Here is a 72089-nt window from a genome sequence, read left to right on the forward strand (position 1 = left end):
CCTCATATGCCAATCTGTTCCTGGGACCCTGGGAACGTGAAGTTTTTGTCAGCGAGCCAATACCTCATTCCGGCCTGGTTTCAGGCTGGATGAGGTATATTGACGACATATGGTTCATTTGGGAGGGCCCCAGGGACAGATTGGATATGTTTATGAGTGGCCTTAATAATAACAATGTTAACATCAAACTTACATTCACAGTGGGTAGACAGGTCGAATTTTTGGACCTTAGTATTGGGGCGGATAAAGACGGGTACCTTTATACCAACTTGTATAGGAAACTGACCGCTACAAATTCGTTCCTGTATGCCACGTCTTCTCACCCGCAGGCCACCATAAGGGGTATCCCGGTAGGCCAATTTTTGAGGGCTAAAAGAATATGCTCTAGATCAGAAGACTTCCAGGATCAGTCTAGGGATCTAGCTGAACGCTTTCAGGAAAGGGGGTACAGCAAGAGGAGTATTAGGAGGGGATATAAAAGAGCCACGCAATGTGATAGAGTTGATTTACTGTATGGAGGCAAACAGGTCATTAAAAAAAATACAGACCCAGATGAGATAAGAATGATCACCACCTACCATAACAAGTGGCCTAAATTTAGAGAGGTCATAAACAAACATTGGAATGTTCTTTTCACTGATCCAATTTTGAAAAAATTACTGCCAGAAAAAACCCAAATCACAGCACACAGATCTAAGAATTTGGCCGATACACTGGTACATAGTTTTTATAATCCAAGCACTAGTCCCACGGGAGCCAACATTGTGGGCTTCTATCCGTGTGGCTTGTGCAAAGCATGTGCCAATACTGTCAAAACCAAGGTCTTCTTAAACTTTGATGGTACTAAAGAATATAGTATCAGGAAATACATCACCTGTTCAACAAGAGGAGTCATATATCATGCAACGTGCCCTTGTGGTAAAGTTTACATCGGCCTGACCACCCGAGAATTAAAAATTCGTATAAGAGAGCATTGCAGGGACATCATAAAAGCAAAAACCATCGAAGACGAAACAACCCTCAAAACCTTACCCAGACATTTCAGAAAACACCATGCCTGCAGTACTCTGGGGCTGAAGGTAAGGGGAATAGATTCTGTCACTATGGGCATAAGGGGTGGCGACCTCAGTCAAACATTGTCACAAATAGAGAGCCGATGGATCTACAGGCCGGGCACGATGGCTCCACAGGGGCTTAATGAAAGCCTTGGTTTTGGGGCTTTCTTGTAGGGATATTTGGGATACTAAGGAGTCTTAGAGTCTTGTCATCATCTGTTTCTTGTTCTGATACAGTTTTATGGGTTAGGTTGGTTGTATTATGTATGTTTAAGTTTGTTTGATATTAATTTTATTCTTCTATTTGTGTCCATACATTAGCCAATATCACGCAATAGAGCTTCCATCCATTGCCACTACCACTCCATATGGAGAATGAAAGCCTCCTTTTCCTTGGACTTTGTATTGAGAAATATCCGGTATCAAGATCACAGTAAACCAGGACTCATGAGTACAGATGAAGAAATTCAGTAATTACCATCAATATGGTCAACTGTTTCAGTTTTGTATCACAGCACCCAGTCACTTTTATATGTATTCATTAATTGTATGTGTTTGTGTATTTGTATATATTATAGTAATCAATCTACTTACCTTGTATTAGATTATTATATCTTGAAGTTCACATGTATTTCACATACATTATGTATTAAGATACACAATAGTGGTTATTACTAATGATAACTTACTCACCTGAATATCCAGTAGGTGGTGACGGAGGGTGGTGCGCATGCCACACGTGGTTGTGGGCGGGTCTTCATGCTGGTGGCACGGGTTTGGGCTCTTGACCTCCCCCATCGGGTCAGGTCACGGGTCGGACCATCGCCGCTGGTGTGTGGATCCTGTAGCCCGGGACGTCGTAGGACATGCGCCGCTTTCACCTACACACCTAAAATCAATAATGTTTATCATTCACGACAATCACGTTAACCCTGTTTTCAGGGCATGATATGTCACATTTTTTCATATAGCAATAGATGGTAGAATGAATATAAGGCCATATATTACAATGGCGGCACTGATTTTGCACCCACGGCCACGATAATTTGCATTTATATGTCACATAACAACTGACCATAAAATAATATAGGGGCCATATATCTGTACTCCGATTAATTTTTGAGGGCCATGCCAGGACATAATTATATTTGATAAGATTAGGTAAATTATTACTATGTCCATATAATTGACCAAGTTGTACAGAATTGACACATGGCAACATAATTGATCAAGTTGTACAGAATTGATACATGTTGAGTAACGTATTCTCAGATTGCATGTACGCTGCTTTTGTTACTATGGCAACGCTCCTGCAGCGTAGTATGCAACCATCCGTCTGTAAATGACGTGCATACTTGGTGTGACTTACTGAAGTTGTTGCCAGTCCGGCAATTAGTTTTATATTTGTTATATTCTTTTTTCTTTTATATATGTAATGACCGCTATTTATTATCACCAAGAGCATTATATACATCTTTCCTGCTAGCTCCGGGGCTGCGCAGTTGTACGTGACAAGTTGCAAAGCAACGTATGGTTTTGTTATGGATAGTATGATTTATACTGTTTCTTACTCTATGTGATACAGTGGAGGCATTGATTAGTATGGCAATGTAATAATATGACTATAAAAGCCCCCCTCTTTTGGGATGTAGTGGCTGCCTGCTTAATGTTCCATTGCCGAAGCTGAACCTTTACTTCCGGTATTGCGCAGTTCTATATATCATGTTGCCAAGCAACGCTTTGTTTCAGCTACTGCGATTTCCATAGCAATCTCCCTGACCATTACCATGATCGGTGTGTGGTGTTAAAATGGAGGCCGGTCGGTGGATACAGCGATTATGTCCCCCTTTAGAATATAGTGGCTGCCTGTTTAATATTTCATTACCGGAGCTGAGCTTAGCTTATACTTCCGGAACTGCGCAGTTCTATACACCATGTTGCTAAGCAACGTTTTGTTTCAGCTATTTGCGACCTATATAGCGGTCTCCTTGGTTATTATGATGATCGGTGTGCGGTGTTAAAACAGAGGCCAGTCGGCGGATATAGCAGCTATCATATCAAAAAGCAGCTATGATGTTAAAGAAGTAGGGATATCGCTTGAGACACTGATATAACATACCGGAAATGGAGTGTAATTCTGAATACAAGAACGGCTATTGGAGGATAGTAGTATAGCGGTGATTGGGCGGTGGTGCATTTAAATAGACCCAGCCTCCTCTCCATAATATACGCCCCCGGATGAAGATACGATCGAAACGCGCGTAGGGGTTTCCTTGAGTGTGCTCCAGCAAGGTGAATATGCTTTTTGTGTCCTATACTTACCATCTGTAAAAAGATTTAAAATAGGCATGTGCGCAGTAAAAAGGGATGTTTTATTGGGGCATAAGCCACAGAAGTAGCGTTGTATCCTACTCTTGTATATAGTTATTGACAGTACCACAGTGGTCTTATGGCAGCCAAATCCCAGCACGCAGATTATTACTTAAGCACATTGGCACTTTATAAAGCTCATATTCAAGCAGTCACCTTATAATGAGAAACTAGGACCTGCATAGCATTTTCTATGCAATAATCTGACCCATGACACGGTCTTAAATTAAGGTCAGCATTAAAGTCAGGTGTAATTATCAAGCACACATCAATAGTTGTTTTTGGATTAGAGGTTCCTGTATAATGTTTTGTATTATATGTATCTTTTTAGAGTTGTTCTTATGGATTAATAAAATTTAAATATTTTGAACTAAACATTCTGTGCCCTGAATAACATTCTTGGGGGTTTTTTGGGTAATTTCAATCCAATAGTGCAGCCAGCGGGTAAGGAAAGGGTGAATCAAACACCCGAAAACTCCGCCCATATGACCCAAAACCAGTCCCGCCAAAATTCAGGTGACAGGTTCCCTTTAAGTCTTGTTGCAAATAAGTTTATATAAATATATAACCAAAACAGCCTACTTGAAAATATTACTAGTAAAGCAAAAATTATAAAACCAAATATTTTATTGAGTAATATAAAGACACCAACAAAACACAGAAAACCGGAGGAGGCACAAAAAATAATAACTAGAAAAAATAGTAAGTTTATGCAAAGACAATTAGCAACAGTATATATGATATATAGTAAGTATTATGTCCTTGCTTACAAGTAGTGTGCTCATGCAGACATGAGCCACTGTAAGGAGCCCCCATCACTCCCTGAAGAAGCAACGTGCTGCGAAACACGCGTTGGAGTGCGGGGTTGAGGCACAGGAACGCCAACATGAGCACCGGTACGGCCCACTATATGCACATTGCACCTTAAAATTAATTGTATTCTACAGAGATTGTTATATAGGGACTGTATAGGTATTGCAGCTTATATAGTGACAGTTATTGCCACAAGCATTTTGCACGGTGCACTTTATACCTAGATTACCTCTAAGGGTGAATAATATATTCACCACACTTGTATGCACTACTAGCATTGACTCCCTTTTTTATTGGGGGCTCCTTACCGTGGCTCATGTCTGTATGAGCACATTACTTGTAAGCAAGGACATAATACTTACTATATATCATATATACTGTTGCTAATTGTCTTTGCATAAACTTACTATTTTTTCTAGTTATTATTTTTTGTGCCTCCTCCGGTTTTCTGTGTTTTGTTTTTTTGGGGTCTTTATATTACTCAATAAAATATTTGGTTTTATAATTTTTGCGTTACTAGTAATATTTTCAAGTAGGTTGTTTTGGTTATATGCTTGTGTTTCTACTTGGAACAAAAAAGAATATTGGGTCAGAATTCTCTCCTTGGTTTTTTGGTTAAAGTTTATATAAATGTATACAATGTGATTTTCTGGATTTTATTTTTGATATTCTATCTCTCAATGTTAAAAGTAACCTACCTTTAAAATTATAGACCATTCACGTCTTTGTCAGTGGGCAAAGTCTATAGTTTTTTCTTCAACTCTTCCCACAAGTGTTCAATTAAGTTGAGGTCTGGGCACTATGGGGCCAATCCAGCAGCTCTACTTCATTGTTATTGAACCATTTCTTGATCAATCTCGAGGTTGTCCTCCTAGAACACTATGTTGTCCTTTTCATATCCATAGTACTTGAGTGTAAGAAGTAACTCGTCTTGTAGGATACTCCCATATAGATCAGCATTGAGACCACAATCGATTCAGGTCAAGTATCCAATGCCTTTGGCTGTGCTTGCATGGACATCTGTGATCTCACTATTAGGAAGCATATGAGCCACCTCCACTGCCATGTTAGTCACACCAGAACTGATAGACCCTGTGATGAGCCAACTTGTTGACTCCGATATTTTGCCTGGACATCCACCTTTTGGCTTTTGAATAGATGGATGGACTAAATTTTGTATTCTTCCAACTGTTATGGCACTCACATGAAGCAGTTTTGGCAACTTTCTTGGACGAGAGAGCACTATCATTGAGTTGGATTATGCTGTTTCGGTTTTCTTGAGAAATCTTCTTTATGGCTGCTCCTTGATTCAAACTAGTGACCTTTCGATGGTAGCCAGATTTCTTGCACAGGGGTCAGCGATTGTCGTTGCTTAGGCATATGTTCACAGCGTAAGATTTGTTGTCTTCAGATTACCTACAGCAGGGGTGGGGAACGGTTTTCTACTGAAGACCTTTGGATACAGTATTTATACCATCCTTCAGGGGACCGTAAAAAGATATCAATTTAAAATGTATTTTGCTATATTTGATCAAACAATTAACTCAACCCTAATTTGATGGCTGGTGCTGCTTCTCTTTGGTGTGGCTGTTATTTTAGGTGACATTGATGAGGTTACTACATGCAACTGCTTTTCCAGGTTTGCGTTAATCTGGAGTCAATTTTTATGGATTTTGAAAAGAACTCGCAGCAGTAAATTCTGAATACAGCAGTAAATTCTGAATACAGGAGAAGCGTGGGCATAAACAGCACAGGAGACGCTGGGGGCACATATATATGTGACGCCCTGCAAAGTCAGGCATCACAAATGTCTGTGAAATCTGATGGTGTGAGAAGTCAGCTCTACAGCCATTTTACACACACATGCAATTAGTGTAAGGGATATTGTGAAGTCTGGTGGGTAGCAGCCCTTACAGGAGAATTACCAAAACCAGGAAAAGCAACCCTGCACCCCTTGGAGTGGGTGGGTTGTGCTGAAGATTAAGGAGGCCATCCAGTGCCTTTGCTGTGGTCACTGCCTGGACTACAGCGAAATCTGTGCAGACGCATGCAATAATGTCCTGTGTGGTTCAAGAAATGCCCAACTACCAGACATCAGTTAGGGATCAGACTAGGGATGTCTTAATACAATCCTTAGTCGCCAGTGCCATATGCAGCGGGAGTGAGGAGAGCTGCTCCACATTGCCAGAAAAGAGCTGGGTTCATCACATCATGAGGGGCTGTTGTCTCAGTGTACTGAATAACTAGAGAGCTGTAATGATCATCGTCAACTGCTCCAGAAAAAGCGTGTTTTATTCCTGTTGCACCTGAGATATAGACACTGCTCATTGAGACATTCTGATCCTGCATCCCTGCCACAACTTTCCCCTTATAATTCTGCTGAGGACGGCCTACTGGCCAGTGAGACCACTGTGACGACTGGCCGCAATGGCAATACAATGCATAGTAAACCATTAATTATACCTTTACTCTTATAACAATACCTAAAAAGAATTACACACATACATGTTGACTTTTTGGAAAACTATTTTGGCCACGGCCTTTATTAACCAATTGTTAAATACATAAATAACCGAACACAAATTTCTGTAATAAAGTGATTAATCCAACCGCAGCTTCGCCAAAAGCTCAAGCCCGTTTACCGTTTATAATACTTGCTGTCGGTTCAGTTCCTTGAATGACTAACCCACCCGGCCATCTTGCCTACATTTTTACCAATCGACCATCGCCTGTAGATCCAAATTAAATATATTATTACCCCTCTCAGATATATAAACACGTAAAAGGCTTGGCAATCCTCCTTCCAAGTCAACGTGTCTAAAAGAAAAACCTCCAATCATTGGCATAATTTTACTTATGGACCTATTTAATCTTTTACGTATCTTGTCACAAAATTTTAAGTCTATGAACTTAACCCAAATAAGCTTGGATACAATCTCAGAAAATATCTTAACCCCCTGAAAGTTTTTTCAGCTCTAAGAGACCCTTTTTCATTGAAACAATAAATAGTTAATGATAAACTTACCTGGAGCAGCCAGTGCCAGGCAGCAGCTGCCAAGGCAAACAGGATCATGGGGTGCATTAAAAGAGGTCTGGATACACATGATGAGAGCATTATACTGCCTCTGTACAAATCCCTAGTTAGACCGCACATGGAGTACTGTGTCCAGTTTTGGGCACCGGTGCTCAGGAAGGATATAATGGAACTAGAGAGAGTACAAAGGAGGGCAACAAAATTAATAAAGGGGATGGGAGAACTACAATACCCAGATAGATTAGCGAAATTAGGATTATTTAGTCTAGAAAAAAGACGACTGAGGGGCGATCTAATAACCATGTATAAGTATATAAGGGGACAATACAAATATCTCGCTGAGGATCTGTTTATACCAAGGAAGGTGACGGGCACAAGGGGGCATTCTTTGCGTCTGGAGGAGAGAAGGTTTTTCCACCAACATAGAAGAGGATTCTTTACTGTTAGGGCAGTGAGAATCTGGAATTGCTTGCCTGAGGAGGTGGTGATGGCGAACTCAGTCGAGGGGTTCAAGAGAGGCCTGGATGTCTTCCTGGAGCAGAACAGTGTTGTATCGTGCAATTATTGGGTTCTGTAGAAGGACGTAGATCTGGGTATTTATTATGATGGAATATAGGCTGAACTGGATGGACAAATGTCTTTTTTCGGCCTTACTAACTATGTTACTATGTTACTATGAGAGTACCTAGCTTGCCGATGTCATTTCCTCCTAAATGCACAATGATTAAAGGGGGATGGAGATCTTTTACACATCAGGGTCGCTTATTCCAGCAGGCCTTGTCATCTTTGTCCTCTGATCCCAAACCAAAAGATTCTTACTTTGTCAAAGTACAATGACAGGTTAGGCCCATAACATCGTTGCTGTGCTCTCCACTTCGCCCAGTGCACAAAGGAGCATCTCTGGATCCAAACAGTAACACCTATGAAAACTATAACAAAGAATGTAAGATTCTCTTCACTTCCTAATACACAATTGATAGCATCCTGAGCCCCACCTCACCAATCTCTTTATCACCTTCGCTTAAACCTAATCTGGCAGCCTCTGTTGGAGCACCAATTCGGAAAGAATGAATGGAGAAATATTTATTTCCCAAATTCAACTTTGAGAAACATTTATTGCAAATTTTTCTGAACTAAAACTGCGTCAGAGGCTTACCAGACTGATGAAGCAAGAATTTATCTCCATTTACTGGGCGTAAACCCATGTAACTCTTGACCATACAGACTGGACAGATTCCTTTCCCAGACAAGCACTGTAATTTTACACGATTACCCTTTTCCCATCTGGTCTGTTTTAGATTTAGCTATATAAATTAATAATGTGTCTGCCCCTACTGTGACATGCTGCCACAGAAAACCTTCTGTACCTTGACAGCCTCTGGGCTGCAACTCTCCTATGCTCAGGGCCCAGAAAAACATTAGCATCGCCGCTGTGGAAAACAAAAGTTCTTCAAATTTATCATAACATGAAAATGAAACCATGCATCAGTTTATTAAGGAGAAACCAGGCATCTACCAACACGAGCAATGTTCTTTATCTTATACCCTTTTAACACCTGCTTGATTAAAAAATAATCATTAATCGGTCGTTGCCTGAGAATCTTCATAAAAAATAAAAAGAACGGTCAGGTTTTTTGCTACTGTTGAATATGCAAGTCCTCTGTCAAAAATTATAAAACAAAAATTAAAGCAGCCTGCTCAGAACTTCTGCCAGCATCTAATCCCCTAACAGTACAAAGTCAGGACCACGAATCCCAAGCCGCCAAGTAACCTTTCCAGGTTGAACCAGCTATAGACTGCTGTAATAAATCCATTATCATGACCAAATCATTCCCCAAAGTTACTCTGGACATTCCTCTCCTAGTTGCTTGGTGCGAGACTGAAGAACTTCTCGAACTGAAAAGGAGAAAAACGATTCAGCAACCGAATTATATTTCTTATCAAGCTGTACTGCTTTTAACCAAATGTTCCATTCTAAGCATAACACCAAATGCCTGAGAAGTTCCCCACTAAACCACATTTACTTGATAAACAGTTCAAAGCAAAAACCACACCCTTACAGCTTGATTTAATGATTATATTCCTATTCTTCAGCTGCCTACCCTAAATGACCACTGTTACTAAGATAGTAAATAAATCCAGTAAAACCATATTGTTCAAAACCATATTGTTAAAAAAACCAGTATTACACCAAGCCTGAGGCCACTGGCATGTATACCATTTACCATCACAAAAAAAACACCAAAACTTATAGCCGAGGTTACATCCCTAAATAGAATTAACTCTTCATCTGTTGTAAAAGGATCACGCCTAAAAGACTGTCCATTAAACGATTCCCGTAAATCATCCTTTATATCCCTGGACACCCACACGTGAAAACATGGATTCCTAATACCTGCAATATGTGCTGCTAAGTGCCTACAAAATACCTTGCCCATCGGCATGATTGTAGGCGCAAAAGCCAATAAACCAAGTAATAACTACCTCCTTTACTGTAACTTTTTTCTTATTTTTCAAGCAATAATAATGCTTTCCTACATTTATTGATCTTGGCTAACGGTAAGCGAAACTCGCCCTTGCTTGTATCTATCACTATACCTGGATGAACCGTCTTTTCCCTCGCCAGTGGAATACCAAAATCTCTACAAATTAACTGAAATGAAGAAAGAAGCTTATCAAACACTGAAATCACACAGGGCAACAAATAAAAAAAAATCATCCAAATAATGAGCTATTCCACCGTTTATAAACTGCACTGCCGTTACCCATTCAATAAAAGAAGCAAATGCCTAAAAGTAAAAACGAGATCCCGAAGAGACCATAGGCAAACACTTAACATAGAAAAAAAAAACAACAAACTGGAAACCCAAAGAATTAAACCCACTGGGATGAATTGGTAACAATCTAAATGCTTCCACATTGGCCTTGGCCATCAACACCCCAGGCCAAAAACTTTTAACTATCTCCGCTGCCTTATCAAAAGATGTATATGTGACAGAAATTAAGCTATCGTCAATGCTATCATTCAACGAAGCACCATAAGTGTATGGCAGGTGATGAATTAAACAGAATGAATTTGGTTTCATTTTTTAAATTACCCCCAATGGTGAAAGATGAAAATTTTCAAATGGCCGCTCCTTAAAGGGGCCCACCACTCGTTCCTCTGCTATTTCCTTCATTAATTATCTCTCCACAACCTCTGGTGCAGCTCTACTGATTTTAAGAAAAGATATCTATGAACCTGTTACCCATAGCAATAATGGAGAAAATTTGGAATAAGTGATATCCCAGGGGTGATACTGCACAGACTAGCGCTTCTTTATAACAATCCTAACCCACTCCTTTAACTCCAGATGCTATTGGGGTTATTGTAGATTGTGAGCCTTCGCGGGCAGGGTCCTCATTCCTCCTGTACCAGTTATGACTTGTATTGTTTAAGATTATTGTACTTGTTTTTATTATGTATACCCCTCCTCACATGTAAAGCGCCATGGAATAAATGGCGCTATAACAATAAATAATAATAATAATTATGGATTCCTGCTTCCCCCTTTCAGTCGCTAGGCCATTATCTAGGTGTCGCCATACTTCAGCTACACCCAGGGCCCTAGAGCACTGGCTTGCTAATTTAGACAAATCAGCAGGGGTTGCAATAAATTTCTAAGTGATGCTAACAATGCAGACAATTGTTCTAGTGTGTAGTGTGCATAAAGGCCCCGTCACACTTAGCGACGCTAAAGCGATCCCGACAACAATACGACCTGTCAGGGATCGTTGCTGCGTCGCTATGTGGTCGCTGGTGAGATGTCAAACAGTGAGATCTTCCCAACGACGCAGCAGCGATGCGGCGACCTGTAGAACGATGTCGTTGGTCGTTGTGACCCTGTCACATGGCAGCTATTATGACGATTCAGACCTCGATGAGGGACGTCCTGTGTGATGTTGTAGTCACACAGGCGTGCATTCGCGTTGCCTTTTCCGCGCCCATTCAGTTCCAATTGGTGGTCGCTACTGCGTTCTGATTGGTGGCGGCCTTGACTTATGAGGCGACACAATAGCCCTTCCGTCCTTTGTTCCTTACCGCGTGGTGGTTTGCAGATCGTTGTAGAGTTCTCCGGCCTGCGATTCCACTTCGATTTATCTATTCTTCAACGGTTCTTCTAACACCTAGGATGGAAGCGCTACTATGTCGCCTTCTGTTGAAGGCATGACCGCCAATCAGAACGCAGTAGCAACCACCAATCGGAGCGGAGGGGTGCGGAAAAGGCAACGCAAATGCACGCCTATGTGTCGGTGTCTGAGTCGTCAACGAGGTCGTTGGTAAGGTGTCAAACACAGCGATGTGTGCTGCCCAGCGGGACCTCAACGATTAAAAAAAGGTCCAGGCCATTCCGACACAACCAGCGATCTCACAGCAGGGGCCTGGTCGCTGCTACGTGTCAAACATAGCGAGATCGCTACTGAGGTCGCTGTTGCGTGACAAAACTTGTGACTCAGTAGCGATCTCGCTAGCGACCTCGCTTAGTGTGAAGGTACCTTAAGAAGGACTATATTCACCTACCTAAGAAATGTCTCTGGTCTGGTCACGCCTGAAGATCTCCCTTGCTGCGGGCTCTTCAGCCTGCAGACTAGCAGTCTCAAGACCAGCAAAAGCTCTTTCCAGCCGGGGGTCGATGGAGGCCAGCTGGACCCCGACATGTGGGGAGGTGTCCACCACACTTCTGTGTTCTCGCCACCTCCCAGAGGTTCTCCGTGCTCGAACTGCCGAAGGAGAATAGAGGATCCTTAGCTTCTTGCTTTGGCAGCCGATACGCATACCCGCGCCACCGGATGATGTCATTGTGACTTCCGGCTCGGCTGCTGCAGCTCGCTCTTCTTGTTCTCGACAATCTGGAAGTGAAGCTCGGCCCGGGCACATCTTCTGGCGGTCCAGCAAGGCAGTGCTGAAAACACGCCATGGCACCTTTTACCCCCATACAACTGCAGAGTTCTACCATCAAGGCCTCCATCTTTACAGGTACAGCAGCACTCTTTCTTGTATCAGCGCTGAGGACAGACACTATCCTGAGCTCGGCCAGCCCTTTTAATGCCTTAATGACCGCAAATACATCTTTTTGCTGACCTGTGATATAAGAGAATTGCATCCCCATACAGGTGAGAATCCAGCAGCTGTCGGATGTACACTATAGCTGACAACTTGCTGCACCAGCCACAATCAGTGTTGGCACCGTCCATATCGGTTTAACCCCTTAGATGCTGCTGTCAAACGTGATTACATCATATAAATGGTTAACAGTGTGGGGGCTTTCTATATAAAGCCATGGGCACCCAGAGTTCATGATTGTGTTGTCCTGATGTCTGCCATGTCAATTTAAACAGTGGCCTTAGAGTCTCCCAGCTATAGTGGCCTGTTCAGAAGTTGTGGACAATTAGGTGGTAAAAATACAATTTTTCATTTCTGTCATGCCACTTTACATTAATTCCTGAAAATCGTCTGAAGGGTTAATAAACTACCTGACAGCAGTTTTCAGTATGTCAGGGGGTGCTGTTTTTAAAATGGCATCACTTTTGGAGGTTTTCCAATATATAGGACCCTCAAAAAAAATACATTTTGTACATTTCCTTGAAAAATTACTGCTACATTTTTAAACCTCCTAGAATGTAAACAAAATAAAATAACGTTTTACAAATGGTGCTGATGTAAAGCAAACATGTGGGAAATGTTATTTATTAATGTTTTTGTGTGGTATAGCTATCTGGATTAAAGGGATAATCACTGAAAGTTTGAAAACTGCACTTTTTTTTACATTTTTTATCATTTTTTTATTTTTTTTTATAAACATTATAAATTATAATGTGCCACGAAAAAACTATTTCAAAATCACTGGGATTTGTTGAAGAATTCCAAAGTTATTACCACATAAAGTGACACTGGTCAGATTTAATATGCAAATTGCCTCTTCTGAGAAAAAAAAGAGGACTTAGGCTAGTTTCACATTTGCGTTAAAACCGCATCCGCAGGTGGTGAAAAAAACGCATGTAAACGCGTTCAAACTCTGCATTTTTTAGACACATGTGTTTTCGTATGCGGTAAAAAAGCCGCGTTTTTACGCGTTTACATATGTTTTTTACCGCGTTTGCGTTTTTTAAAAGCATAATGAGAAATTTAACAAGAGAAAAATCAAGATCCAGACACCGCCAATGGGACTACAGAGGGCGTGTGACATGACTCTGTGGACCAAAATAAGGAAAAATTGTAGCTATCAAAATGTGGTAACGCAAAAAATATTTTTTGGAATAAAAAGCGTCTTTTGTGTGACAGCTGCCAATCATAAAAATCAACTAGAAAACCCACTATAAATAGAAATGGCTAGGGTTAGGGTTTGGATCCCTAGGGTTAGGGTTTGGATCCCTAGGGTTAGGGTTTGGATCCCTTTATCACCTTGATGGGTTAGGGTTAGGGCTTGGATCCCTAGGGTTAGGGTTAGGATCCCTAGGGTTAAGGTACCTTCACACAGAGCGACTTTAGAACGATAACGATAGCGATCCGTGACGTTGCAGCGTCCTGCATAGCGATATTGTTGTGTTTGACACGCAGCAGCGATCAGGATCCTGCTGTGAGATCGCTGGTCGGAGCTAGAAGGCCAGAACTTTATTTCGTCGCTGGATCATCCGCTGACATCGCTGAATCGGCGTGTGTGACGCCGATTCTGCGATGTCTTCACTTGTACCCAGGGTAATCATCGGGTTACTAAGTGCAGGGCCACGCTTAGTAACCCGATATTTACCCTGGTTACCTAAAAAAAACAAAAAAAACCACTACATACTTACATTCCGGTGTCTGTCGTGTCCCTCGCAGTCAGCTTCCCGCACTGACTGTGAGCGCCGGCCGTAAAGCACAGCGGTGACGTCACCGCTGTGCTCCACTTTACGGCCGGCCGGCGCTCACTGTCAGTGCGTAGTGTAAGTATGTAGTGTTTTTTTTTTTTTAACCCCTTTACCCCCAAGGGTGGTTTGCACGTTAATGACCGGGCCAATTTTTACAATTCTGACCACTGTCCCTTTGTGAGGTTATAACTCTGGAACGCTTCAACGGATCCCAGTGATTCTGACATTGTTTTCTCGTGACATATTGTACTTCATGACAATGGTAAAAATTCTTTGATAGTACCTGCGTTTATTTGTGAAAAAAACGGAAATTTGGCGAAAATTATGAAAATTTCGCAATTTTCCAACTTTGAATTTTTATGCAATTAAATCACAGAGATATGTCACACAAAATACTTAATAAGTAACATTTCCCACATGTCTACTTTACATCAGCACAATTTTGGAACCAAAATTTTTTTTTGTTAGGGAGTTATAAGGGTTAAAAGTTGACCAGCAATTTCTCATTTCTACAACACCATTTTATTTTAGGGACCACATCTCATTTGAAGTCATTTTGAGGGGTCTATATGATAGAAAATACCCAAGTGTGACACCATTCTAAAAACTACACCCCTCAAGGTGCTCAAAACCATATTCAAGAAGTTTATTAACCCTTCTGGTGCTTCACAGGAATTTTTTGAATGTTTAAATAAAAATGAACATTTAACTTTTTTTCACAAAAAATTTAATTCAGCTCCAATTTGTTTAATTTTACCAAGGGTAACAGGAGAAAATAGACCCCAAACATTGTTGTACAATTTGTCCTGAGCACGACAATACCCCACATGTGGGGGTAAACCACTGTTTGGGCGCATGGCAGAGCTCGGAAGCGAAGGAGCGCCTTTTGACTTTTCAATGCAAAATTGACTGGAATTGAGATGGGACGCCATGTTTCGTTTGGAGAGCCCCTGATGTGCCTAAACATTGAAACCCCCCACAAGTGACACCATTTTGGAAAGTAGACCCCTTAAGGAACTTATCTAGATGTGTGGTGAGCACTTTGACCCACCAAGTGCTTCACAGAAGTTTATAATGTAGAACCGTAAAAATAAAAAATCATATTTTTTCACAAAAATTAACTTTCCGCCCACAATTTTTTTATTTTCCCAAGGGTAAGAGAAGAAATTGGACCCCAAAAGTTGTTATACAATTTGTCCTGAGTACGCTGATACCCCATATGTGGGGGTAAACCACTGTTTGGGCGGATGGGAGAGCTCGGAAGGGAAGGAGCGCCGTTTGACTTTTCAATGCAAAATTGACAGGAATTGAGATGGGACGCCATGTTGCGTTTGGAGAGCCACTGATGTGCCTAAACATTGAAACCCCCCACAAGTGACACCATTTTGGAAACTAGACCCCCTAAGGAACTCATCTAGATGTGTTGTGAGAGCTTTAAACCCCCAAGTGTTTCACTACAGTTTGTAACGCAGAGCCGTGAAAATTGAAAAAAAAAATCTTTCCCCCCAAAATTATTTTTTAGCCCCCAGTTTTGTATTTTCCCGATGGTAAGAGGAGAAATTTGACCCCAAAAGTTGTTGTCCAATTTGTCCTGAGTACGCTGATACCCCATATGTTGGGGGGAACCACCGTTTGGGCGCATGGGAGGGCTCGGAAGGGAAGGAGTGCCATTTGGAATGCAGACTTAGATGGAATGGTCTGCAGGCGTCACATTGCGTTTGCAGAACCCCTAATGTACCTAAACAGTAGAAATCCCCCACAAGTGACCCCATATTGGAAACTAGACCCCCATGGAACTTATCTAGATGTGTTGTGAGAACTTTGAACCCCCAAGTGTTTCACTACAGTTTATAACGCAGAGCCGTGAAAATAAAAAATCTTTTTTTTTCCCACAAAAATTATTTTTTAGTCCCCAGTTTTGTATTTTCCCAAGGGTAACAGGAGAAATTGGACCCCAAAAGTTGTTGTCCTATTTGTCCTGAGTACGCTGATACCCCATTTGTTGGGGTAAACCCCTGTTTGGGCACACGGGAGAGCTCGGAAGGGAAGGAGCACTGTTTTACTTTTTCAACGCAGAATTGGCTGGAATTGAGATCGGACGCCATGTCGCGTTTGGAGAGCTCCTGATGTGCCTAAACAGTGGAAACCCCCCAATTATAACTGAAACCCTAATCCAAACACACCCCTAACCCTAATCCCAACAGTAACCCTAACACACACCTAACCCTAATCCCAACCCTATTCCCAACTGTAAATGTAATCTAAACCCTAACCGTAACTTTAGCCCCAACCCTAACTCTAGCCTTAACCCTAGCCCCAACCCTAACTTTAGCCCCAACCCAAACTGTAGCCCTAACCCTAGCCCTAACCATAGCCCTAACCCTAACTTTAGCCCCAACCCTAACTGTAGCCTTAACCCTAGCCCAAACCATAGCCCTAACCCTAGCCCTAACCCTAGCCCTAACCCTAGCCCTAACCCTAACCCTAGCCCTAACCCTAATGGAAAAATGGAAATAAATACATTTTTTTAATTTTTCCCTAACTAAGGGGGTGATGAAGGGGGGTTTGATTTACTTTTATAGCGGGTTTTTAGCGGATTTTTATGATTGGCAGCCGTCACACACTGAAAGACGCTTTTTATTGCAAAAAATATTTTTTGTGTTACCACATTTTGAGAGCTATAATTTTTTCATATTTTGGTTCACAGAGTCATGTGAGGTCTTGTTTTTTTGCGGGACGAGTTGACGTTTTTATTGGTAACATTTTCGGGCATGTTACATTTTTTGATCGCTTTTTATTCCGATTTTTGCGAGGCAGAATGACCAAAAACCAGCTATTCATGAATTTCTTTTGGGGGAGGCGTTTATACCGTTCCGCGTTTGGTAAAATTGATAAAGCAGTTTTATTCTTCGGGTCAGTACGATTACAGCGACACCTCATTTATATCATTTTTTTATGTTTTGGCGCTTTTATACGATAAAAACTATTTTATAGAAAAAATAATTATTTTTGCATCGCTTTATTCTCAGGACTATAACTTTTTTATTTTTTTGCTGATGTTGCTGTATGGTGGCTCGTTTTTTGCGGGACAAGATGACGCTTTCAGCGGTATCATGGTTATTTATATCTGTCTTTTTGATCGCGTGTTATTCCACTTTTTGTTCGGCGGTATGATAATAAAGCGTTGTTTTTTGCCTCTTTTTTTTCTTACGGTGTTTACTGAAGGGGTTAACTAGTGGGCCAGTTTTATAGGTCGGGCCGTTACGGACGCGGCGATACTAAATATGTGTACTTTTATTGTTTTTTTTTTATTATTTAGATAAAGAAATGTATTTAGGGGAATAATATTTATTTTTTTTTTCATTATTTAGGAATATTTTTTTTTATTTTTTATTTTTTTTTACACATTTTGAAATTTTTTTTTTTACATTGTCCCAGGGGGGGACATCACAGATCAGTGATCTGACAGTGTGCACAGCACTGTCAGATCACTGAGCAGGCTCTGTGAAGCCACCTCCCTCCTTGCAGGACCCGGATCCGCGGCCATCTTGGATCCGGGGCTGGATGAAGCAGGGAGGGAGGTGAGACCCTCGCAGCAACGCGATCACATCGCGTTGCTGCGGGGGGCTCAGGGAAGCCCGCAGGGAGCCCCCTACCTACGCGAAGCTTCCCTGTACCGCCGGCACACCGCGATCTTGATCGCGGTGTGCCAGGGGTTAATGTGCCGGGGGCGGTCCGTGACCGCTCCTGGCACATAGTGCCGGATGTCAGCTTCGATAAACAGCTGACACCTGGCCGCGATCGGCGGCGCTCCCCCCGTGAGCGCCGCCGATCGCGCTGGACGTACTATCCCGTCCGTGGTCATGGGGGCCCACCCCACCTCGACGGGATAGTACGTCCCATGTCAGAAAGGGGTTAAGGTAACCAGGGTAAATATCGGGTTACTAAGCGCGGCCTTGCGCTTAGCAACCCGATGTTTACCCTGGTTACCCGGGGACCTCGGCATCGTTGGTCGCTGGAGAGCTGTCTGTGTGACAGCTCTCCAGCGACCACACAGCAACGCTGCAGCGATCGGCATCGTTGGCTATATCGCTGCAGCGTCGCTTAATGTGACGGTACCCTTAGGGTTAGGATCCCTAGGGTTAGGGTTTGGATCCCTTTATCACCTTGATGGGTTAGGCTTAGGACTAGGGTTAGGGTTTGGATCTCTTTATCACCTTGATGGTGGGGGGTGGCTTATCAGTGTGTAGACTTGTTTTTCTCTATGGAAACGCATGCGTTAAAAAAACGCAACAAAACGCATGTGCTAAAAACCGCATGCGTTTACATAGACAGCAATACGCTTTTTTGCCGCAAAAAAAAACACCTCTAGAAATTACTACATGTTGCATTTCCGCAACAAAACGCAAGCATAGAAATGACGCATGCATCGTCAAACGCGGCAAAACGCATACACAAAAAACGCATGCGTTTTTAATGTTAAATATAGGAAAAAAAAGCATGCTTTTTTTGCGTTAAAACGCAGAGGCAAAAAACGCAAATGTGAAACCAGCCTTAAACTCTATAGCGCCACCTTTTGGAACTAGCGATCCTACAAGTCACAATCAACTCTTTAACGAGTCGTGCAATATGACTTAGGATAAAAGCCAAATCAGTATCTCAATTTGCAGACACAGTGTTTTGGGCTGTTGGCCATCGTCAGTGCGAAGCATGAGAACTAATTTGGCTAGGTGAGAGGCTCTGGACTGGGGTCTAAGGGGTATCGTTTCTCCTTATGGAGAGTGACATACCATCTCTGGCTTGTCAAGGTAAGGAGGCTTATTCGCCGTGCAATGCTCCTCTGGGAAATATAATATGCAAATTGCTCTATGTCACTTTCCATAAGGAGAAACGATACCCCTTAGACCCCAGGCCAGAGCCTCTCACCTAGCCAAATTAGTTCTCATGCTTCGCACTGACGAGGGCCAACAGCCCGAAACACCGTGTCTGCGAATTGAGATATTGATTTGGCTTTTATCCTAAGTCATATTGCACAACTCGTTAAAGAGTTGATTGTGACTTGTAGGATCGCTACGTCCAACAGGTGGCGCTATAGAGTTTAAGTCCTCTTTTTCTCTGAAGAGGCAATTTGCATATTATATTTCCCAGAGGAGCATTGCACGGCGAATAAGCCTCCTTACCTTGACAAGCCAGAGATGGTATGTCACTCTCCATAAGGAAAAACGATACCCCTTAGACCGTGGTCAGATTTTAAAAAATTGTCATGGTCAATAAGGAGTTAACCCCCTCAACCTTATTTACAAATACACATGCCCTATCAGCAAGCCTCCAAGCCCACTGGCTAACACAAAACACCAATCCCATAGTCTCTTCCACATAGAGGTAAAAGCTCGAAAACTTTGGCAAGAAACTAACTCGCCATTTAACCCTTTAGGAAAAGGAGCACATGCATGATAATGCCATGTCTTCTCATCCTAATGGTCTGGGTCTGCCATTAAGACATTTAAATCACCGGAGAGGCTAGTGTCACCTATAGGAAGTAGCAATCCTGAAAGTCAATGTCAACCCTTTAACGAACCTAGTCACATGAGGGGGGGGGGAGGGACTGGAGGCATATATGGATCATCGGAGATGCTGGGGGCATGTACGCATCACAGGAGACCCTGTGGTCATATACGCATCACAGGACACCCTGGGGACATGTACGCATCACAGGAGACCCTGTGGTCATATACGCATCACAGGACACCCTGGGGACATGTACGCATCACAGGAGACCCTGGGGTCATATACGCATCACAGGAGACCCTGGGGTCATATACGCATCACAGGAGACCCTGGGTGTATGTACGCATCACAGGAGACGCTGGGGACATATATGCATAACAGGAGACTCTGGGGACATATACGCATCACAGGCGACGCTGGAGGCATATACGCATCACAGGAGACCAGGAGGGCATGTACGCATCACCGGAGGCGCTGACGCAAGGAAATAAGCAATGATTCGGTCATGTGATCCGACTCTCAAGATATATTAATTAAAATGTACTTTGTTCATGGTTTAACCCTTTTAAGTTTGTTTCCATATGAAAAGGTTCATTGTTATATTTGATAATACGAAAAAAATATCAATTGTATACCGTACTTTTTTTTTTTTTTTTAATAAATCTACAGGTTGGCGTGCAACTTTGCAAAACTTTTTATTTTGGCTTCTGTGTATTTGAGTTTTTGCTGGACATTACGGAGCAAATGTGCCACAGATGACAAAGCAAAGGATGAAATCTGCAATGAATTCCAGACAAAGAAGTTACGCACTGATTTTCCACGAAGAAATTTCTGCAACATTTGTTGGAAATCTCATCTGTTTAGCTGGTATAATATTACGCTGCAGGCTTCCGGTGTGCAAATCTGAGTGGAAAATATGTAGCAAAAATACAATGTGTGAATATACCAAAAGGGCTGCAGAGGTGGGGGTCCTCAATATGTTAGGGATGAAAGGAGAGCGATCTTGATATGTGTGGAGTTTCACAATAATGGCACATTTAGATACAGTCATGGCCAAAAGTATTGATACCCCTGCAATTGTCAGATAATACTCATTTTCTTCCTGAAAATGATTGCAAACACAAATTATTTGGTATTATTATCTTCATTTAATTTGTCTTAAATGAAAAAACACAAAAGAGAATGAAGCAAAAAATTGATCATTTCACACAAAACTCCAGAAATGGGCCAGACAAAAGTATTGGCACCCTCAGCCTAATACTTGGTTTCACAACTTTAGCCAAAATAACTGCGACCAACCGCTTCCGGTAACCATCAGTGAGTTTCTTACATGGCTCTGCTGGAATTTTAGACCATTCTTCTTTGGCAAACTGCTCCAGGTCCCTGATATTTGAAGGGTGCCTTCTCCAAACTGCCATTTTTAGATCTCTCCACAGGTGTTCTATGGGATTCAGGTCTGGACTCATTGCTGGCCACCTTAGAAGTCTCCAGTGCTTTCTCTCAAACCATTTTCTAGTGCTTTTTGAAGTGTGTTTTGGGTCACTGTCCTGCTGGAAGACCCATGACCTCTGAGGGAGACCCAGCTTTCTCACACTGGGCCCTACATTATGCTGCAAAATTTGTTGGTAGTCTTCAGACTTCATAATGCCATGCACACGGTCAAGCAGTCCAGTGCCAGAGGCAGCAAAGCCACCCTAAAACACCAGGGAACCTCCGCCATGTTTGACTGTAGGGACCGTGTTCTTTTCTTTGAATGCCTCTCTTTTTCTCCTGTAAAATCTATGTTGATGCCTTTACCCAAAAAGCTCTACTTTTGTCTCATCTGACAAGAGACCATTCTTCCAAAACATTTTAGGCTTTTTCAGGTAAGTTTTGGCAAACTCCAGCCTGGCTTTTTTATGTCTCGGGGTAAGAAGTGGGGTCTTCCTGGGTCTCCTACCATACAGTCCCTTTTCATTCAGACGCTGACGGATAGTACGGGTTGACACTGTTGTACCCTCGGACTGCAGGGCAGCTTGAACCTGTTTGGATGTTAGTCGAGGTTCTTTATCCAACATCTGCACAATCTTGCGTTGAAATCTCTTGTCAATTTTTCTTTTTCGTCCACATCTAGGGAGGTTAGAAACAGTGCCATGGGCTTTATACCTCTTGATGACACTGCGCACGGTAGACACAGGAACATTCAGGTCTTTGGAGATGGACTTGTAGCCTTGAGATTGCTCATGCTTCCTCACAATTTGGTTTCTCAAGTCCTCAGACAGTTCTTTGGTCTTCTTTCTTTTCTCCATGCTCAATGTGGTACACACAAGGACACAGGACAGAGGTTGAGTCAACTTTAATCCATGTCAACTGGCTGCAAGTGTCATTTAGTTATTGCCAACACCTGTTAGGTGCCACAGGTAAGTTACAGGTGCTGTTAATTACACAAATTAGAGAAGCATCACATGATTTTTCGAACAGTGCCAATACTTTTGTCCACCCCCTTTTTTATGTTTTGTGTGGAATTATATCCAATTTGGCTTTAGGACAATTCTTTTTGTGTTTTTTCATTTAAGACAAATTAAATGAAGATAATACTACCAAATAATTTGTGTTTGCAATCATTTTCAGGAAGAAAATGAGTATTATCGGACAGAATTGCAGGGGTGTCAATACTTTTGGCCATGACTGTATGCCGAAGGCAGGCATTAAATGACCAGCAACCATGACTTGCATGTTGAATAATGCAATCAGCAGTCGCTTAATACCGTTTAAACAAGCCAACATAGTCCTATGTGCACTGAACGATGGTTAATATAATCTTTCTGTGCACATATGATAACATTGCTCTCGGTAGCACTTGCCTTGTACAGTATACACAAGATGATATGCTATCGAGGACGATTATTTTAAAGCCAACTTAAAAATCATTGCACCCAACAAATGACCATTTTTCTGGTTCATCATGTGATTACCAGATTCTTTAGATGAGTCATTAGTGGGAACAAGCAGTTAGTAACCTGTCTAATTAGGCCTTAATTGTAAAGACAGACTACAGCTAGTACCAAATAAGTATTTTGAGCCCCAAGAATGATTTTCTTTGGTGGGCCCAAAGTACTTCAGTCCGACACTGGCTGTATATACAGCACAGCGATTGGGAAGGCAGAGGGCAATAAACCATCTGTAGCTTCTCTATAGCAGTGTGGTTGTGTCCGGTAGCCGCTCCCCGCTCATGCAGTTGTAAGATCTCGTGCCGCTGGTATATTATGCAGTTTTAGAACGTCACTGTAGAGTAAAATGCAAACTGCCTGGAATGGAAGTAAAAAAGTGCACACTTCAGAACTTTGTTTCTGTGCACTTTTCAAATGGCCAAATAATGAGTAATATATGAGAGAAGGTGTCTAGACCGATGCTTTCAGCTATATTCACCAGGCATACTTTACAATAGAAAGTCTATCAAAAAGAGGTCCTGACATTGGCTAGCTTTACACACGAACAGCAGTTTTCCAAAAAAAAACACCACTGCAGTTTTTATTTAGAAGTGGATTCAGCAAGACAGAGAAGTGTAAGTCGTTCCTTTATAACGCCACACATTTGAATTCACTTCTTGGTTTATGCTATGTTCACTTCACTTTTTTTATGCACTCATCAGTGCTGTCGGGGCTTACGCCTGAACTAAAACCCGAGATTCGAACATTTGCGCTGAAAGGGCCATTGACTTTAATGATATTTAAATATCAGATCATATATACAGAACATTTATCATACCTCAGGATAGATGATAAATATAGGTTTGCTGGGGGTCCAACTGATGGGACCCCAAAGTGCCCTGTGTGGAGTGGTAGTGCGAGATACAGAATAATAAAAGTATCACCATCACCATGCATGTGTACATACATTATTTATATATCATATACAAATACATATATATATATATATATATATATATATATATATATATATATATATACATATATATAAAATGCAGGCAAAAACATGTTGATAACGAAAAACGTTTTTGCCCTGACTCTGAACCGAGCTTTCATTTCTCTATATCTCCTGCTAGTGTACACAGATAGTCTGTGACAAACCACTCGTTCCTCTCTCTATATACAACACAAGGGAAGTGATTACACAGGGCTCATCTAAGCAACGCTTTAACTGCTTCACCACCAAGGTACTTTTTATTGCCGAAAGCCTACCCTACACACTGCTGAGGTTACCACAGTGATCTAGATTCAGTTTCCTGGGCCTGTAGAAAGAAACAAGCCAGGCTCCCTCCCAACCACAACCCCCACTAACACTAGACTGGATGAGTTTGCCTTACAAAATGTTCCATTGACTAATATACATTTTAGGGTGATTGTGTCTAAAAGGTGTCAACCTGCACATTACACAAAATGCTTTTGTAGTGTGTCACATCAATGGAAAGCCCACAGAAGAAATGTCTAGTGGTTTCTAAAATAATGTTAGAAATCTGGAACAATTTTTAATATGTTGCTGTTGACACAATTGGAGCTGTATGATTGATTAAACAAGGTCTAGAACTTGTAAATGGGTTCTTTTAGTGGTCGCCTGACAGCTCTAATAATGGTTACCACGGACAGGCTTAGCGCTAGTCACTCAGTTTACCAGATCCCAAAAGTTGGCCTGGTCTTCATCCCTTACAGGGCTCTCAACTTACACAGGGGCCACTGGGCTGGAGCCATGGGTTAGGCTGCTGGCCGATGGTGCAGGCTGGCAGCAGTGGTCAGATCGCTGGGTCTGAACCAGGAAGGCAGTAAAAGATACAAAATAAGAAAATGCAAGATTAGTCAGTAATGTGCCGGGGTGAGAACAAGAAGCCATAAACAAAACAGGAGCTGAAAAGCAACAGCAAAGCAGATGAGGAACAAACTACATCTGGCAGCTACCAAAAGTGAGCTGCGAGTTTTAGTAACGTATAGGGCTTTACAATTTGCCAATGAAGGGTGATTACGCCTGCTGGACAACACACACCCATACTTCCAGAGTGGAAAGCACTGCAGGTTTCAGCCAACCTAATCTTAGTGGCTGGACAGAGCCTCTGAGGTCCAGAGCTTCTGGCCCCAACATGTCCTCAATCATCAGCACTGCCCACAGAAGGAATATGGTGGTGTCTGGTGACAGTCGCAAAACCATGTCCCGGAGGAGATAAGACAGTATCCCGCCCCCCTTTTATGAGAACCTCTGCACTCTTAGGACTAGGTTTATTCAAGAATAGAACATGGCATTTCCTGATCAGGGTTTTGGGATTGATTATATTTGTCAGAACCCAGAATCTATCTTCTGGGACATAACCTCTCCATTGTACTAGACAATGCGCAGACCCTCTCACTATACAAGAGTCCAGGATTTTATGTACGTCACTAGATGGTGGCCCGATTCTAACGCATCGGGTATTCTAGAATATGCATGTCCACGTAGTATATTGCCCAGCCACGTAGTATATTGCCCAGTCACGTAGTATATTGCCCAGTCATGTAGTATATTGCACAGCGACGTAGTAGATTGCCCAGTCACATAGTATATTGGACAGCCACGTAGTATATTGCCCAGTGACGTAGTATATTGCCCAGCCACGTAGTATATTGCCCAGCCACGTAGTATATTGCTCAGCCACATAGTATATTGCACAGTGACGTAGTATATTGCACAGTGACGTAGTATATTGCACAGTCACGTTTGCCCAGCCACGTAGTATATTGCCCAGCCACATAGTATATTGCACAGCCCATGTAGTATATTGCCCAGCGACATAGTATATTGCCCAGTGACGTAGTATATTACCCAGTCACGTAGTATATTGCACAGTGACGTAGTATATTGCCCAGCCACGTAGTATATTGCCCAGCCACGTAGTATATTGCTCAGCCACGTAGTATATTGCCCAGTGACGTAGTATATTGCACAGTGACGTAGTATACAGCACAGAGCCACGTAGTATATTGCACAGCGACGGAGTATATTGCCTAGCGACATAGTATATTGCACAGCGACGGACTATATAGCACAGAGCCACGTAGTATAGACTTAAAAAAAAACATATACTCACCTTCCGAAGGCCCATTGAAGTCGTGCTATACTCACCACCCGCCGCCTTTCCCGCTCCTTGGGACGCTCCCGGGATCGCTCCATTGCAAGTGTCAGCTTCTGGTCCCAGGGCTGGTGTGAGCAGGACCTATGATGACGTCGCGGTCATATGACCGTGACGTTACGGCAGGTCCTTGTCGCACACCAGGCCTGGGACCGGAAGCTGCCGCTTGCAATGGAGCGGTCACCGGAGCTTCCCGAGGAGCGGGAAAGGCGGCGGAGGGGGAGTATAGCAGGTTTTTTTTTTTAATTATTATTTTTAACATGACATTTTTACGATTGATGCTGCATAGGCAGCATTAATAGTAAATAGTTGGGGACACACAGGGTTAATAGCAGCGGTAACGGAGCGCGTTACACCGCGGGCCGTTACCACTGCCATTAACCCTGTGTGACCGGTGAGTGGAGGGGATTATGGAGCGGGCGCCGGGCAGTGAGTGCAGGGGAGTGACTAATCGGACTGTGCCCGTCGCTGATTGGGTCCGTGCGCTCCCACGAATACTGACATGTCTCCGTGTTTTGCAATCGGACACACGGTCCGTGAAAACACGCTGACACGTGCAGAGAGACATTTATTTTAATGTGTCTACGTGAGTCAGCGTCTCCGGTACGTGAGGAAACTGTCACCTCACGTACCGGAGCCACTGACATGTGAAACCGGCTGTACTCGGGAAGTTTGCTCATTCTCGGAGATTCACGTTTTCCTGCCTTTCCACATGGCAGACAGCAGTACAAGCCTCATGCACAGAAGCCCTACTCCAGCACCGCACAGAGCCATAACGCAGCAGTGTGTGCGAGTCACAGCCTGCAGTCCTCTATTGGCACCTGGCAGCCATTACACACGTCCGGTATCTTCTGCCGCAGCCGCAACAGAGCTGACATTACATAATCACCAGCGGCGATCATCATCCCACGTGACTGCACACAGCGCGGGCGGCTTACCAGCTGTGAAGACCATAGAGTTCCTGGAGCTGATGTAGAGCGTCCTCAGCAAGACACCATAGAGACGTCCCGTCTTCTGTAAAACTCCTTTACACTTCCTGTGATAGCGGTGACGTGTTTCCGGGTTGGGCAGTGATGGCGTTGGAAACTGTACCGAAAGATTTGCGGCACCTGAGAGCGTGTTTATTGTGCTCGTTGGTGAAGGTGAGGGCTTCGTTGTGGATTCGTGGTGCTGCTAAATGCTGTGTGCGCGCAGGAGAGCGCCCCACACAGGGAGGTGCCTTCTAAGTCACGTGACCGCTAACACTTAAAGGGATTTTCCAGGGCTGATGTGTGACCTGTGGGCAGCCGGCCTTCATTGGATGTGTTGGCCCCAGCAGCATACTGTTCTGCTCTATTCATCAGTCTGGCCACAAAGCAGTGCCCCCATGTGTGCCCCTATTGCAGCAGACTGTGCCCGTCCCAGGTTGTGTCCTGTTAGCTGTGTATGGCCATGCCTCAGCTATATGGCCATAACGTGACAGACCGTCACCCCAGCGGCTCCGCTGTGCTGCCACCGCGGTGCTGATGAGGCGTCCTTGCTTGCTACATATACAATTGTCCACACAGAAAAATCTGATTGGTTCCAGGCCACTCATGGAGAACGGTGTATGTATTTGTTTATTTTTTGTCAAAAAGAAAACAAATAAAAACTGATCTGAAGGAGGCCTCAGGCTCTGTCTATCCTATCCCACAAAGAATAAGCCCTCCTAAATCCACCCATATTGCTTCTATTGGGAAAATGAGCAATCATACGCCGCTATGTTAATCACATGACCTGAAAGGTTCTATATAAAAATAGGAATGGAAAAATGTGTGAGCATTCCTTTATAGCATGTAAGCATTACAGATAAGGAGGAAATCGAAACGGCTCCCATGGACCAAAGGGAGACGCAAACCTGACGCAGTTAACTCCAAGAAAATATTGTATGAAATCATTGTTTATTGAAATATGTGTAAAATAACAATTAAAAAGCAAAGATTGCCTCAATGGGCAGCACTAGGTAAGAAGCCACCGTATAGAAACAATGTCGTATAGTAGTAGATGATTAGGCAGTATGTAAACTTTATTTTTTGTCCCCAAAACTGGCAAGTCTACAAAGGATAACTAATAGTGATGAGCGAATATACTCGTTACTCGAGATTTCTCGAGCATGCTCAGGGGTCCTCCGAGTATTTTTTTAGTGCTCGGAGATTTAGTTTTTCTTGCCGCAGCTGAATGATTTACATCTGTTAGCCAGCATAAGTACATGTGGGGATTCCCTAGCAACCAGGCAACCCTCACATGTACGTATGCTGCTAACAGGTGTAAATCATTCAGCTGCGGCAAAAAAAACCCTAAATCTCCAAGCACTAAAAAATACTCGGAGGACCCCCGAGCGAGCTCGGGAAATCTCGAGTAACGAGTATATTCGCTCATCACTAATAACTAGTGTAAGGTAGCTATATGTAAAATACCACAAGGCCTATTAGGTACCTAAATCCATAAAGCATTAAGCTGATGCTGTATTAGCCCTCATATGTCCAGGAGAGGAAAAATGTCAAAGTTGTGGACACCGTCTATCCTCAAGGCAAGTCCCCAATGCCAGTCAAAGTATACACATATCACAGACATCAGCTATCTCTAGCAGAGATTTACCAGTCGGCAACAAATATTCACAGATCTCAAAAAGTGCATAGTAGAAAGAGATCAAAGTATCTCCACATAAAATAGGGTAAAGTCAAACAGTATTACCCACATTGACAGCATTATAATGATATAAAGATAGACGCTTAAGCAGTGGAGGATAGTAAGAACCGTGGACGTGTCCAGTGCAGACCCGAGCCCCAACGCATGTTTCACCCTGCTTCTTCACACCCCCCTGAGGAAGCATGTTGCCTAAACATCTACTACTATACGACATTGTTTCTACATGGTGGTTTCTTGCCTAGTGCTGCCCATTGAGGCAATCTTGCTTTTTAATCGTTTATTATTTTAGACATATTTCAATACAGAATGATTTTATACAATACTTTTTTTTTCAGTTATCGTCATCTGTGTTGCGTCTCTAGTACTTTGGACCGTGGCAGCTGTTTTGTATCATAATTAAAGTGCAGCCTATACAGTATTTATTTGTTGATGTGTGGGTTTCCTCCCACACTCCAAAGACCTACTGATAGGGAATTTAGATTGTGAGTCCCAATGGGGACAGTGCTGATAATGTCTGTAAAGCGCTGTGGAATTAATGGCGCTATGTAAATGACTAAATATATTACTTTAAGGAATGCTATTAATATAAGGAGGAAATCAAGTCCTAATTAAGATCACAGGAGTTCTGTCAAAATTCAATGCCATTTCCATCCTTGTGGTTTCTTTATATTGAGTGCTATGGAATTTTAATAATTACTAAATAAAGTTTGGCATTTCATCCAAGGACCTAAAACAAACCTTTATTTTTTTTAGATTGCTGCACACGTTATCTTGTTCATGTCTGTATCATGTGTACATAGACCAGAGGTCCCTTAATAACTGTCTTTTGGATGCCAGAACTAGAGGCAGAATGTTAACCCCTCATTGCCGTCTCTGGAGAACATTTATATTAAATTATAGAAAAATTATCATATCATCCTTATTTTAGCCCATTAGAGGCATTCCAATAAGAGGAGACATTTTTTTTTTCTTATTTCTCAGCATTTTCACAAGTACGAAGTTGACAGGTTGTCGTATTTCTAACTACCGGTATATGCTCATTCCTTTTGCAGACCATTGACCAGTTTGAATATGATGGCTGTGATAACTGTGATGCATACTTACAGATGAAGGGCAATAGGGAGATGGTGTATGATTGTACAAGCTCCTCTTTTGATGGGTATGTATTTTTTGATCAGGATTTTCTTAACTTTAATTGCCCTTTATCATCTATCCACAGGGTACATCCTCACCAATCCCATAAAGGGGCCCTTAAATGTTCAGTCAGAATGTATTTGGAGCACACATGTGAAGGCAGCATAATATAGAGACAGACCTCTTGATCATAGTTATGTCAGTTATTGTCAAGTTGTTGATTTCATAAAATCATGGGTGAAAAATTGTGATCTGAGGCAGGAGTCCTCCCACTGATATGTACTGTAGTCTTTGGTTTCATGAGTTATAGAAGCACTCCCAGCAAAAACTTTGTTCTCTTATTGATAATGTGAGACAGTGTAGGCGCAGTACAATACTTAACGATTGCCATATTCCTTTATTTCTACCATCGCTCAGGTCTTTTGGGTTACATGACTTCAGATTCACCAGATCACACACCGAAGGCTTCATAGGCTTACATTGGTGGAAATTGCACCCGCCTACACAGCAGTCCTTAAGTGACACGGCAAAGATTAGGAGGATGCTGGAATCCGGGGAAGGCGGCAGACGGTAGTTTTAACACACCTACAATACATCACATATGTACTTGGAAAAAAAATGAGCTGATAACATTTTTGCTGATCGTGCCTCTTTAAAGTGGTTTCTACTTTTTTCAAATTTTTTTTTTAATTTATTAAATACCTTCGTATTAAAAACCAATAACTATAACAATATTTCGGGATTCTGAGACAGTGAAGACAACCAAACAGAACTACAGGTCAGAGGCAAGGACATAAGTATTGATTCCAGTTACCAACACAACCATATTAAAGGGAATCTGTCACCCCAACATTCACCTATAAGCTAAGGCCACCAGCATCAGGGGCATTCTGTAATGCTGTAGATAAGCCCCTGATGTAACCTGAAAGATAAGAAAAAGTTAGATTATACTCACCCAGGGGTGGTCCCGGTCCGGTCCGATGGGCGTCGGGGTCCAGTGCCTGCCATCTTCATATGATGATTTCCTCTTCTTTGCTTCTTGCCGTGGGTCCTGCACAGGCATACTTTATCTACCCTGTTGAGGGCAGAGCAAAGTAGTGCAGTGCGCAGGCGCCGGAAAGGTCAGAGGAACTGCCCCTGGGTGATTATAATATAGCTTCTTTCTCTAGTCACCTTCCACGACAGCAGCGTCGGAGGTTCTCTTCCCGCCCTAATGGGGGACAGGAAACACAGAGGTTAAATACCCCTCCCCTTCTTGCAACCACCAGTGTTTTTCCTGTTCCCTATGGGGCATGAAGAGGTTCTCTATTAGTGCTGCTGTAGTCGGCGATCTGGAACACACGAAGCTTACCTACTCAATGCCAGGCAGCCGAGGTCGAGGGCATCGCTCTCCTCCTCCGTGGGCTGCTCCCATTTCCATGCGACTCGGGACCTCTCCTGCGCCTCCTCGGGGGGTAAAGCGGGGCAGTGATGTGTGGCCAGGGTCCTCTTGCAGCTCCCCGGCGTCCTCCTCTCCACATGCTGGCTGGTTCCGGAGTCTGCGCGTACCGGAAGTAACTTTAATTCGAACTTCCGGTTCACTAACTGGTGCGTTCCAGGGTGGAATGCACGCGCTTGGGTGTACTCCGGAGCTACTCGCATGATTGGGGCGTTCCCTTCGGGGTTCCAACTGAGGACCTGGAGGAGGAGCACAAACACCAAACGCTGGGACCTTGGTTATATAAATCCTGGTCGGGGGTTGCCTCCAGGTAAGGCCCATTGTCTGTGTCCATCTGTGACTGTAGACAGATTGACCATGGACGGTGACAACCCTCCCTTTTTGCCTCTGCAGAACCCAGCGTCCACCCTCCTACTGTAAGTAGAGGATGAAGGTCCCTTGCTATCTGGGTTATGGCCTTATAGACCCTGCTCCTAAGAGGGAGTGCCCAGCCGCAAGTGTGGGGTTTGTGCTACCAGGCTTCCCTCAGCATATAAGAAGTTTTGCCAGCCGTGCACTGATGATGTGTTGCGTGCCGAACAGTCCTCCCTGTTGGACAGTATCAAATCCCTCATCAAGCAAGAGGTTCAACGCTCTATGTCCGCCCTTTCCCAGGCCCCAGTACCACAACTCCCTCCTTCTAAAAAAAAAAAAAAAAAAAAAGAAGATGGCACCTGTGGAATCTGATTCAGACTCGGGCGAAGTCCGTACCTTTGGTTCAGAGGATATTTGGGAGAATGAGGGTTCCACTTCCTCCCCCAAGTCCGATAATAAATATTATTTTTCCTCTAAAGATATGGGGGCGTTGATTAGTATGGTGAGAAGCACCATGGTGGACTAGATGTTTGGGAGGTTGAAACCTAAAAAAAAAAAATCAAGTTTTCTCCTTCGCCACATTAGGGGACACAGAAGCATGGGTGTTATGCTGCTGTCACTAGGAGGCTGACACTAAGTTGAGACAAAAAAGTTAGCTCCTCCCCTACAGTATATACCCTCATGCTGGCTTCCAGAGACCCAGTTCAAGCTTAGTGTCCGTAGGGGGCACACAGGGTCTGCTATTCAGACCAAAATCCTTCTAATTTACTCCCGGATGAAGGGGCGACGGAACCTTTCAAGGCTCCGATCTTCCCGAACCAACAACAGGTGAGCACGGAGAGTGTCACCTCTCCGTATCCTCTCCTGCGACGTGGGATGCCACTGCCTGGGCTGATTCTAGGGGCGACGGGCCCCTTCAAGTGCACCCTGAACAGACAACCACATGGAGTGTCGCCTTCTGCAGCCAGGCCTATTGCCGGACACTTTGCCCTGCCCACCAGGTCTTACCCTCGGATGTTAAGTGGCACTCCTCAACATGGCATCCGTGCAGCCCCCACTGCATCACCACTGAAAAAAGCAGATGATGGAAGGGGGTGGACGGTTTCTCTCCACCCCCCCACTTTCTGGGGGATGGTGGATGGGGGCTCCCCAACCCTGCACCATCCTAACCATCCCAGGCACAGCTCTAACCTGCTGCAGCAGTCCCCTTCCATACGGGGTAAGTGCCACCCGGGAGGGGACTTTTTTTTTCTGCGGTTACAGGAGGGCTCCATAGGACAGGAACATCAGGGCACCGTGGCGTTTTTTCCAGCGGTCCGTGGGTGTGCGCCGGCCGAAGCCATAAATTTAGTCCCCGGCTTCGCCCTAGTACGGGCCGCATCCAGATAGGCCCCGCCCACCATTCGTACACTCGCGTGGCACCGCCCCCAGACCTTGTGCTTCTCGCTCTTTGCGAGATTATCTCCCAGCTCTCGGCGGCCATCTTTCCCCCCAGGATACCGGTCTTATCAGCGCCACCTCTTCAGCAGACAGAAATATTGCGGGACAAAGGACCTGGGTAAGGTGACTGCACTAGGTACTTCCCTGCAGGCTTCTTTCTCACCATCGCTTCCATAGCAGTTTTTTAACTTATACTGGAGTACACCATGTCTCAGTCAAGAGCTAAAAAGACTGCAAAAGTGCATACCACCTATTTCTCTGCGTGTACCACCTGCCAGGCTCCTCTCCCTCGGCCGCGAAGTTCCCCTCTTTGTTCCGCCTGTGATAACCAATGTGCTCAGAAGCCCTCCGCCGCTACCGACCCAGTGTACCTAGTCCCCCGGAGTGGGCCACATCACTGTCACAATCCATGGCTTCGTTGGCCAAAGCGATTTGAAGGGATTCAGACCCCTCTGGGAAGCGGGGCAGTCATCATCTACCTGTGTTAAGAGACCTCTCCTTTACAGGGGAATCATCGGCCATCAGGGGCCGCTCTCACCTGAAGGAGGTACGGACATCCAAAAAACGGATCCGCACTACCTCTCCTGAGCATTCTAGCCATTCAGCCTCTATTAGCTCCACTTCTCACTCACCCTCTCCAGGGGTTCGCAGCGATCATGACTCTGACTATGTTATGATGCGGTGGTCTAGGAGCAACATGGAACGAGCTCTGAAGGAAGTGGTAACTGTACTGACCGCAGTCCCTAAGCTCAACACAACACTAGAAGTAGCCGTGGGATGCTCCTGTCACTCCCTAGGCACCTCGTCACAGCCTGAGAACTAACTACCCCTATAGCTAGAAACAGGAAAACTATCTTGCCTCAGAGAAAATTCCCAAAGGATAGATTAGCCCCCCACAAATAATGACTGTGAGTGGAGAGGAAAAAGACATACACAGAATGAAACCAGGATGAGCACAGGAGGCCAGTCTAGCTTGATAGATAGGACAGGATGGAATACTGTGCGGTCAGTATAAAACACTACAAAAATCCGCGCAGAGTTTACAAAAAAATCTCCACACCTGACTAAAGGTGTGGAGGGTAAATCTGCTTCCCAGAGCTTCCAGCAAGACAGGATTAATTCATACTGATAACGCTGGACAAACATAGAAAGCACTGAACGGATAAGTCCACAATCTGTGAACAGAAAAGCGCAAGCAAAAACTTAGCTTTGCTGAACTGGTCAGGATAACAGGGAAATCCAAAGAGATGTGAATCCAACCAGGAACCATTTACAAGTGGCACTGGCTGAAGGAACAGCCAGGCCTAAATAGCCGAGCAGAAGAGACGATAAGTGGAGGCAGCTGATGACAGCTAACTCCAAGGAGCAGCCATACCACTTGAAACCACAAGAGGGAGCCCAAAAGCAGAACTCACAAAAGTGCCACTTACAACCACCGGAGGGAGCCCAAGAGCGGAATTCACAACAGACTATGAGTCTGAGGCATCCTTGGACCCGGATTCTCCGGAGTTTCAATCGACTGTGAACTCCCTCATTGAAGCTGTCAATCACGCGCTAAAGGTTGACGACGACCCTAGTTCGGCTCCGGGACATGCAGTATCTTTTAAAAGAACCAAGCGATCCCATAGGGTGTTCGCCTCTCATCCTGACTTAGACATAGTCCGGCGACACAGAGAGCATCCGGATAAGCGCTTTACGGGCAAAAAGGCACTAGAAACAAAGTATCCTTTTTCCGCAGATCTTGTCAAAGATTGGACGGAACCTCCATTGGTGGATCCTCCGGTGTCGCGTTTGGCTACCAAAACGCTTTTATCCGTGCCTGATGGGGCTTCGATTAAAAATCCCACAGAACGTCAAATAGACTCCCTTGCTCGCTCAATTTACGAAGCTTCAGGTTCCTCTCTCTCCCCTTCTTTCGCTGCGGCATGGGTCGCAAAAGCAATGGTTTTCTGGGCAGATGCCCTTGCAAAATCCATTTAGGACAAGGCTCTTCCGTCTGAGGCTGCAGATCTCGCCAAACAAATTGCCATGGCCGGGAACTATGAAGTTTGTGCCTTTAAATGCTGCGAACTGCGCTGCAATTGCAAATTCAAACGCCGTCACCATTAGGAGAGCACTATGGCTTAGGGAGTGGCATGCGGGTTCCTCTTCTAAAAAGTCATTGATTTCTCTGCCTTTTCAGAACGGACGTCTGTTTGGAGAAAAATTAGACCAGCTTATTTCCGTTGCTACAGGAGGGAAAAGCAAATTACTCCCACAGCAAAGGCCCAAAATTACTTTTCAGCATCAGCAACACTTTCGCTTTCGGCCCTTTCGCAGTAGCCCATTCTGGTCTACTCCCACAACCTCGTCCAGATCAGAACGATCACCACGTGCAGAGAGAGACTCCTGGCCCTCATACAGGTAAACCAAGGGAACCCAGAACCAGGGGAACCAGGCCCTCCAGGTTCGCTTCACAATGACTCGAGCCTTCCGGTCGACACCACCAAAGTAGGCGGACACCTGCTTCTGTTTCAGCATGTCTGGCTTTCTGTCATCCACGACGAATGGGTCAGAGACCTGGTGTCTTCTGGTTACAAAATAGAATTCTCCGCCTCCCCTCTGGCACCGTTCTTCCCCTCTCACCTCCCAAATTCAGAGGCTCAGGCTCACGCATTTCACTGCGCCATCGAAACTCTACGGTGAAACGGGGTCATTGTTCCGGTTCCAGAACACGAGAGATTCAGAGGTTTTTACTCAAACCTCTTCGTCGTTCCAAAAAAGGTCGGGACTGTGCACCCCATTTTGGATCTAAAGCTGCTAAACAATTCTGTGAAGGTCCGGCACTTCAGGATGGAATCCCTTCGGTCGGTCATTTTTTCAATGAAAAGAGAGTTTCTGGCATCAATCGACATCAAGGATGCTTATCTCCATATCCCAATCTTTCTGCCGCACCAGAGGTTCCTGCGTTCTGCCATCCAGGAGGACCATTTCAAATTCATGGCCTTACCCTTCGGCCTCGCCACCACACCCAGGGTATTCACGAAGGTCATGGCGGCAGTCATGGCCATTCTTCACTCCCGAGGAGTGGTCGTGTTGCCATACTTGGACGACCTCCTGATCAAGGGTCCATTCTATCAGGCTTGCAACACATTACCTTGGATACTCTTTCACGCCTGGGCTGGCTGATAAACTTGCACAAGTCCTCCCCCGTACCCGCCCAACGGATCTCTTTCCTAGGCATGATCCTGGACACGTCCCAGGCGCTGGTCCTGCTCCCTCAGTCCAAGGCCCAAGCTCTCCAGCAGGGAACTCAGACACTTTGTCGTCCCTCCCCTCATTCCATTCGGTTTGCCATGAGGATCCTGGGAAAAATGGTGGCAGCAATGGAAGCGGTCCCTTTCACCCAACTGCATCTCCGCCCCTTGCAACAGGCTCTGCTAGACAATTGGGACAGGAGTCCCTTATCCCTCGATCGGCCATGTCCCTTGTTTCCGCGGATCAGGCAAGCGCTCAAATGGTGGACTTTGGAATTGTCACTCTGCCAGGGAAGATCTTTTCTCCCAATTCACTGGCTGGTGGTAACTACCGACGCCAGTCTCCTCGGTTGGGGAGCAGTATTTCGCCACTACACTGCTCAAGGGTGCTGAACGATTCGGTAGTCGAGACTTCCAATAAACATCTTAGAGATTTGAGCGATCAGGTTTGCCCTGAGACGTTTCCATTTCCTCCTTGCGGGCCACCCAATTCGAATTCAATCAGACGTCACAGCTGTGGCGTACATAAACCATCAGGGGGGTACCCGCAGCAGGGCGGCAATGCGAGAGGTCTCCCACATTCTCCGTTGGTCCGAGAACAACCGCTCGATCATTTTGTCAGGGCACATTCCAGGAGCCGTCAAGGTCTCGCCTCAGGAGAATGGGAACTCCATCCGGAGGTCTTCCAGCAGATTTGTCTTCGCTGGGGGACTCCGGACGTGGACCTGATGGCGTCCAGACTGAACGCAAAGGTTCCCAACTTCATAGCATGATCTTGGGATCCTCAAGCCATCAGGGTAGACGCACTGGTATCCCCATGACATCTGTTCTGTTTCCCGCACATCTTTCCTCCGCTTCCCTTACTACCGAAGGTTATCCGGAAGATCAGGATGGAGGGGGTCCCTCTGATCCTAGTTGCCCCAGATTGGCCATGTTGCGCGTGGTACGCAGAGCTAGTTCAACTCGTCTCCGACGTTCCCTGGCGGCTACCAGATCGCCCAGATCTGCTTCGCCAAGGGCCGATCGACCACCAGAGCTCAGGGGCCCTACGTTTAACGGCTTGGCTGTTGAAACCTGGATCCTAACTCAAGCTGGTTTCTCCCAGCAGGTCATTGCCACCTTGATTAGCGCTCGCAAGACGTCATCTGCTCGCATCTACCACCGCACTTGGAAAGCCTTCTTCTCATGGTGCAGGCACCGTGGACGTCCTCCTCTTGTTTTTCGGTTCCCTCCATTCTGGATTTTCTCCAGTCCGGCTTGGATTCCGGTCTGGCGCTCAGCTCCCTCAAGGGTCAGATGTCGGCATTATCCGTGTTGTTCCAACGTAAGATTGCTTCTAATTTGCAAGTCAGGACTTTCCTTCAGGGGGTTTCCCACGTAGTACCCCCCTATAGAATGCAGTTAGAGACCTGGGATCTTAATTTGGTCCTGAGTGTTCTTCAGGAGGCCCCTTTTGAACCTTTGCAAGAGGTTTCGCTGACTGTTCTCTCTTGGAAGGTTGCCTTCCTTGTGGCAGTAACCTCTATCAGAAGAGTCTCAGAGTTGGCTGCCCTGTCCTGCCAGGCGCCCTTCCTTACCTTCCACCAGGACAAAGTGGTCCTCCGCCCATCTCCGTCATTTCTACCCAAGGTGGTTTCATCCTTCCACCTTAATGAAGATATCGTTCTTCCCTCCTGTCCATAGCCAAGACATCGGGTTGAAAAGGCCCTTCACACCTTGGGCGTAGTAAGGGCTCTCAGGAGGTACATTTCTAGAACTGCTCCCTTCCGTAAGTCGGACTCCCTCTTTGTGCTCCCTGAGAGTCACAGAAAGGGTTTAGCTGCTTCAAAAGCCACGATAGCCAGATGGATCCGGTCAGCTATTCAAGAATCTTATCGAGTCAGGGGCAGACCTATCCCGACGGGGATTAGGGCACACTCAACTCGGTCAGTGAATGCTTCCTGGGCCATTTGGCATCAGGCGTCGGCAGAACAGGTTTTCAAGGCCGCAACGTGGTCCAGCCTGCATACTTTCTCGAAGCACTACAATGTCCATACTCAATCATCCGCTGATGCAGCCCTTGGCAGACGTATTCTGCAAGTGGCTGTAGTGCATTTATAGTCATTTGGTACACGGAGTTATTCGGTTATGAGTTTTCCCATCCAGGGACTGCTTTGGGACGTCCCATGGTTCTGTGTCCCCCAATGTGGAGAAGGAGAAATAGGGATTTGTGTGTACTCACCGTAAAATCCTTTTCTTTGAGTCACTCATTGGGGGACACAGCACCCACCCTGTTAGCCTTAAAGGGACTCTGTCACCTGAATTTGGCGGGACTGGTTTTGGGTCATATGGGCGGAGGTTTTGGGTGTTTGATTCACCCTTTCCTTACCCGCTGGCTGCATGCTGGCTGCAATATTGGATTGAAGTTCATTCTCTGTCCTCCATAGTACACGCCTGCGCAAAGCAATATTGCCTTGTGCAGGTGTGTACTATGGAGGACAGAGAATGACCTTCAATCCAATATTGCAGCCAGCATGCAGCCAGCAGGTAAGGAAAGGGTGAATCAAACACCCGTAAACTCCGCCCATATGACCCAAAACCAGTCCCGCCAAATTCAGATGACAGGTTCCCTTTAAGGTTCGTTCTTTTTGACTCTTTACTTACTTTGATTTTTTGTACTCTAATATTGTTATATGTTATTAATGCTCTCCTACTGCTTTTACACTGAACTGGGTCTCTGGAAGCCAGCATGAGGGTGTATACTGCAGGGGAGGCGCTAACTTTTTTTGTCTCAACTTAATGTTAGCCTCCTAGTGACAGCAGCATAACACCCATGGTTCTGTGTCCCCCAATGAGTGGCTCGGAAAAAAGGATTTTACGGTGAGTACACAAAAATCCCTATTTTCCCATACACGATAACATCCAAAGTCTTATCCTTCTGGAATGGGCTCCCTGAGAAAGGGCTTTGTGTCCTGTCTGATTTAAAAAATCGTTTCCCCCTAGGTGGGAAATTCCCAAAGTGGATGTTCAGGTGTCCAGAGTGGCTAAGAAGACGGCTCTTCCTTTCGAGGACTCGTCTCCGCTCAAAGATCCCATGGATCGTAAAATCAAGAGCTTACTAAGAAATCCTGGGACACCTCCACTAATCTGCTAAAGACAAACGTAGCTTCCACCTGTGTCGCCAGATCTCTTTTTCGCTGGCTCCGTACATTAGAAGACCACCTTTCTCAGCGAACTTCTAGGGAAGAGATACTTGACTCTTTCCCTCCTTCAGAAAGCCGATGCTTCTGCGGAATCTGTACGTGTAGCAGCGAAATCCGTAGTCCTCTCCAACTGAGCTAGGAGAGAGCTCTGTGCCTGAAGTGAAGTCATGGAGTGGCGATGTAACCTCTAAGGCTAAGCTTTGTCATTCCCTTTCAGGGACACTATGTTTTCGGTCCAGCTCTCGATGAGATTTTAGGAAAAGCTACGGACAAAAAGAAATTGCTCCCTGAGCAGAAAACCCTAAAAACGGGTTTTTCACCCCTCCCGAGATCGGTCTTCCCAGAGGGAATATAAAGAGAAAGGCAAATCGGGCAGTTGGAGCTATCCGAAGGGTGGTAAGGGCAAAAATTTCCTTGTCCCCCACTGCCAGCAAACTCCTGACAAACAATGACTGCTCTTCTATCGGGGGTCAACTCTCGGGCTTCCTCCCTCAGTGGCAATCCACAAACCAGTGGATCCTCCGTACCATTCAGGACGGGTTGAAACCAGAGTTCGAGGGGTTTTTTTTTTCCCCCCTCAATGCCTGGGAATTACCTCACTACAGAGTCTACACCTTCAAGACTCCTTACTATTAGGTATTTAAGGTTTGCTTCAAGCAAAGGTGATCTCTCGAGTACCCTTACAGGAGATAGGCACAGGGCACTGTTCTCACCTATTCCTAGTCGAGAAACCCTCAGGGAAGCACAGAGTCCTCATCAATCTGAAATCCCTGAATCAAGTGATCGCATACAGATGATTCAAGATGGTGTCGATCATATTAGCAATCCCACTCATTGGACAGGATTGGGTAATGGCTACAATAGATCTGAAGGATGCCTATTACCATGTGCCAATCCACCCAGATCACCGGAAGTTCCTCAGATATGCAGTTTCCCATGATCATCAGGTCAGCCATTACCAATTCAATGTCCTCCCGTTCGGCATTTCATCAGTGCCGTGGGTATTTACCAATATTATCGCAGAAGCATTAATCTTCATTCATCATCAGGGGATTTGCATCATTCTGTATTTAGACGATTTTCTTGTCGTCGCACCAGCTATCCCTCGTCTAAACTTAGATGTGGCAAAAACCTTGGAGATCCTGGAATCCCTGGGCTGGATCCCAAATTTGGAGAAGTCAGATCTTCATCCATCATCAAGGAAGAAATTCCTGGCAATTCTCTTAGATTCATAGAAAAAAGCATCCTTCTTGCCCAAAGATTGTCAACTCGATCTTTTTCAGAGGATCTCCAAGTTCAGAAACCAGGGGGCTTCTACCGAGGGACTTAATGTCTATCCTGGGATCACTGACATCATGCATCCAGGCAGTTTCCTTGGCTCAAGCCCAAACACGAGTTCTCCAGACTCATGTTCTTCTGTCTTGGAAAAGGCATCACAATTCTTTGACCAGGAGAGTTCCCCTTCCCGGTCATGTGAAGTCTTCTCTTTCATGGTGGCTAAACTACCGGAACCCCCAGCGGGGAGTCAACTGGAATCAGCTTTCCCTGAAGATACTCACTTCAGACGCCAGTCAGAGAGGCTGGGGCGTTGTGCTTGAGAAAATCCATTCCAGGGGTTATGGGCCCCAGACATCATATCCAATTCCTCAAACTTCAGAGAACTGAAGGCAGTAGAAGAGGCGTTGAAAGTCGCATCTGCCCTTGTACGAAGTCATCATCTACATGTCTATTCTGACAATATGATCACAGTGGCCTACCTCTGACGCCAGGGAGACACGAAAAACGCCAGCTGGAAATCAATCGCTGCAAGAATTTTTTCCTGGGCAGAGAAACATCTTCTGTCCATCACAGCAGTCCATCTAAAGGGGTCCGCCAGTGTTCAGGCGGACTTCCTCACCTGAAAGGACTTCCATCCGGGGGAGTGGTGCCTGGACCAAGCAGTCTTTCTATCCCTTGTGTCAAGATAGGGAATTCCAGATGTGGATCTATTTGCCAGTGGCCAGAACGCGAGGGTGAGAACGTTCTTTTCCCTCAGTCCCACAGTTGGAGCGTGAGGATTAGACACCGCTTCTTATCTTGGAGGTTCAACTTGGCCTATGTCTTCCCACCGATCCCGATTCTAGCAAGGACGCCACAGAAGATATGGTGAGATCAGGTAACCACGATTCTGACTGCTCCCATGTCGCCGGGAAGACGTTGGTACAGCCCTTTAATGGACATAGCCCAGGAAGGTTCGCTACTTCTATGCCAGGGAGTTGACCTCCTTCACCAGGGCCCCCTGTCGCACCCGGACCTTCACAGGTTGAATCTTGCGGCCTGGCTACTGAAGCCAGAATCCTAAAAGCTAAAGGGCTTTCAAGTGAAGTGATACAAACTCTCCAGAATAGTAGGAAGCCAGTAACCAACGCCATTTATGGCAAGGTTTGGAAGAGTCCTGGTGTTCTCCGAATGTTCCTGATCCCTTTCATACTAACATTGCGCAGATTCTGGATTTTCTTCAAAAGGGGCTGGATCTAGGTCTTACACCTAGTACCCTGAAAGTACAGATGTCAGCTCTTAGCTCTTTCTTTGACCAGAACTTGGCTAGTCATCGCTGGAATAAGTGTATCATGACCTCAGTGGCTAGAATCCGACCTAGGCTTTGTAGCCGAATTCCCCCTTGGATTTAAATCTGGTGCTTAACAGTTTAACCAAAGATCTATTTGAACCCCTGTCATCCATGATTTTAAAAAACCTTACCCTTAGAATTGCCTTTCTCGTAAGCAGTTACTAACGCTTGACATGTAAGGGTTCTGAAGGCCCTATCAATACAGGACCCCTACTTAACAGTTACTGCAGATAGCATTATTCTCTGATTAGATCCCCCTTTATGCCTAAAGTAGTCTCGGACTTTCATCCTTCTAATACGAAGGAAGAAGCCTTTCACACCTTTGATGTTCGCAGCGTGGTTCTCTACTACCTCCAGCAAACAAAGGGCTGGAGGATTGACCAAAATGTATTCATTCAGCCCTCAGGACGAAATAAGGACAAGAAGGTGGCTAAGGATACGATCGCCAAGTGGATCAAACAAGCTATCTGCCTGGCATACTCATCACAGAGTATATCTCCTGCATCACTGAAGGCTCATTCTGCGCATTCAGTATCAGCATCGTGGGCAGAGAGAGGGGACGCATCTACTGAGCAGATATGCAGAGCCGCCACTTGGTCTTCTGTCCATACGTTTACCTGACACTACAGACTAAGTTTTAATAGGGATTTAACATTCGGCAGATGAGTTCTGGAGGCTGTTGTCCCTCCCTAAGAAATTAGTTGTTGGTATTACTCCGATGCTGCTGTTGTGGAAGGTGACTAGAGAAAATAGAATTAGTCTTATCGGTAATTTGGTTTCTATCAACCTTCCACGACCGCACTAATTTCCCTCCCTATCTGATTTTCTTATTGGACGATTCCTGCACTTTGGTGGTAACTACTCATGCTAGTGTGTCCAGAAAAAAACACTGGTGGTTGCAGGGAGGGGAAGGGGTATTTAACCTCTTTGTGTTTCCTGTCCCCCATTATAGCGGGGAGACAACCTCCGATGCTGCTGTCGTGGAAGGTTCCTAGAAACCGAATTACCGATAAGACTAACTCTATTTTTTCTTATCTTTCAGGTTACATCGGGGGCTTATCTACAGCATTACAGAATGCTGTAGATAAGCCCCTGATGCCAGTGGCCTTAGCTTATAGGCAAATTTTGGGGTGACAGATTCCCTTTAAATTGTAAGATAAAGTAACTCCAATGGTGAATATCACCAAACAAATCATGATGTAAAGGCCGGAGGGGTAACTAAAGGGTTAGTAAAACATAATTACCTCAGACCTGCAGTGCCACAACCTCTACGTGCGTTTCGGCATGTGTGCCTTCTTCCGGTGGACTTTTTTTTTTAAAGAATTTTTTCTTTATATAGGTTATTGATATTTTTGCACTGGATTTCCCAGAATTAATTCCCTGAATGGGCACAGGTGTTTTATTTAGTTAACACTGTGCATTATCTAAATCTGTTTTTTCAAATGTGTAAAATAATCAGAACAGGTACTCATTCTCTCTGATTCCAGGGCTAGTTCCACACTGCGGCTTGGGTCTTGGTAGTTTGGCTGCAGTAATGGCGTCACCTCCTCTGTAGCCAATCTCTGAGCTCAGCAGCTTGTTCCCACTACATTAGCAGAGTGGCTAAGCTCAGTCATTGGCTACATCGTTAATGCACTCATATCAACGTGGCGGCCGAAGACCTTGGGAGGGTCTTTAGGATAAGTCATTAATGTCTGATCGGTCGGATTACAACACCCAGCATTCCCGCAGGTCAGCTGTTGGCGGCAGCTGCCAGCTGGAAGTACTTCCTTGCGGAGCTGGCCATCTGCTTGTAGTGGCTGCCACAGGGTACTACACATCCACCTTCTAATGATTTCAATAGGCGGATGTACGGTACCAAGCCCCGGCCACTACCTTTAGATGGGCAGCTCCGCAAGTAAGAACTGATGACTTCAATAACAGCTGATCGGTGGGGGTGACGGATGTCCTAAGGTCATCAATATAAAAGTAGTGGACAACTTCTTTAACGCTGCCAACTTTTACCTTCCAGTCACTGATAGAAGTTTTCTCCCTTTGCGTATTGATAGAGAGAACATTGTTACACTGTGGGGCACTGAACTCATGATCATGGAGACCCCTTGCTCATGCAGTGCTTGGCAATATGTGTATAGTTTATTCTCTGGTGGCACAATATGGTCTGTGCTCTGACAAACTGCAGTAACCAAACCCCCATGCCATATAATATCTGGAGTAGTGAAAGGGGAAGTGCTTCACAGGAATGCCCACTAAGCTCTGAACTTGCATAGCCACAAACATGTGAGAGAAAACAAGGCTCTAAAATGAAAGAAGCGATGCAAAAATAGGCCATCGCCCTCCAGGTCTGATCCATGTCTGATAATACTTCCCATCTACAACAGTCTTGCACAATCTTCTGCTTTGCTCAACACTAATTTGAGTATATGAGATTTACATTTGTTTGAATTTATATTTATTTTTTTCATACATACAGGATTGTTGCTATGATGAGCCCTGATGATAGCTGGGTATCAAAGTGGCAGAGAATAAGTGAGTACTGTAATACATTTGCTAGAAGCTTGGGAAGAACTGTGTATTAGTATTTCAGGTGGATATCTAATTAGACTAAGTTATTTTTTGTTTTTTAAGTCTCATGGTTTTTCTATTTGGAAATACTCAGCAAAAAACACACGGCAGAATAATAAAAATACACCAATCACTTGTAATTTTTTTGGGCATTTTTCATTTTTTTTATTTTTTCATGATGTAAACTTTGAAGAAAATATGGTGAAAGAGGCCTCGGGGTCTGGGATCAGCCTTTTTTGCATGCACAGATGCGTGTGAGCCTTGTGAATACACAGCTGCAAATCATGACAGTCTCTTATTGACTAGAGACACATTCAAAAATGAAAACTGAAATTTGATTGGTTGCTATAAGCTACTTTTCTTTTTACACCAATTTACATAAATTTCCCCATTTTGTGAATCCAGTTCTGGCACTTTCGAAATAGCTCCTGTGTGACAGCAAGCGTTCTGCTGCTGCCATAGAGTGACTGCGAAAAAACAGTAGTGTATGGTATAGCGTTACAGATCAGTAATACAGCGGCATGCACACATCAGTGTATTTGTTTTCCTCCTGATAGACCATTTCATCATGCATATAATTTTAATCAAGTTTCAATAAAGTACCGTATTTTTCGCTTTGTAAGACGCACTTTGCTCCCTCTAAGTTGGGGGGCAAATGCGTCTTACAAAGCGAACATGACTTACCGATACCATGGGTGTAAACCGCAGGCTGGGATGAGGGGGTGTCTCTGGGTGCCCGGCGGTTGCTGGCTGGTGCTGCAGGTGTCTCCAGTGCCCAGCGGTGCTGCGTGGGTGTCCGGCACTGCCCGGGGCTCTGCCGACATTTTGCGACAGGCCAGAGCCCCGGTAATTCCACGGTTCCCTGTGTGTGTGCTGTGGACACCAGGAATATGGCCGCTGCCGGGGGAGGTGCATGCGAAGATGTGATCTCTGGACCAAGATCTCGAGAGATGAGATTTCAGCGTTGAGATCTCATCTCTCTCACAGTTGTTTTCAGTGGGGTGCAAGTACAGTTCTGGTACCCAAACCAAACTTTCTAATAAAGTTCGGGTCGGGTACCAGAACCTGAACTTCCAGGGGGCCGCTCATCCCTAGTTTCCATGTTTCTTAGACATCTGTTGTCAATCTCATACAGACGATCGATCTATTTAAATAGATTGTCCACACAGAGTTACTGTTCAATCCAAGTACAGGCGCTCGTTGCACCCTTGGCATGGTCGAACATTTAACTGTATTTTCCCACCTATTTGTTTTCACTCCATCTCCTCCCCTCACTACCCTCTCCTCTGTTCTTTAACCGCTGTGGCTTCATAGAGCCAGAGATGGGTGAAGATGGATGGAAAACAAGCAGGTGGGAAGGGTTATATAAATGGACTCTGCCAGCACAGAACGACTGTTCAAACCAAGTACAGGCGCTTGGTGCTCCATGGCGGGGCCAGTAATTTACCTACACCTTCCCACCTGCTTATTTTCCCTCTATCTCCACCCTTCTCTTGCGCTTTGAAGCCAGAGCTGTCAATCAAAAAAAGAAGGGACGAGGAGATAGAGGGAAAACAAGCAGGTGAGAAGGTGATTGGCTCCACCATGAAACACGGAGCAGCTGTACTTTGGACAGTCATTCTGTGTAAAAAGACCTTTTAAGACCATCTTCCCTCCTGCTTGTCTTCCATCAACCTCTCCCTCCTCTTCACCTGAAAGAGACATTGTGTGCACGTTCCCAGTTCCTGAGTTTCATCCGCACATGCGGATCCCATATACTTACATCCTTTTGAGAGAAGGGGTTACACTGACTTTTGTCACGAATGTTAGCTATGGTTGAGGCTTATTTGCTTTTACTTTCCTTGTTGCTTTTTATCACATAGCTGTACATGGCTATAATTTATTTCCAGAAATTCTTGGGCAGTCTGAACTCCTGCTCCTCTTACTGTTCTGGCTGCTGCAGCGCTTCATGTTTGTATCTTGTAAAGTTTACAAGCTCACCAGTGAGTCAATGCAGCAGAGCTATCCACTGTCTCATAACTTATTGGCACAGACATTGTGGCTGCTTTTTCACCTTATTAGTAAATGCATTCTGGTATTATTTGTCGCTATGGGCTTTCTAAATAAATTTAGATATATATACGTTTTAAAAAAGGAAAAACAAGCGGCATCCATTTCATTGTAGTATAGCTTGCCAAAGGCTCAGATGCCTATGAGCCGAAAAGTTGCCATTCTACACACGGTCAAGTAAATCATCTACTCTTTGTAGTGCTGCCTACATTTTTGCTTATGTTTTATATATACTTTTTGACCTATTACTCTAAATTTGTATATGAACTGGTAATTAACATGAATCTGTTAAGCTGTGATTAGATATTAGAATAGACATTCCTTGTCTACAACCCCTAATCCACAAACTTGCACACCCTTGCAGAAATCATAAACACCTCGATCTACACTCTCTCTGAATCCCTTCTCCCTCTTACAGAAATAAGTTCCCTACACAATGCGGATGCCGCTGCCCCTCTATATAACACCACAATAGCTGTAGCTTTGGAATCTGTTGTCCCTCTCACACATACCAGAGCTCGCAAAATCAACAGACAGCCCTGTCACACCAGCCTGACCAAAGAACTGAGGCGATCTTCCAGGGCTGCTGAGCGGAAATGGAAAAGGTCACACTCCAATGAGCACTTCATCGCATTCAAACAGTCCCTCACTACTTTCAAGGCCACACTCGCCACAGCTAAACAAACCTACTTCTCATCTCTCATATCCTCCCTGTCTTACAACCCTAAACAGTTATTCAACACCTTCAATTCTCTCCTCCGTCCCGCAGCACCTCCTCCCTCCCCACTCATCTCAGCAGAAGATTGATAACATCAGAGACAGTTTTGGTCCACAACCACCAGAGTCCTTCCTCCCAACTGCCCAGCCCTCCACCTCCAAAACCAACTTCTCCACCATTACAGAAGATCAACCTCCACTCTACTCTCAAGATCGCATCTCACCACCTGTGCACTTGAACCGATCCCTTCCCGCTACGTCCCAAACCTCACCACAGTCTTCATCCCAACTCTAACCCATCTCTTCAACCTATCACTAACAACTGGTGTTTTCCCCTCAAGCTTCAAACATGCCTCAATCACACCTATCCTCAAAAAGGCCTCTCTTGACCCATCCTCTGTATCTAGCTATCGCCCTATATCACTTCTCCCCTATGCCTCAAAACTACTGGAACAACACGTCCATCTTGAACTGTCCTCCCATCTCTCTTCCTACTCCCTCTTCGACCGCTTACAATCAGGCTTCCGGTCACACCACTCCACTGAAACTGCCGTAACTAAGTTCACCAATGACCTATTAACCGCCAAGAGCAAGCGACACTACTCTATCCTCCTCCTCCTGGACCTGTCCTCTGCCTTTGACACAGTGGACCATTCCCTATTATTACAGACCCTCTCATCCCTTGGGATCACAGACTTGGCCCTATCTTGGATCTCGTCATACCTAACAAACCGGACATTCAGCGTCTGCCACTTACACACCACCTCCTCACCTCGCCCCCTATCTGTCGGAGTCCCGCAAGGTTCAGTCCTAGGGCCCCTGCTCTTCTTCATTTACACCTTTGGCCTGGGACAGCTCATAGAATCTCATGGCTTTCTGTATCACCTCTATGCTGATGACACACAGATCTACATCTCTGGACCAGATATCACCACCCTACTAACCAGAATCCCTCAATGTCTGTCCGCTATTTCATCCTTCTTCTCCGCTAGATTTCTAAAACTTAACATGGACAAAACAGAATTCATCATCTTTCCCCATCTCACGCGACCCCCCCAACGAACCTATCCATTACAGTAAACGGCTGCCCACTCTCCCCAGTCCCACAAACTCGCTGCCTCGGGGTAATCCTTGACACTGATCTCTCCTTCAAACCACATATCCAAGCCCTTTCCACTTCCTGCCACCTTCAACTCAAAAATGTTTCACGTATCCGTACATTCCTAAACCAAGAAGCTGCAAAAACCCTAGTCCATGCCCTCATCATCTCTCGCCTCGACTACTGCAACCTCCTGCTCTGTGGCCTCTCCTCACTCTCCCACCTCTCCAATCTATTGTAAACTCACCTGCTCGACTAATCCACCTGTCCCCCCGCTATTCACCGGCCTCTCCCCTTTGTCAATCCCTTCACTGGCTCCCCATTACCCAGAGACTCCAGTACAAAACACTAACGATGACATACAAAGCCATCCACAACCTGTCTCCTCCATACATCTGTGACCTCGTCTCCCGGTACTTACTTACACGCAACCGCCGATCCTCACAAGATCTCCTTCTCTACTCTCCTCTTATCTCCTCTTCTCACAATCGCATACAAGATTTCTCTTGCGCATCACCCCTACTCTGGAACTCTCTACCCCAACATATCAGACTCTTGCCTACCATTGAAACCTTCAAAAAGAACCTGAAGACCTACCTCTTCCGACAAGCCTACAACCTGCAGTAACCACCGATCGACCAAACCGCTTCACGACCAGCTCTACCCTCACCTACTGTATCCTCACCCATCCCTTGTAGATTGTGAGCCCTCGCGGGCAGGGTCCTCTTTCCTACTGTAACAGCCGTGACTTGTATTGTTTAAGCTTATTATACTTGTTTTTATTATGTATACCCCTCCTCACATGTAAAGCTCCATGGAATAAATGGCGCTATAGTAATTAATAATAATAATATTGCTTAATGTTATATTATAGTAGAATATTCTTTTATTATATTAAAGAAAACATTTTAACAGTGAAGGGGGATCAATGAGTGGAACAGGCTACCAATAGAAGTGGTGAGTTCTCCTTCAGTGGAAGTCTCCAAACAGGCTGGACAGAGGGTTTAGTGAATCCTGCATTGAGCAGGGGGTTGTATACGAAGACCCTGGAGGTCCCTTCCAAACCTACCATTCATGTACGGGCAGTGGAGCAAAAATGCTACAATATTGTTTTTGAAATTGGAACAAGGCAGAAGGCAAATTTTGTTTTACTGGAAAAAGTGTTCACCTAAATATATTTATAGAAAACCTATTCCGCCTGCTGAGGTGGAACTGTCATGGCGTGACTGGCAGCAGTCGGCTCTCGGCAACTGTATAGCTGAGGAAATGTTTGACAATCCGTATCATACAACTTTGCATGAAAGCTGCAGTGCTCCTCAGCGGTGGGTAAGGCATTAGATACTGTATTTTTGCCAGTTAATTAAACTTCAGGGCAAATCGGCATCAGCAGGGAAATTGTGTATGGCAGTGTTCATTCTGAATCTGATATACTTAACGTTTGCTTTCTCTCCCACTCAGCTAACTTCAAACCTGGAGTGTACGCAGTGTCTGTCACAGGACGACTTCCACAAGGTAAATGTTTCCCGACGTAATTCTTTATAAGATGTCATTCCTAAAGAATACAGCATAGAGGGGCTGCTTCACATGCAGTAACTGCTGCTGGAGTTGAAATTTGGTTGCCCCTGCTCTCGCTCACTACAGACAACCGTAAAGTTATGATGTCAGGCCATTGACTTAAAGATTCAGCCACAATAGGAAAAAAAAAATTAGCTGGGGGAGGATTAGAAGGAAGGAGAGGGGTTAGCAGGGAGAAAGGGTATGGAAAACAGGAGGAAGGGAAATGAGGCAACAATCTTGAGGTAAGCACACAGCATGAAAATTCATGTAGGGGGTGTTGTTTGCAGAGTAAGTACACTGGCATCAACAGGATTAAGGGATCCATTTAGTAATGTAACATACATAGTAACATAGTAACATAGTTAGTAAGGCCGAAAAAAGACATTTGTCCATCCAGTTCAGCCTATATTCCATCATAATAAATCCCCAGATCTACGTTCTTCTACAGAACCTAATTGTATGATACAATATTGTTCTGCTCCAGGAAGACATCCAGGCCTCTCTTGAACCCCTCGACTGAGTTCGCCATCACCACCTCCTCAGGCAAGCAATTCCAGATTCTCACTGCCCTAACAGTAAAGAATCCTCTTCTATGTTGGTGGAAAAACCTTCTCTCCTCCAGACGCAAAGAATGCCCCCTTGTGCCCGTCACCTTCCTTGGTATAAACAGATCCTCAGCGAGATATTTGTATTGTCCCCTTATATACTTATACATGGTTATTAGATCGCCCCTCAGTCGTCTTTTTTCTAGACTAAATAATCCTAATTTCGCTAATCTATCTGGGTATTGTAGTTCTCCCATCCCCTTTATTAATTTTGTTGCCCTCCTTTGTACTCTCTCTAGTTCCATTATATCCTTCCTGAGCACCGGTGCCCAAAACTGGACACAGTACTCCATGTGCGGTCTAACTAGGGATTTGTACAGAGGCAGTATAATGCTCTCATCATGTGTATCCAGACCTCTTTTAATGCACCCCATGATCCTGTTTGCCTTGGCAGCTGCTGCCTGGCACTGGCTGCTCCAGGTAAGTTTATCATTAACTAGGATCCCCAAGTCCTTCTCCCTGTCAGATTTACCCAGTGGTTTCCCATTCAGTGTGTAATGGTGACATTGATTCCTTCTTCCCATGTGTATAACCTTACATTTATCATTGTTAAACCTCATCTGCCACCTTTCAGCCCAAGTTTCCAACTTATCCAGATCCATCTGTAGCAGAATACTATCTTCACTTGTATTAACTGCTTTACATAGTTTTGTATCATCTGCAAATATCGATATTTTACTGTGTAAACCTTCTACCAGATCATTAATGAATATGTTGAAGAGAACAGGTCCCAATACTGACCCCTGCGGTACCCCACTGGTCACAGCGACCCAGTTAGAGACTATACCATTTATAACCACCCTCTGTTTTCTATCACTAAGCCAGTTACTAACCCATTTACACACAATTTCCCCCAGACCAAGCATTCTCATTTTGTGTACCAACCTCTTGTGCGGCACGGTATCAAACGCTTTGGAAAAATCGAGATATACCACGTCCAATGATTCACCGTGGTCCAGCCTATAGCTTACCTCTTCATAAAAACTGATTAGATTGGTTTGACAGGAGCGATTTCTCATAAACCCATGCTGATATGGAGTTAAACAGTTATTCTCATTGAGATAATCCAGAATAACATCCCTCAGAAACCCTTCAAATATTTTACCAACAATAGAGGTTAGACTTACTGGCCTATAATTTCCAGGTTCACTTTTAGAGCCCTTTTTGAATATTGGCACCACATTTGCTATGCGCCAATCCTGCGGAACAGACCCTGTCGCTATAGTGTCCCTAAAAATAAGAAATAATGGTTTATCTATTACATTACTTAGTTCTCTTAGTACTCGTGGGTGTATGCCATCCGGACCCGGAGATTTATCTATTTTAATCTTATTTAGCCGGTTTCGCACCTCTTCTTGGGTTAGATTGGTGACCCTTAATATAGGGTTTTCATTGTTTCTTGGGATTTCACCTAGCATTTCATTTTCCACCGTGAATACCGTGGAGAAGAAGGTGTTTAATATGTTAGCTTTTTCCTCGTCATCTACAACCATTCTTTCCTCACTATTTTTTAAGGGGCCTACATTTTCAGTTTTTATTCTTTTACTATTGATATAGTTGAAGAACAGTTTGGGATTAGTTTTACTCTCCTTAGCAATGTGCTTCTCTGTTTCCTTTTTGGCAGCTTTAATTAGTTTTTTAGATAAAGTATTTTTCTCCCTATAGTTTTTTAGAGCTTCAATGGTGCCATCCTGCTTTAGTAGTGCAAATGCTTTCTTTTTACTGTTAATTGCCTGTCTTACTTCTTTGTTTAGCCACATTGGGTTTTTCCTATTTCTAGTCCTTTTATTCCCACAAGGTATAAACCGCTTACACTGCCTATTTAGGATGTTCTTAAACATTTCCCATTTATTATCTGTATTCTTATTTCTGAGGATATTGTCCCAGTCTACCAGATTAAGGGCATCTCTAAGCTGGTCAAACTTTGCCTTCCTAAAGTTCAGTGTTTTTGTGACTCCCTGACAAGTCCCCCTAGTGAAAGACAGGTGAAACTGTACAATATTGTGGTCGCTATTTCCTAGATGCCCGACCACCTGCAGATTTGTTATTCTGTCAGGTCTATTAGATAGTATTAGGTCTAAAAGTGCTGCTCCTCTGGTTGGATTCTGCACCAATTGTGAAAGATAATTTTTCTTGGTTATTAGCAGAAACCTGTTGCCTTTATGGGTTTCACAGGTTTCTGTTTCCCAGTTAATATCTGGGTAGTTAAAGTCCCCCATAACCAGGACCTCATTATGGGTTGCAGCTTCATCTATCTGCTTTAGAAGTAGACTTTCCATGGTTTCTGTTATATTTGGGGGTTTGTAACAGACCCCAATGAGAATTTTGTTACCATTTTTCCCTCCATGAATTTCGACCCATATGGACTCGACATCCTCATTTCCTTCGCTAATATCCTCCCTTAAAGTGGACTTTAGACAAGACTTTACATAGAGACAAACCCCTCCTCCTCTCCGATTTTTACGATCCTTTCTAAACAGACTGTAACCCTGTAAGTTAACTGCCCAGTCATAGCTTTCATCTAACCATGTCTCGGTTATTCCCACTATGTCAAAGTTACCTGTAGATATTTCTGCTTCTAGTTCTTCCATCTTGTTTGTCAGGCTTCTGGCGTTTGCAAGCATGCAGTTTAGAGGATTTTGTTTTGTTCCAATCTCCTCGCTGTGGATTGTTTTAGAAATGTTCTTACCTCCCTTCTGAGTATGTTTTCCTGGATCTTCTTTGTTCAAGTCTAATGTTTTTCTTCCTGTCCCCTCTTCTTCTAGTTTAACGCCCTCCTGATGAGTGTAGCGAGTCTTCTGGCGAATGTGTGTTTCCCAGGTTTGTTGAGGTGTAGTCCGTCTCTGGCGAGGAGTCCATCGTACAAGTAATTCACACCGTGGTCCAGGAATCCAAATCCTTGTTGTCTGCACCATCGTCTTAGCCAGTTGTTTGCATCAAGGATCCTGTTCCATCTCCTGGTGCCATGCCCGTCTACTGGAAGGATAGAAGAAAAAACTACCTGTGCATCCAGTTCCTTTACTTTCTTCCCCAACTCTTCAAAGTCTTTGCAGATTGTCGGTAGGTCCTTCCTTGCCGTGTCATTGGTGCCAACATGTATCAGAAGAAATGGGTGGACATCCTTGGAGTTGAAGAGCTTTGGTATCCTATCGGTCACATCCTTGATCATTGCACCTGGAAGGCAGCATACTTCTCTTGCAGTTATGTCCGGTCTGCAGATGGCTGCTTCTGTGCCTCTCAGTAGTGAGTCTCCCACCACCACCACTCTTCGTTGCTTCTTGGCTGTACTTTTTGCTGTCACTTGTTGCTGTGTGCCCTTTTCTTTTTTGCTTGCTGGTATTGCTTCATCCTTAGGTGTGCCATCTTCATCCTCTACAAAGATTTGATATCGGTTCTTCAGTTGTGTGGTTGGTGATTTCTCCATGGTCTTCGTGCTTCTTTTGGTCACATGCTTCCACTCATCTGCTTTTGGAGGTTCTCTGACACTTTTTTCACCTTCTGTGACCAGTAGAGATGCTTCTGTTCTGTCTAGAAAGTCTTCATTCTCTTTGATGAGTTTCAAAGTTGCTATTCTTTCTTCCAGACCCCGCACCTTTTCTTCTAAAAGGGCCACTAGTCTACACTTCTGACAGGTGAAATTTAATTCTTCTTCTGGTCGATCTGTGAACATGTAGCACATGCTGCAGCTCACCATGTAGGTTGTCACATCTGCCATGTTGCTCCTAGATCCTGCTGAGTTACTGTGTGCAGTTTGTATTCTGAAATCTGGTGACAGATCTGTACTCATGTATTTTGGATCCTGTACCAGCCATTATGGGGACATGATATAACGTATGGTTGGGTTTTTTTCTCTTTATGGGGGTGGATGGTGTCGCTTTACTTCCTGTTACGGGCAGAATCTATGCCTTCCACCTTCTCCCTGACAGTCTGACTTTCTTACAGGTATTGTACGTGAGCTGAAGAGCCGTGGTGTGGTTTACAAATCCAGAGACACTGCCATCAAGACGTGACTGCAAGAGAAGGGCTGGAGCAGAGATTGGGTTGAAGTCTGTGTCTTCTCTTCCGTTGGTTTTATTTTCCTGTTGTGTTGCTGAAACTGTGGTTTCCCTGGGGGAGGGTTGTGCCGCTGAGTGCACCTCATATACTGGGACATTATGTCTTTGCACCTACATCAAACAAATAGATACCAGAAGAGAGTTATGGGGATGCATTTACTGTTTGTAATTGATATAATACCAATAAAGATGTTCTTTAAAAGTTGACATTTTTAAACTTTTCTTATGGTAAATTTTCTATTCAGATTGTTGTCATATTGTGAGTATAAACCTGCAGAGATCTGCCGGCTGCTTCTTTTCCGGAGCCTGATGGACACTTGTCATTTTGAACAGTACGCAAGTGTGAAACTGCAGACGGCGCCTCGGTTAGCTCTTAACCCCTTTCCTACCACATGGACGTTACAAGTCTTCATCTGCTGGGGTTGTGGAAAGGAAGTGGCTAACAGTTACTATGAGAGCTAAACTGAAAGATGCTGCTGCTGAAGGCAAAAAACGCTCTCCCCCGGCCTCCCCCCAAATAGCACAGAGCAGGACGTTTATTCCTGAATGAGTGCAGACGCCCACACATGATTTCATGTAGGTTTCAATATCCTTATTCTTACATTTCTTTCTAGTCTCATAGCTTTCAGATCACCTTCTTGAACATGAGGATGACTTTGTGAGAGTTGCAAAGGGTTACATTACAAGGCGCCTTGTATTTCCATATATGGGTACAACAGCTTCTCTTAAACTGGCTGCCCGAAAACCGGCAAGGCGTAAGCTTTGTCACTTCCTGTGCGGTCAGGCGGGAGGCAGAAAGAGAAGCTTTCTCAGAGAGGGGGCAGGAAACCAGCTCTACCAAGTCTACAGTCAACATTCGGCGTATCTTTACAATCACTTTAAAGCTAGCATGTGCAGAACTGGCCGCTCTCTGCATTTAGTAATCCATTTTGTGATCTAGTTACAGTTAATCTATTTACAATTGACTATTCGGTCAGCGTTGTTTGCTTCATGGTTGTACTTAAACCGATATCCTAATATATCCTGATTAGTGATGAGCGAGTGTACTCGTTGCTCCTGTGGTCTCCGAGTATTTGTAAGGGCTTGGAGATTTAGTTTTTGTTAACGCAGCCGCATGATTTACGGCTGCTAGCCAGCCTGAGTACACGTGGGGATTAGTTGGTTGCTAGGCAGCTGTCTATCAGCTGTAAATCATGCGGCTGCGGCAACGAAAACTAAATCTCCGAGCCCTTACAAATACTCGGAGAACGCCCGAGCAACGAGTTCACTCACTAATCTTGATATTACACTAAGGAGTTTTAGAGAAGAGCTAATCTATCCGCAGGACCGACATCTGGTCGCCATGGCAGTAATGCATGGGTGCCTGGATGGAGTCCTGGAAAGCATCTACCTGTCAACATCCCCTTTTTTTCTTCTGATTTGTTGGCCTGTCACTATCTCTTCTTTGCATAGTGATTCATGCATGACAACATTCCTACTAATCGGAAGAAGTGTCGGGAACTCCAGAAGGTAAGAGGTGGTTTGCAGATCTCCTGTCCGGCAGCCGCGTAACCCTGACATTTGCCCAGCATTCTGCAAATTAGTCCTCTCCGCTGTAGTAACTTTCTACACCCGGCAAGGCTTTAATGGGGCATTGCCAAAATTGAAAGTTATCCTCTAATCCTATTCCTTGTCTATAAGACGACCAGAGAAAGAGTACAGCTCATGGCTTTTCACAGTATACAATGAATGGAGTGGAGGTTGAGCAAAACCCCATTTAGGAATGCTAGCTGTTTCAACAACTGGGACCCTTGTGACCATTATCCTTTGGATATGGGTTATCTTTCATTTGTGAGATACCCCATTAACTATCAGGATAGCAAGTGATACAATTGCTATGATTCCAGCAGCTGAGGTGGAGGAAGGCTGGCGTCACACGTAAAGTATAAAAATACGGTCAGTTTCTTACAGCCGAGATATGCATAAATGTTCTCTGAACAGTGATCCGTATGTCATCCATTGGCAAGGTGTGGCTGCGTATTTTGCACATATTATTCTCCTTAATGCATCCGTATAGCGTTTTTTTTCTCGGAACCTTCCAAAAGGGACATTTAATGGCTTTGAGGCCTGAAATTAATTTTAATCATCATTCACAAACCTATATATTGCCTCTACAACAGGTTGTAGCCTCCAATCTGGCCATTTTGTTGCTGTGCTTCTGTTGGTGTGTTGGTGGTTTGTTGGCAACATGTCAGACAGACTTAGGTTCACCCCAACTGAGCGTGTCTTATACAACTGTGGGTTTTGTCACGCCGCTTTGGCCAGCCATACCCAGTGATAGTGGATCCGATGAGGAGGAGATGATTGTGGGTCCACCTGCTTTTGAGGCAACGCGTCACTAAAGGCCATTTCCACCAGCTCTATGCATCTCTGCGGACACATCCTGACAAGTTTTTCCAATATTGTCGCATTAGTATTACCACCTTTGATATTTTGTTGGAGACAGTGCGCCCTGGGATCACCTTTCAGGACACCAGGATGCGGAAATGTATATCTGCAGAGGAGCGTCTTCTTACTTTACGGTATGTATTCCTCCGCCTCACATACTCTGTTGATGATGTGTCTCTAATAAATGTGTTAGTTAGTTATGCTTAGCAGCTGATGTAAATTTATTATTAATATATGTAAAAACTCTACTAAATTAGTAGTAAGAATACGTTGTTAATGTTAAATGCACATAGCCAGTGTTAATTTTTTAAGGTACTGCTAGCCTGGCTTGTGAGTTCCACACAGTAATTGTGGTCTATAGGAATGTTCCATATCATTCAAACCTTGTAATTTTTATTTTTGTTCGCTTTCAGCTTCCTGACAAGTGGCCTTTCGTTTGCTGCCCTACATCTGGAATTTTTGATTGGGAGGTCTACTATCTCTGGCATAGTCCGATCTACGTGTGCGGAAATCTGGTCCACACTTCATCAATTGGTCATGCTTGTGCCCAAGATGGAAGACTGGATGCGGATTGCGTGCGGGTTCTAGGAGCATTGTCAATTTCCAAATTGTATTGGAGTCCTTGATTGCAAACACATCCGTTTGCGTAAGCCGCCGAACTCGGGGTCCCAATTCTATAATTATGAACAATATTTTTCGGTAGTGTGGTTGACAGGTTTATAATTGTAGATATTGGGGCCTATGGGAGAACTGGAGACTCAAGAGTCTTCAATTCTTCCATTATGGGTCGGCAGCTGCGCAATAACTAGTTTGACCTACCACCACCACGTCAATTTCCAGGCTCCAATCAAGAATCTGTGCCGTATGTCCTTGTGGCAGATGAGGCCTTCCAGTTAACCAGACATGTAATGAGGCCATATCCCCGTTGAAACCTGGACCACCGGCATAGGATATTTAACTTGCATCTACCACGCGCACGGCGACTGGAGTGCACCTTTGGCATTCTTTGTGGCAAATGGCGAGTCCTCCAGTCAGCCATTCAGCTGAGTGAAGGCAATGTAAATGAGGTCAGCAAAGCTTGTATGGTCCTACATAATTTCGCCCGACTTCATGAATGCTCCTCATCTGATGGTGCTGAAGGTGTGTTGGGCAATGTGGCTAGGCCTACACCACATGTCATCCCTCAGCGTTGTTCACTTTCAGGAGTTAGTATCTTTACTAATAATTTTGTTACACCTCAGGGTGCTACTCCCTGGCAAGAGCATGCTGTATCTATGTTATAAGTTTAACATTTTTGGCTATATTAATATCCTTTTATCATTTAAGTTACTGTGTGTGTTGGTTTTTTAATTTAACCCCTTTACCCCCAAGGGTGGTTTGCACATTAATGACCGGGCCAATTTTTACAATTCTGACCACTTTCCCTTTATGAGGTTATAACTCTGGAATGCTTCAACAGATCCCACTGATTCTGCGACTGTTTTCTCGTGATATATTGTACTTTATGAAAGCAGTAAAGTAAAATTTCTTCGATATGACTTGCTTTTTTGTGAAAAAAATTGAAATTTGGTAAAAATTTCGCAATTTTCCAACTTTTAATTTTTATGCCCTTAAATCAGAGAGTCGTATCGCACAAAATGGTTACCGTGAGGCTACTTTCACACATCAGGTTTTTTGTTTCAGGCTAAATCCGGCTCTTTGAAGAAAACCCGGAACCGGAAAAAATAACCGGAACCGGTTTTTCCCCCATTGACTTGTATTGGCGCCGGATGGCCCAGCGTTTCTTCCGTTTTTTTTTCTGGATCCGGCAAACATTCGATTCCGGCGTCTGGAAAAAACGTCTACTGTAACGTTTTTTGTCTCCGGCGAAAAAGCCTGAAGCGCCGGATCCGGCGCTTCCGGCTGTTTGCTAGAATGGAAGCCTATGGGAGCCGGAAGGTGCCGGATCCAGAAAAAGCCGGATCCGGCGGCCTGATCCGGTTTTTTAAACTGAGCATGCTCTAATTTTTTTTTTAATCCAATAATCTAGATAGGCTAGCCGGATCTGTCAAAAAAACGGATCCGTCGCATCAGTTTTTCACAATCTGTGCCGGATCCAGTTTTTTCAACATTTGCCGGATTTAGCATGAAACAAAAAACCTGATGTGTGAAAGTAGCCTAATAAATAACATTTCCCACATATCTATTGGAACCAAAATTTCTTTTTGTTAGGGAGTTATAAGGGTTAAAAGTTGACCAGCAATTTCTCATTTTTACAACACAATTTTTTTTAGGGACTACATCACATTTGAAGTCACTTTGAGGGGTCTATACAATAGAAAATACCCAAGTGTGACACCATTCTAAAAACTGCACCCCTCAAGGTGCTAAAACCACATTCAAGAAGTTTATTAACCCTTCAGGTGTTTCACAAGAATTTTTGTAATGTTTAAAAAAAAAATGAACATTTAACTTTTTTCACAAAAAATTTACTTAAGATCCAATTTGTTTTATTTTACCAAGGGTAACAGGAGAAATTGGACCCCAAGAATTGTTGTACAAGTTATCCTGAGTACGCCGATACCCACATATGTGGGGGTGAACCACTGTTTGGTCGCATGGCAGAGCTCTGAAGGGAAGGAGCGCCATTTGACTTATCAATGCAAAATTGGCTGGAATTGAGAGAGGACGCCATGTCACATTTGGAGAGCCCCTGATGTGTGGAAACCCCCCAAAAGTGACACCATTTTAGAAAGTAGACCCCCTAACAAACTTATCTAGATGTGTGGTGAGCACTTTGAACCCCCAAGTGCTTCACAGAAGTTTATAATGTAGAGCCGTAAAAATAAAAAATCTTATTTTTTTCACCAAAATTATTTTTTGACCCCAATTTTTTATTCTCCCAAGGGTAACAGGAGAAATTGGTCCCCAAACGTTGTTGTGCAATTAGTCCTGAGTACGCTGATAACCAATATGTGGGAGAAAACTACTGTTTGGGAGCATGGCAGAGCTCGGAAGGGAAAAAGTGGCGCTTTGGAATGCAGACTTTGATGGAATGGTCTGCGGGTGTCACGTTGCGTTTGCAGAGCCCCTGATGTACCTAAACAGTAGAAACCCCCCCACAAGTGACCCCATATTGGAAATTAGTCCCCCCAAGGAACTTATCTAGATGTGTTGTGAGAACTTTGAACCCCTCAGTGTTTCACTAAAGTTTATATTGCAGAGCCGTGAAAATAAAAAATCTTTTTTTCCCACAAAAATGATTTTTTTAGCCCCCAGTTTTGTATTTTCCCAAGGGTAACAGGAGAAATTGGGCCCCAAAAGTTGTCCAATTTGTCCTGAGTACGCTGATACCCCATATGTGGGGGTAAACCACTGTTTGAGCGCACGGCAGAGCTCGGAAGGGAAGGAGCACCGTTTTACTTTTTCAACGCAGAATTGTATGGATTGAGATAGGACGTCATGTTGCGTCATGTGTGCCTAAACAGTGGAAACCTCCCAATTCTAACTCCAACCCTAACCCCAACACACCCCTAACCCTATTCCCAACCCTAACCACACCCCTAACCCCTCAAGTATAAATAACAAAATACTTGGCACTCAGGAGATTGTGTTGCAAGATAAGAGATTAGTTTGCACTATGCCAATTCTGACAGGGAGTGTTTTCCACGTCTCTTTCTCGCCCTTTTGTGTGACCACCTTGTAGGGCCACTCTCTCTGTGTAATGGTCTGTTTATATTTATTTTTATTTTATTTATTCATTTCTTGTACTGAGGGCTTCATCCTGTACCTCGCCCTGCAGCCTCATCGCTCTGACTAGGCGTTCCCTTTACTGTCCCGTTTGCCCTACGTTGCAGCCCTGCCCACACATGCTCACACACAGAGCCGGATGGCTCTCCCCCTTGCGCGCAGGTGCCGTAGGTATGGCATCTCTCTCCAGTGCGTCTCTGGCCGGTGTTCTTACTGCGCACGCGCCACCTACCCGGTCACGTGTCTCTGGTGACGCGGTGGGTCAGGTGACCATCGGGCAGCGCGCACTTAAAACCCGGAAGTGCCGCTGCCTGCCATCAGTCCCGGGCACCCTGCGACCGTTGCGGATCAGCGCCGATGTCCTCTGAGCTCCCAGGTATTAGTCTTATCCACCTGTAGCAGCGCTCAGCTCTCCCGCCCCCTCCTGGGCCCTGTCATTTATGCCTTGTTCCTTTTCGTCCACAGCGCTACTGCCCTTGCGAGTATTTCGCCCTGTACAGCGCTGTCTCTTCTTCTCCAGGCTCTTAGGTAATGGCGGTAATAGGAGTGCGTCCCTGCTTCACACTAGTACGCTCATATTAGACTACATGTCATAGTCCTCCTTCCTACTATTTTGTTCTAGGCGCTTTCTGGTCCCGGTACCTATTTGACGCTGGCCCCGCTGATTGCCTCCGTATATTGTTTTTCGTCTTCCAGGTATTACATTGGGGCATGTGGACTCATACTACTCGGGGCACACACTTTTTGGCACTACGTATGTTAAGATAGATATCCCCGGTACTACCGGACCTGGGCTCTAGGTGGTCACACATGAGGATTGGTTTATTAACCTTATGTACCTTGCTGCTCAGTATCGCTAGACGAGACTTATACATTGGCATTAGTGTGTGTACTCATATGTACGTGTTTTTTATATTTCTAGGCACCTTACCTTGCACCTCAGCCTAGTGACCCCGTGCCTTGGGGGGTCACCGCACTCTCTGTATCCTTTGGGGGTGGTCATCATGCTACCTACTCGCTCAGTCACCCGAGATGGACTTGTTACTTTCACTTGTTTCCTATACACATTCACAGTCTATTGCATCTCCTGAAAGTGACTCACGGAACACCAGTCCGGATCTTTTAGACCGCCACTGCTGTGATTATCTATACAGCCAGTGATGTATTTAGTTGTTTTTCTTCAAGCAAAATGTATTACATCTGTATTTACTTTGTGCATCATATGTATCCTCTAAAAGTATTCTCCTGTGTTTTGTATACATGTATTACAGTGTTCCAAAAAATACTACTTCTGATGAAGGTCTGTTGTTAAAGACCGAAAACGTTTAAGTTGGACAGTTGGAACTGGATGCACTGAATAAACTAATCTCTTATCTTGCAACACAATCTCCTGAGTGCCAAGTATTTTGTTATTTATACTTGACGGGTTGGATACCTAACTTGAGCACCGCCAAGAAGCCCTGAGTGCCGTGTGTTCTAGTGCTACCACACCCCTAACCCCAACACACCCCTAATTCCAACTCTAATCCCAACCCCTAACCCTGACACACCCCTAACCCATCCGTAAACGTAATCCTAACCCCAATTCTAGCCCCAACCCTAACTTTAGCCCCAATCCTAACTTTAGCCCCAAACCCTAACCCTAATGGGAAAATGGAAATAAATTTTTCCGTAACTAAGACCTTGATAAAGGGGGGTTTCATTTACTATTTATAGCGGGTTTTTATGTTTGGCAGCTGTCACACTAAGGCTAGGTTCACATTGCGTTAGGGCAATCCGTTAAGCGCATAGCGCTAACGCAATGTTTCTTTTTGGTCCGCGTTCGCCGTCCCCGCTAGCGCAGATCCGACAGAAAAGAACGGCACATCGCTAGCGTGTGCCGAAAATGGTACGCGCTAGCGATGCGCTACAGGCAGAAATAACATTGCTGTCAATGGGTGCGCTAACGGACCCGTTGCATGGCGTTAATTGCGACATTTTCGCCGTGCAACGCTGTCCGCTAGTGTTAACCCATTAACGCAATGTAAACCTAGCCTAAAAGATGTTTTTTATTGCAAAAAATATTTTTTGCGTTACCACATTCTGAGAGCTATAATTTTTCCAGATTTTGGTCCACAGAGTCATGTGAGGTCTTGTTTTTTGCAGGACAAGTTGACGTTTTTTATTGGTAACATTTTCGGGCACGTGACATTTTTTGATCGCTTTTTATTCCGATTTTTTTTAGGCAGAATGAACAAAATCCAGCAATTTGTGAATTTCTTTTGGGGGGCGTTTATACTGTTCCGCGTTTGGTAAAATTGATAAAGCAGTTTTACTCTTCGGGTCAGTACGATTACAGCGATACTTCGTTTATATAATTTTTTTTATGTTTTGGCGCTTTTATACAATAAAAACTATTTTATAGAAAAAATAATTTTTGCATCGCTTTATTCTGAGGGCTATAACTTTTTTTTTATTACTGATGACGCTGTATGGTGGCTCGTTTTTTTCTGGACAAGATGACGTTTTTGGCGGTACCATGTTTATTTATACCCGTCTTTTTGATCGCGTATTATTCCACTTTTTGTTCGGCGGTATGATAAATTCTTCGTTTTTTTCTTGTTTTTTACGGTGTTCACTGAAGGGGTTAACTAGTGGGACACTTTTATAGGTCGGGTCGTTACAGACACGGCGATACTAAATATGTGTACTTTAATTGTTTGTTTGTGTTTAATTTGCATAAACAAATGTATTTATTGGAAAAAATATATATATATTTTTTAATTTATTTAGGATTTTTGTTTTTTTCACGTGTAAATATATATATTTTTTTACTTTGTCCCATGGTGGGACATCATGCTATAGTGTCAGATCGCTGAGCTGACATTTTGCATAGCACTGTGTCAGATCAGTGTTCTGACAGGTAGTGCTGCAGGCTTGCCAGCGCCTGCTCCCAGCAGGCGCTTGCAAGACACCTCTCTGCAGGACCCAGAAGGAGCCCCGCGGCCATTTTAGATCCGTTGCCTGCAGGGAGGAGATGCTCGGAATAACGCGATTGCATCGATTTGTTCCGAGGGTCTCAGGGAAGCACACAGGGAGCCCCCTCCCTGCGCGATGCTTCCCTATGCCGCCGGAATGCTGTGATCATGTTTGAGGTTTGGGTTGAGGTGTAGGCACACGTGGAGGAGGTGCATCCGATCCCTGTTGACCATGCTCTTGTGGGTTGGTTGGAAGTCTCATGAGGTTACGGGGTGATAGCTGCCAACCCTCCAAGAATTCAAAGACCTCATCCCATATGAGGTATTGGGGGGTGTGCATGCATCATTCAGGATCTGAATGCACCCTCTCACACGTAGCCTCACCTCGCGGGGTAAGGGCCGAAGGTACCGGGCCAGACTGCTGGAGTATGCCTCCTCACTGTCCTGGACAGTCCTGGACAGATAATTGAGAACCCCTGTATCAACATGCTTCCTGGTATCTGAGGCAGGGTTTTCTCTCCTTCGTCGGCCACGGCGGGATATCACAGCAGGCTGTGTGGAGGCCTCCAGAAGAACAGTAGGGCTGCTGCTGTTTCCTGGATCTTCCAGGCTGACGGGTGCTAGGGGCAGCTGTGGGTGCTGGTGCAGCTTCTAGGCCTGGTGCAGGAGGACCTTGAGGGATGCAGCTGGAAGGCTGAGAAGATGGGCCAGCCACCTCTTCACCTTCCCTAACCGGATCGATAATGGCCTCAGAATCAAACCCTGTCTCCCTCTCAGTGAGGTTGGACTGAGTTCTGTTATGAAAGTTTGAAATAAAAAAAAAAAAATAAAACATGACCATAAAATACATATGTGTAATGTGGTGTGATGCATGAACAGTCTGAGATCCATACTGGAATCCAGAAAAGCAAGGCGATCGTAATAAATGTACTTCCGCTTTGTTGGTGCGGAAGCACCACTCCTGGTCCGCTGCTGACGTTCCCACCTATACTGGTCGCGGATGCTGCGCCAGCATCTCATATTATCTTTCACTGCAATGACAGACAATAAAATAATGTATAAGGACATTTCGCACAGTGGATCAACAAGTTTATTGAGATTTGACATAGTCATGTGGCCTAGTAAGCTGTATTTTTAAAACATAATCTTCATCTATATAATCGTCTAAGGGGTACTTCCGTCTGTTTATCTGTCTGTAACGGAAATCCTGCGTCGCTGATTGGTTGCGGCCGGCAAGCTTAGTCCGTCCACGAATTGGCCCCTCCCTACTCTCCTCTAGTGAGTGCCCCCTCCCTACTCCCCTCCAGTCAGCGCCAGTGTGTCACCCCATACCGGACCAACTTTTTATTATTGATGCTGGCTATGCAGCATCAATAGTAAAAAGATATAATGTTAAAAATAATAAAAAATCATGCTATTCTCACCTTCCGTCTCCTTTGCAGCTTTCCCGCTCCTCGCGATGCGGACCGCAGCTTCCGTTCCCAGAGATGCATTGCGAAATTACCCAGATGACTTAGCGGTCTCACAAGACCTCTACATCATCTGGGTAATTTCGCACTGCATCTCTGGGAACGGAAGCTGGCTGCAGCATCGTGCGCATCGGGACAGCTTCGCTGGATGCAGGAGGGTGAGTATATAACTATTTTTGTGCTATATAGTACATGGGCTGTGCTATATACTACGTGGCTGCTGTATATTACGTGACTGCTATATACTACGTGGCTGTCTGCTATATACTATGTGGGCTGTGCTATATACTACGTGGCAGCTATATATTATGTGTCTGCTCTATACTACGTGACTGCTATATACTATGTGGCTGCTATATATTACGTCGCTGTGCTATATACTACGTGGGCTGTGCTATATACTACATGACTGCTGTATATTACGTGGCTGCTATATATTACGTGACTGCTATATACTAGGTGACTGTGTTACATACTACGTGGCTGCTATATATTATGTCGCTGTGCTATATACTATGTGGGCTGTGTTATATACCACGTGGCTGCTATATACTACATCACTGTGTTATATACTACGTGCCTGTGCTATATACTACGTGGCTGCTATATACTACGTGGCTGTGCTATATATTACGCGGCCTGCCGCGACCAATCAGCGATACTGCCGCGGGATTTAAACACCACTTCGATGATTAGTCTTGCCCGGCCAACCGCGACCAATCAACGAAACGCAGTCCGGCCGCTAATTGCAGGATTTCAACCACGCTTCGCTGATTGGTTGCTCCCGGCTGGCCGCAACCAATCAGCGATATTGGCGCGGAATTTAACCCCCACTCACAGCGTGACATACATACATATTCTAGAATACCCGATGCTTTAGAATTGGGCCACATCTAGTTAATAATAATAGGATAAAATATATCATACTATGATTTAAGGAGATAGTGTGAAAACCTGTTATTCAGTGCAGTTCCAAATATTATTTTAAAAACATGAGTGAACTTACTTATTTGTTGCTGTCCCTCATGTGGACGGTCTGTAAAATCCGAAAATAGAAGCCCACATATACTCCTCCATGCCGCCTCTTTTCTGGCCCAGTCGGAGTAGTGTGCATCCCTCTGGTCCCATAGCTCTGGCCTTTCTTGGACCAGAACAAGAAGCATCTCCACATTAATTAATGAAGACATGCTGCAGGACTCCGTGGAGGCGTTCTTCCGGGATGGCTGGAGCGGTTTTTGAGCTAATTAGCATGTCTAAGCTTTCTGATAATGACTTGGCCCATTTCCTGTCACCTGGAAAAGTCTTGCGTATTTCTCGCAGGTCACATGGTCCGTGTGTAATCCGTATTTGTCTCGCCCCTATAGACTTGCATTGGCGTATTTTTGTAGGAATACGCTAACAATCGCAGCATGCTGCGATTTTCTCAGTCCGTAAAAAACGGCCGAGAAATATACGGCTGATGGAAGCTGCCCCATAGAGAAACATTGGTCCGTGTGCAATGCGTTGTTTTTGCGCCTCTCCCTTGTCCGTATTTCTTTCTAGTGTGACCCCGGCCGAAGAGAAGAAGCCTAAAGCACATGGGAAAATATGTTTAGAGAGCTTATGGAAGGAAAGTATAAATACAAAAGACCCAGTGATAACCACTCAGCGTTAAATTTAATCCTGGCTTTACTATTGATGGGCTCACTGCTGTGATTATGGGGTCCCAAGAAATCTATACCTGCTTCCTTTAATTTATCCTTCACAGGTGCATTTGTACTGTCCTTGAGAGTATAGCCATGTTTTTATGGTGTAAATATTCACTGAGGAATTATGAAGACATCAGTGTATCCCCAGCTATGGCAGCACAATTTATTTAGTACAAATATTGTTAACATGCTGGTGAATTTCAGCATCAAGTATCTTAGGTTACGGTGGACCTCCAGGAATGGTATTTACCGCTATGGATACCATTGTGAAAAAAGTGCAGGAAATCTGCACATTTCATTCTTTACATTGCAACGTGTGATACTTGCATGCACATCTGTAGCATAAATTTACTTGCTGTGAACCTTAAAACGTCATGTTATGTCATATTATGCTGGCACTGTAAAAAAAAAACCAAAAAAAAAACCCACTATGTTCCCCAAGCAAGTAAGCAGCAGAAAATATTTTTGCCTTGTGGGAACTGTGTCAAAAGGCTCATTCAGTATTATACATACATGTGCTGTTAAAATTGGATAGCTCAGTGACTAATATAATTCAGTAAGGATGTTTAAATTACTGTTTGTTTGTTTTTTAACAAGGACACTAGGTAGCAGAATTTTATTTACGATAAACCTACAAAAAATGGATTATCAAATCCAAAAAATAAAAATATACATTTTTATTAAATACAAAAATATAAAGGATCAATTTACATTAAAATAATTATAAAATGGAGGCGGCCGTCAGACAGAAGTAAGGACCACACAGAGTACCGATGCACATTGCAGTCATTAGTCCATATACTGCTAATATAGTATTAGAAGTACAGAAATAAATGCTCCAAAATTGATTACAAATACTCAAATTCCAAGTAGGTGTAAATGAATTTTATCCCAAACACCTTAGTGTAGAGGTATATATGAGAATCCCAGAAAGGATGTTGAGATGTTTAGAACATTATTAGGGATCCACAGGTATATGGAGGAATGTAGCCGAAAAAATAAACAGTATGTGGGATTCTTAGGCTGGCGTCACACACAGCGTAAAACAATACAGTCCGTATATTACGGCCGTAATACGCTGAAAAGTCCCCAAAATAGTGGTCCGTAGCTCCTCCGTAGGCAGGGTGTGTCAGCGTTTTTTGCGCATGGCATCCTCCGTATGTAAAACGTATGGCATCCGTACTGCGTGTTTTTCTCGCAGGCTTGCAAAACCAACATACCGCTATAGAAGGGATCCATGTGTCACAAACAAAAAATATATATGTATACTATATATATATATATATATATATATATATATATATATATATATATATATATATATATATATATATACAGTGGGGCAAAAAAGTATTTAGTCAGTCAGCAATAGTGCAAGTTCCACCACTTAAAAAGATGAGAGGCGTCTGTAATTTACATCATAGGTAGACCTCAACTATGGGAGACAAACTGAGAAAAAAAAATCCAGAAAATCACGTTGTCTGTTTTTTTTAACAATTTATTTGCATATTATGGTGGAAAATAAGTATTTGGTCAGAAACAAAATTTCATCTCAATACTTTGTAATATATCCTTTGTTGGCAATGACAGAGGTCAAACGTTTTCTGTAAGTCTTCACAAGGTTGCCACACACTGTTGTTGGTATGTTGGCCCATTCCTCCATGCAGATCTCCTCTAGAGCAGTGATGTTTTTGGCTTTTCGCTTGGCAACACGGACTTTCAACTCCCTCCAAAGGTTTTCTATAGGGTTGAGATCTGGAGACTGGCTAGGCCACTCCAGGACCTTGAAATGCTTCTTACGAAGCCACTCCTTCGTTGCCCTGGCGGTGTGCTTTGGATCATTGTCATGTTGAAAGACCCAGCCACGTTTCATCTTCAATGATGGAAGGAGGTTTGCACTCAAAATCTCACGATACATGGCCCCATTCATTCTTTCATGTACCCGGATCAGTCTTCCTGGCCCCTTTGCAGAGAAACAGCCCCAAAGCATGATGTTTCCACCACCATGCTTTACAGTAGGTATGGTGTTTGATGGATGCAACTCAGTATTCTTTTTCCTCCAAACAAGACAAGTTGTGTTTCTACCAAACAGTTCCAGTATGGTTTCATCAGACCATAGGACATTCTCCCAAAACTCCTCTGGATCATCCAAATGCTCTCTAGCAAACTTCAGACGGGCCCGGACATGTACTGGCTTAAGCAGTGGGACACGTCTGGCACTGCAGGATCTGAGTCCATGGTGGCGTAGTGTGTTACTTATGGTAGGCCTTGTTACATTGGTCCCAGCTCTCTGCAGTTCATTCACTAGGTCCCCCCGCGTGGTTCTGGGATTTTTGCTCACCGTTCTTGTGATCATTCTGACCCCACGGGGTGGGATTTTGCGTGGAGCCCCAGATCGAGGGAGATTATCAGTGGTCTTGTATGTCTTCCATACATCATAGGTAGACCTCAACTATGGGAGACAAACTGAGAAAAAAAAATCCAGAAAATCACATTGTCTGTTTTTTTAACATTTTATTTGCATATTATGGTGGAAAATAAGTATTTGGTCAGAAACAAACAATCAAGATTTCTGGCTCTCACAGACCTGTAACTTCTTCTTTAAGAGTCTCCTCTTTCCTCCACTCATTACCTGTAGTAATGGCACCTGTTTAAACTTGTTATCAGTATAAAAAGACACCTGTGCACACCCTCAAACAGTCTGACTCCAAACTCCACTATGGTGAAGACCAAATAGCTGTCAAAGGACACCAGAAACAAAATTGTAGCCCTGCACCAGGCTGGGAAGACTGAATCTGCAATAGCCAACCAGCTTGGAGTGAAGAAATCAACAGTGGGAGCAATAATTAGAAAATGGAAGACATACAAGACCACTGATAATCTCCCTCGATCTGGGGCTCCACGCAAAATCCCACCCCGTGGGGTCAGAATGATCACAAGAACGGTGAGCAAAAATCCCAGAACCACGCGGGGGGACCTAGTGAATGAACTGCAGAGAGCTGGGACCAATGTAACAAGGCCTACCATAAGTAACACACTACGCCACCATGGACTCAGATCCTGCAGTGCCAGACGTGTCCCACTGCTTAAGCCAGTACATGTCCGGGCCCGTCTGAAGTTTGCTAGAGAGCATTTGGATGATCCAGAGGAGTTTTGGGAGAATGTCCTATGGTCTGATGAAACCAAACTGGAACTGTTTGGTAGAAACACAACTTGTCGTGTTTGGAGGAAAAAGAATACTGAGTTGCATCCATCAAACACCATACCTACTGTAAAGCATGGTGGTGGAAACATCATGCTTTGGGGCTGTTTCTCTGCAAAGGGGCCAGGACGACTGATCCGGATACATGAAAGAATGAATGGGGCCATGTATCGTGAGATTTTGAGTGCAAACCTCCTTCCATCAGCAAGGGCATTGAAGATGAAACGTGGCTGGGTCTTTCAACATGACAATGATCCAAAGCACACCGCCAGGGCAACGAAGGAGTGGCTTCGTAAGAAGCATTTCAAGGTCCTGGAGTGGCCTAGCCAGTCTCCAGATCTCAACCCTATAGAAAACCTTTGGAGGGAGTTGAAAGTCCGTGTTGCCAAGCGAAAAGCCAAAAACATCACTGCTCTAGAGGAGATCTGCATGGAGGAATGGGCCAACATACCAACAACAGTGTGTGGCAACCTTGTGAAGACTTACAGAAAACGTTTGACCTCTGTCATTGCCAACAAAGGATATATTACAAAGTATTGAGATGAAATTTTGTTTCTGACCAAATACTTATTTTCCACCATAATATGCAAATAAAATGTTTAAAAAACAGACAATGTGATTTTCTGGATTTTTTTTTCTCAGTTTGTCTCCCATAGTTGAGGTCTACCTATGATGTAAATTACAGACGCCTCTCATCTTTTTAAGTGGTGGAACTTGCACTATTGCTGACTGACTAAATACTTTTTTGCCCCACTGTATATATTTATGAATAATCATATATATAAACTAGGTTTGTGACAGGGTGAGATACACGGACTAAAGACCAACAATGTGCATAACAAAAAAGTGCTCGTGTATTAAAAATAGGCCTCACTACCTCTGTACCCTACTGCTGTGCAGCCTGCCTAGTTGTGGAGGTTGGCACCCCCACTCAGCGACGACTGGCCCTGGGAAGCCCTAATATTAAATCCCAGCCTGATAATGATCAGACACAGATGTGTAAATACACAAAAATGGCAAGGCACAAAAACATATATAGCTGCAGGGAGAAAAAAAAACAAAAACCCTTATCTTCAGCCGAAGATAGCCTAGTGCTTAGATATATGCATGGTAAACAGAGGGTGAGACCGATACTTATCAGTGTTGATATTTCATACGCCTCTACGCGTTTCACCCCAGCGGATCATCAGGAGGCCTTGATATGTAGATGCTGCATGGAATCATGCTTGGTGCACTTATATACATGTCTTAATGAGCTTACTAATAATGGGGCGGTGTGAGCATACCAAGCAACAGAGCATGGGACAACGCCATTTTGGAGTAGTCCTAATATGATAGAGGGATACCTAGAGCCTATAGACTAATTGATGGCCGCTGCCTGTCATCGCAGACATGTTAGGGAGTGTGCTATAGTGTGTAAATTAGCCCCTACCATAGCGTTCTGCTCCATACAGGCAGGAAGTCCCGGTGTGCATTGCAAAACAAAAAAAAAAAAAAAAATTAGCACACCAAGCACTCAGACTCACAGCGAGGAGGGGGGTGTGCGCTATCACATATGTCACCGGCGCCTGAGTTTATTCAAGAACTTAACACGAATAACATCGGCATGATGTTCACCTTTGACATCAATGATAAGACCCTGCCATTCTTGGATGTATACATCCCAAAAAACGAGGATGGGTACCTTAGCACACAAATCTACCGGAAGCCCACTAGTACCAACAGCCTGTTAAGATGGGATAGCCATCACCCCAGAGCCCTAAAACGTGGTATCCCCAGGGGCCAATTTATGAGGCTGAGAAGGAACTGCTCGGAGATAGGAACGTTCATCCAACAATCAGGAGATATGAAGATGAGATTTCTGGAAAAGGGTTACCCCAGAGGGGTTATTGAAGCGGCATACAAACATGCCCTTTCTCTGGATAGAGGAACTCTCTTACAATCATGCAGTAGACCCGCAGCCAGTGATCCTGACCAGACTAGAATCATAGGGACCTTTGACAGTCAGAATGAGAGAGTGGTCAAAGTGTTGGCTAAACACTGGGACATTTTGACATTTGACCCTGATTTGAACAAATGGGTGGGTCCCAGGCCTCTGATCACCTACAGGAGAGGTAGGTCTCTGAAGGATGATCTGGTTCATAGCCACTTT

General features: G+C 44.3%; 1 protein-coding gene across 1 annotated transcript; it reads left to right on the top strand.

The window, feature by feature from the left end:
• The first annotated feature begins 26759 nt into the window (after positions 1-26759).
• On the top strand, positions 26760-54672 carry SUPT4H1 (SPT4 homolog, DSIF elongation factor subunit). Its single transcript, XM_069761453.1, has 5 exons — positions 26760-26904; positions 29482-29588; positions 44292-44347; positions 49707-49760; positions 54353-54672. The coding sequence occupies exons 1-5, from the start codon at positions 26836-26838 to the stop codon at positions 54418-54420; spliced, it is 354 nt and encodes a 117-aa protein (XP_069617554.1). The 5' UTR covers positions 26760-26835; the 3' UTR covers positions 54421-54672.
• The last annotated feature ends 17417 nt before the right edge of the window (positions 54673-72089 follow it).

Source organism: Ranitomeya imitator, chromosome 3 (assembly GCF_032444005.1).
Source record: "Ranitomeya imitator isolate aRanImi1 chromosome 3, aRanImi1.pri, whole genome shotgun sequence".
Taxonomy (NCBI): domain Eukaryota; kingdom Metazoa; phylum Chordata; class Amphibia; order Anura; family Dendrobatidae; genus Ranitomeya; species Ranitomeya imitator.

Excerpts from the sequence above, each read along its gene's own strand:
- SUPT4H1 (XM_069761453.1), top strand. The coding sequence starts at position 26,836 with ATGGCGTTGGAAACTGTACCGAAAGATTTGCGGCACCTGAGAGCGTGT. Across the intron at positions 26,905-29,481 it reads TATTGTGCTCGTTGGTGAAG|ACCATTGACCAGTTTGAATA; the intron begins GTGAGGGCTTCG and ends TTCCTTTTGCAG. Across the intron at positions 29,589-44,291 it reads ACAAGCTCCTCTTTTGATGG|GATTGTTGCTATGATGAGCC; the intron begins GTATGTATTTTT and ends TCATACATACAG.